At 33.5% G+C, this 70,816-nt stretch overlaps 7 protein-coding genes across 13 annotated transcripts; 3 read left to right on the plus strand and 4 right to left on the minus strand.

Moving 5' to 3' along the window:
• Positions 1 to 2,041: 2,041 nt before the first annotated feature.
• On the minus strand, positions 2,042 to 6,716 carry LOC7464795 (phosphatidylglycerophosphate phosphatase 1, chloroplastic/mitochondrial). Of its 3 annotated transcripts, none has more exons than XM_002307504.4 (6): positions 6,027 to 6,713; positions 5,837 to 5,914; positions 5,580 to 5,653; positions 5,377 to 5,484; positions 4,186 to 4,345; positions 2,151 to 2,408 (listed from the first exon to the last, which is right to left on the minus strand). In XM_002307504.4, the coding sequence occupies exons 1-5, from the start codon at positions 6,325 to 6,327 to the stop codon at positions 4,229 to 4,231; spliced, it is 678 nt and encodes a 225-aa protein (XP_002307540.2). In that variant the 5' UTR covers positions 6,328 to 6,713; the 3' UTR covers positions 2,151 to 2,408; positions 4,186 to 4,228. The 3 variants fall into 3 exon arrangements, with proteins under 3 accessions (XP_024456333.2, XP_002307540.2, XP_024456332.2); XM_024600564.2 differs by lacking the exon at positions 2,151 to 2,408 and adding an exon at positions 2,468 to 2,930 and having other exon boundaries at positions 6,027 to 6,714; XM_024600565.2 differs by lacking the exon at positions 4,186 to 4,345 and having other exon boundaries at positions 2,042 to 2,408; positions 6,027 to 6,716.
• A 5,417-nt stretch (positions 6,717 to 12,133) lies between these two features.
• On the plus strand, positions 12,134 to 13,450 carry LOC7464633 (xyloglucan endotransglucosylase protein 1). Its single transcript, XM_052453046.1, has 3 exons — positions 12,134 to 12,522; positions 12,609 to 12,802; positions 12,893 to 13,450. Exons 1-3 carry the CDS (start codon positions 12,238 to 12,240, stop codon positions 13,296 to 13,298), a joined length of 885 nt encoding a protein of 294 aa, XP_052309006.1. The 5' UTR covers positions 12,134 to 12,237; the 3' UTR covers positions 13,299 to 13,450.
• A 5,338-nt stretch (positions 13,451 to 18,788) lies between these two features.
• On the plus strand, positions 18,789 to 20,103 carry LOC18109144 (xyloglucan endotransglucosylase protein 1). Its single transcript, XM_052453045.1, has 3 exons — positions 18,789 to 19,196; positions 19,283 to 19,476; positions 19,572 to 20,103. Exons 1-3 carry the CDS (start codon positions 18,804 to 18,806, stop codon positions 19,975 to 19,977), a joined length of 993 nt encoding a protein of 330 aa, XP_052309005.1. The 5' UTR covers positions 18,789 to 18,803; the 3' UTR covers positions 19,978 to 20,103.
• Positions 20,104 to 20,919: 816 nt separating this feature from the next.
• Positions 20,920 to 24,201, plus strand: LOC7464797 (uncharacterized). Of its 4 annotated transcripts, none has more exons than XR_002982020.2 (4): positions 20,920 to 22,158; positions 22,266 to 22,361; positions 23,473 to 23,529; positions 23,835 to 24,201. XR_002982020.2 is itself a non-coding variant. In XM_024602124.2 (4 exons), the coding sequence occupies exons 2-3, from the start codon at positions 21,415 to 21,417 to the stop codon at positions 22,353 to 22,355; spliced, it is 834 nt and encodes a 277-aa protein (XP_024457892.2). In that variant the 5' UTR covers positions 20,921 to 21,143; positions 21,399 to 21,414; the 3' UTR covers positions 22,356 to 22,361; positions 23,835 to 24,201. The 4 variants fall into 4 exon arrangements, 3 of the variants coding, with proteins under 3 accessions (XP_052309007.1, XP_024457892.2, XP_002306738.4); XM_024602124.2 differs by lacking the exon at positions 23,473 to 23,529 and having other exon boundaries at positions 20,921 to 21,143; positions 21,399 to 22,158; XM_052453047.1 differs by lacking the exon at positions 23,473 to 23,529 and having other exon boundaries at positions 22,266 to 22,359; positions 23,826 to 24,201.
• Positions 24,202 to 25,838: 1,637 nt separating this feature from the next.
• On the minus strand, positions 25,839 to 27,561 carry LOC7464798 (peroxisomal and mitochondrial division factor 2). Of its 2 annotated transcripts, none has more exons than XM_002307505.4 (2): positions 27,495 to 27,561; positions 25,839 to 27,179 (listed from the first exon to the last, which is right to left on the minus strand). In XM_002307505.4, the coding sequence occupies exon 2, from the start codon at positions 27,168 to 27,170 to the stop codon at positions 26,259 to 26,261; it is 912 nt and encodes a 303-aa protein (XP_002307541.3). In that variant the 5' UTR covers positions 27,171 to 27,179; positions 27,495 to 27,561; the 3' UTR covers positions 25,839 to 26,258. The 2 variants fall into 2 exon arrangements, with proteins under 2 accessions (XP_002307541.3, XP_024456233.2); XM_024600465.2 differs by having other exon boundaries at positions 27,379 to 27,516.
• A 5,600-nt stretch (positions 27,562 to 33,161) lies between these two features.
• On the minus strand, positions 33,162 to 33,834 carry LOC7464634 (transcription factor PAR1). Its single transcript, XM_024600345.2, has one exon. It carries the CDS (start codon positions 33,716 to 33,718, stop codon positions 33,293 to 33,295), a length of 426 nt encoding a protein of 141 aa, XP_024456113.2. The 5' UTR covers positions 33,719 to 33,834; the 3' UTR covers positions 33,162 to 33,292.
• A 12,854-nt stretch (positions 33,835 to 46,688) lies between these two features.
• LOC7464636 (mitogen-activated protein kinase 20) lies at positions 46,689 to 53,131 on the minus strand. The gene is made up of 10 exons (XM_024601742.2): positions 52,439 to 53,131; positions 50,693 to 51,101; positions 50,343 to 50,470; positions 50,197 to 50,256; positions 49,593 to 49,742; positions 49,228 to 49,383; positions 48,850 to 49,061; positions 48,633 to 48,734; positions 47,632 to 47,801; positions 46,689 to 47,541 (listed from the first exon to the last, which is right to left on the minus strand). The coding sequence occupies exons 1-10, from the start codon at positions 52,463 to 52,465 to the stop codon at positions 47,084 to 47,086; spliced, it is 1,872 nt and encodes a 623-aa protein (XP_024457510.2). The 5' UTR covers positions 52,466 to 53,131; the 3' UTR covers positions 46,689 to 47,083.
• Positions 53,132 to 70,816: the final 17,685 nt, after the last annotated feature.

The raw sequence follows: 70,816 nt of genomic DNA on the forward strand, positions 1-70,816 counted from the left end.
CTAGTTTCAATCCCCATTCTTTCAATAGTTGTTTTTTTTTAATACTTTTCTTAGTTTTTTTATTTAGCCCCTTATTATTTTCTTTTATTTTTTTATACTATGTTTGGTCTGTGTTGTTTGGGTTTTAAATTATTTTATATTTGGATATTTTACTTTGTTATTTTTTTCATGGTTACCTTCCAACATAGCAGTCTTTTATTGAAAATTGATTTTTTTTTTAAATTCATCATTTGACATTTGATTATTAAGCCCTTAGCTTTATTGTTTTTTGTATTTTTTTTTTGTTGATTTATCATAATCTCATATTGCAAGTAATAGGTTAGTCAAATTAATCATGGTTGCTTTATATTTTTTTTTCCTTTTTTTTTATGAAATTGACTTTTTCTAACAATTTTATACTTTGGCGCTAAATTATTAGCCCTTGAGTTATGTGATTTTCTCACCTTTTTTTTTTTTTTTTTCTATTGGGTTATCCTAGCGGATTAATCAAGTTAACCCAAGTTAGCTTGCATTTTCTTATTCAATATTTTTTTTTATTTAACTTCGATCTTTTTTGCTAGGTTATTTTTTTGAAAGTCTATGTTTTTATCATGACCTCATGTCGTGAGTGGCGAGTCAGTTAAGTTAACTCGGGTTGACTCCATTTTTTTCTCAATTTATTATGATTTTATTTTTTTTCAATTTCATCATTTTGCATTAAATTATTTTTCCTTGAGCTTTGTCATTTTTTTCGCTTCGTCATTTTTTTCGCTTCTCTTTCTGGTTTGTTATTTCGAGAGGGGGTTGGTCAAGCTAACCCGGATCAGCTTGCATTTTTGTTCACAGTGTTTTTTTATCCTGATCTCATGTCGCATGTGACGAGTTAATTGAGTTAACCCGAGTTGACTTGGATTTTTTTCTCTTGATTTCTTATTACGGTTTTTTTTTAATTTCATCATTTTACATTAAATTATCTTCCTTTGAGATTTTTTATTTTTTCACTTTTCTTATTGTTTGGTTATTCCGAGAGTGGGTTAGTAAAGTTAACTTGGATTGACTTAGAGTTATTTTCACCCCTTTTTTTATTGAACTTTGGTTTTTTTACTAAGTCATCCTTATAAAATTCTTTTTTTATCCCAATCTCATATCATGGGTTGTCATTTCGTCAAATTACTTCAAGATGACTCGGGTTTTTTTCTTTAGTGTTGTATTTTTTGAAGTTTTCTTTTTGGTTTTTATCTTGAGTATTAGGTTATTATCCCTTGAACTTTACAATTTTCTTTAGTTGTTTTTTTATGGATTTTTTCAGTCTCATATCTCATGCCGTGATTTAGCTAATTTAATTCGTGTTATCTCAAATTATCATTACTCGAAAAAAGTTTAATCAAGCCCGCAGCAGCGTAACACAAGCCACTTACATAGTGGCCTCCTACATCGGTTCAGTTCATGGGCATGAATTCCATCATGGAAAAGCAAAGGCAGCAGCACTGATGCCTTCGTGGAATGATATCCAACAGCCTGGGCCCTGCTGGGCTTAAGATTTTGGTGCCAAAAATGTGAGCCTCCGTTCAGTTCCACCTAGATAAAAAGTGGAATATAAGGATGAAATTAGTCTTTAACATTCGACCAAAGCCTTGACATTTACCATAGTTTTGGAGTGTTTGCTGGGGATCAATTTTTAGCCTGGAACACTGAATGCTTTTGAGAGAGTTTTGGACGGAGTTTTCGCACCACCTGTTTCATTTCATGGTTCCAAGTTTTCAAGAGCTAAGAAAGCAAGGAAAGAGAAAAGAAATGTTGATTAAAGTGGGCATGGGAGAAGAGGACGGAGGTGGCAAGCGGGCTCGGGGGTGATGAAGGAATATTACTTTCCCAGTTGGTGAGTGGGGAGATCAGTGAAGAGGAGGTTCTTGATAATGTGGTTTTGCTAGTGTTTGCAGCTCATGATACAACATCCTTTGCCATTGCCATGACTTTCAAAATGCTAGCTGAGCATCCAGACTGCCATTCTCTCCTCCTTCAAGGTGCTCTTTATTTTCAGTATTTTAGGTTACAAAGAAAATTTCCAAAATCGGAGGGGCATCCCAAAGACAAATTATATGAAAATAAATACAATTCAGACTTGAAAGTGAATTTAATGACCTCACTTAAGAAGCGCTCTCTTCCCATGATTCTACTAAATTCAGTGTATATTATTACTCTTGGCAGAACATTGTTGACATAATGAGCAAGAGGAAACCTGTTGAGTATCGAACATTGGAAGACATGAAGATGAAACATACATGGCAAGTTGCACGTGAAAGCTTGCGGCTTTTCCCACCTATCTTTGGCTCCTTTAGAGAAGCTATCGTTGACATTGAATGCGAAGGATTCACTACTCCTAAAGGGTGGAAGGTGCGCATCTATTCTGAATCCTTCTTTCCTTGATGCTGGTACACAAAACAAAGCTCAAACATTGAGACGATTACCCATGGCCCACTCTTCATGCTTTCTCAAAAAAACAAAAAAAGAACCCTTATATAACACAGTTCAAGGGTGGCTTGATTACAAGCATTCTAGATATTGGAGAAAACATGCGGCAACAGAAAAATGCATGTTTACCGGAAATTAGCCTTCAAATATCTTAACAAATAATTCATCATAGATCTAATTTCATCTTGTCTTCTGCAGGTTCTGTGGACAACATACTGCACCCACTAAAACGAAGAGTATTTCAAGGATCCTCTAACTTTCAATCCAAGCAGATTTGAGAAGCCAATTCCACCATATGCTTTACCTTCCCTTTGGAGGAGGACGAAGACTTTGCGCAGGAAACCAACTGGCAAAGTTGAATATCCTCATCTTCATCCACTATGTTGTAACTCTTTACAATTGGTCCTTACTCTGCCCTGATGAGCAAATCACCATGGATCCTCTCCCATTCCCTTCCCATGGAATGCCCATTAAAGTTTCTAAGAAGTCATTTTAGAGTAGAACCAACAGCAGGATTTAGATACTTAGCACACAAATGTTCAAGTCTTCAAAGAATCATGCCCTACAAACTAGGTTTTACTTTTACAGCATTATGAGGGGGCTAATCTTGCGCTGGATCTCACATCTACAATCATATATATATAATCTCTTTGGATGTCTGAGAATGTACTAATGTATTCATAGCAGGCCCGGACAAAAACCTTTTCTTTCAACTTGATATATGTTTGCACGGACATAAGCAAGCATTTCAAGAACAATAGATTCTAAAGGCTACCAGCACAGCCTACTTCAAGATGGAACTAATCTAAACCCTTTCAATTTGTAACCCGACTCCAGAAATGTCAATCCCATCTTCCCTAGATTTAATATTTAATACTAATAATACAATATTGGTTAATACCTCAATATCCCTAAAGGTGTCTAAAATCACCAGACGCATTCCTTCCTAGATTTACTTGGTCATGTGATTTTTCATCACAGAGTAACTTAATACTAGAATACAGAAAGTATTTGTTTCACCAGTGCATAAAATCTTAGATTAAAAAGACAATAGAATAACAAATAAAGAACCAAAACAAGCAGAAAGAAAAAAACATCATTGTATGGTTCAGTTTTCAAAGGGTTTTTTTATACCTCACACCACTCCAAATATCATGGAATGTTTGGAAATAATTCATTCCTTGCACAAGTCCCGATCTCATTATGTCTAAAAGCTACATCCTGGCTTGGCAGAATATAGATTAATATTTTTCTTTTCAAATATCTCATAGAAAATGTAGTCTGAAAAGTCTCTGTATTCAGATGACAGCAACACCTTATCTTGTTGTTCTCTTAGTATTAAGCCGTAAAAAAACACAAAAATGTTGGGAGCTTTTGATCACTGTCCTACAGGCTTTAAATGATTCTCTCCCAGAATACAAACCACCCCCCCCCCCCCCCCCCCCCCCGTGTCAACATGTCCTCTAACTTGAAGTAACAGTTCACAGTGCAAGGGAAAAATGATGATGTCAGCATAAATAACAACCTATTGTATATATTTGATGATGTTAATCATCCCTAGATGAGTGACTCTCCTATAGGAGAAAAACAATGCCTAGGGCCTTCATCAATTAAAAAGATTTGCCTTTCCATCACCAGTCTTTCTTTTGGAAATTTCTCACTCAAATTGTGATTGACACAAAAAGTTATATTGGACATCAATTAAATAAACAAAATTTGATGACAAGAAATAACCTGAGAATCATTGGTAGTTACAAGATTTTGCACCAAAGTTTTCCTACAAAGGTGGCGGATCTTTTACACATTCCATGGCATCTGGTAGTAGATTATGACTGATTGGCTTCATTCCTCTTTTAAGCCAATAGTTCATAAGAGACATTTCTAGTTTCCGCACCTGTGAACATTCATTTCATCCAATCAATCAAGTATTCTGTGGAAGCTAGAACAAACTACAACTTTTTCCTCTAATTCTCTGAGATTCCAACAATGCAGAACCAAAAGTATTAGCGATGAGAAGTAACTAGCAGACAATGCCAGCTTCAGTTCCAAAAAGATTTTGTCAATCTTTTCTTTTGCTCTTTTTATTTTGAAGAATTAAGAGTCAAAATATACAAATAAGAAAGGTAGATACAAGAAGTAAAAAGGGCCACATGCTACAAGGCAGCAGCAGTAATCCTCAGCTAAAAAATGGAAGAAGAAACACAATATACAGAAGACCAGTCAAGCAGATCTTGTCTAATCTTTTAAGTAGTTCTATGAGTACACGTAAATGTACAATTTCTCAGTATGGTAAAGCAACTTAAATAGCTATCTTTATAAGGTACAGCTATCATGTCACATCCACGAGTCCATTTTAACTTCCATGGCATCTTAAGGAAAATTCTTATAACACATTATATCAATGAGTTAGGCTACTATAAATGTTCTACATTCTTTTGCTCCTAAATGACACAAAAATCATAAACAAAGATGTGAAAGCAAAAAACACAGCAGGCATCACACAAGCAATATTAGGGAGTGCGACCCACATGAGGATTAGCGAAAACCTAGGTACAATTTTCAAGGAGAGATAAAGCAGAGGTAATGATGAATATTTCAAAGTGAAAGGCAAGCCATCAGCAATGCAGCAAAAAAAAACTTCTCACTGGACAGAAGACAAATAATGGACAGCCTCAACTGCATACAACTAAAAACTTATTGAAAGAATGTGATATCCTCCGATAAATAAAAACAACAGGCTGTTAATGGCATCACATTCACAACACTTATACAGCCTTATTTCACATTGAAACCTTTTGCAGGATCTTTTCATCCATAAAATAGAAAATAGCATATATCTATTCAAAATACAACTCCCCATGTTTTTCTTATTTTTCAAGGATGCCAAAAAATCAAATTCAGTGTCTCAAATAGAAGATGACTAACCTGCCTAACAATGAATGGTTCCTCCACAAGACTCAGTGGCTTCGTTAATACCGTCAAAAAGCCATTTTGGTTTCCATAAACAATGTCTGTGAAGGGCCGATCACCCACCTGTAATTTGCATCACACAAGTATACTATTCACATACAATGAACAAAAAGAAACCAGAGCAACAACTCAAAGCAGCTCATGTAGTTTGCATATACCATTACAAGCTGTGAGGATTTGCAGCCAAAGTGCTTTTCAATTTCTTCAGCTGTTCCAGCAGGTTTCTTTACCCCTGTGGTGTAATATGTGAATGATTAATATTTTCAAGTAGTGCAATGGACAGCATGTTAACTAAGCAAATCATTCACAATCGTCAAAAAAAAATGTCAGCTTCCCAATTGCATAACCATAAAAAATAAAAAATAATAAGTTTTCCATTAAAATTAAAGCTCAAATTGGCAGAGAAGAAACTTACTGTGCCTTATTACTTTAATTCCAATTGCCTTCTCAAGTGCCCTGGCTTTTGAATCGTCATGATCGTACTCGAAGAGACCTGACTCATTACAGCAACAGCACACGAACACAGCTTAGTAGCCTACTATCAAAAAATAAAATCGCAAACAACAAACAAGATCAAATAACAAAAAGGGTCATGGCAAAGCTACCAGCAGAGTTACTGAACACAGCGATATCATTCCCAAAAACAGATTTACACCTCTCAATGGACGCATCAAGAGGGTCCCAAATTGTCAAAGAGTAAGGCACGGTGATAGTATTATCCTTATCAAACACCACACCTTTAAAGCCTCTCCTTTGCAACTCTCCCCAATCAATGTACCTTATATCAGGCACTAAAACATGAGGCAGAGCCATATGCTGGTCCTTAACAAGCACGGAAGCCGACGAACCAATTCCTTCAACGTTGATTCTTTGGCTGAAAGTAGCTCTCAAGTCTTTCCACCACATGTTTGATAAAAGTCTTCTATGATTCCCTGTTTGAGTGTCTCCTATTTCTCCAATTTCTTGGTTTTTGGTTTCTGGGATTTGGAATAGTGAAATAGGTCAACAAATGACAGGTTCTGATCAGGTTCAGGGTAGCTTTTATTATCGTTAGTTTGGGAATCTTTTTGCTCTTTGTTGTTGCTTTTACAATTGCTTGTAGGGTGGAGAGTGAGGCAACAGATATTTTTGGAGTGGGTTTGTTGATGTGAAGAGGAAAAGCAGGTGGCTCTACGATTCTGAGATGGGAACGATCGGCATGGAAGTTAAGAGGTACAGGAACAGAACAGTTGGGTAAGGGAGGAGTACCAGTAACATTGCTGGTTCCAATCTAGTGGTTGGTTTTTGTGTTTTAAATATTCATTTTTCCAAGGGAAGGGAGTAAAGAGCCGCATTTTTAATTTCGCAGGCCAGCCTGTGGCTGTGGCCCGTTCTGAACTATATGCCATTATAATTTGGGCTTTGAGCCTCATATTATTGCTAATTTTCCTAATTGAAGAAAAATCGCAGGCCTAGAATCTTTGTAACTGGCTTTTCACATGTTGAATTTAGCTTTGGCAGCTATTACATTCATGTAAAAGTTGTTTTTTTTTTCTTTTTGTAAATTTGAGAAATTTCAGATATTAACATAAATATTTTTTAAAAAAATAAAATAAAATGATATTTTAAAGAGATAGACTCTGAAAATATATATGTTATAATTGTTAAGAATAAAAAGACTGTAAACTTAGCGTTTAAAAGATTCATTGTGTAATTATAACCTATAAGTCTTGTCTTTTGTGGAGAGAAGGGGTTAAAGTGTAATTTCACCTTCTGATATTTTGAGTTGTATTTTACTCAAAATAATACATATTGGATTATTATCAAATACTGAAAGCTAAAAAAATTCTCAAGGAAAAGTTGAGCTCAGACAAATTGCCTGAGCCCATTAGAGATGAAAAATGGATCCAAGTACTACTTGGACCAAGCACTACTTGGACCAAGCACGTTAGGCTCAAGTGTGGCAACCCCAACCCATAGGGGTGCTGGAGTGCATGCTCAGTATAGGTTTTGGCTACAATGCCCGAGCCCATGCACCTTAGTAGTAGTTGGACTCGGGCATGGTAGCTCGAGCGCATTGAGGTTTTTTTGTCTTTTTTTGGGAAGGTTTCTTAGGTATATTAAATTTGAATTTATTAGTAGCCCCCTAAGTTTTTATAATATTTATACGCAAAGACTTGTAAAAAGTTCTAATACAATGATTTTTATCTAGTTTCTTCATATGAGAAGAGAGGTGAAAACCTAAGTAGCTGAAAGGAACTCATGGAGGGTGAAGCCTGTACTTATAAAGTTTTCTAAGAGGCTAAGGGAAATCCATGGAGGGTGGAGCCCATACTTAGAAAGTTTCTAAGTGGCTAGGGGGACAGACTCATGTCGACATTTATACATAGAAAAATTCTTAAGGGGCGGAGTGGATGAATCCATGTTAACGCCTATAGTTAGAAAAGTTTCGAACTGAAGTGTGAGAGGAAACAGACCCATTAAGGGTGATGTTATTGCACTAAAGAGACCATATCCATCCTCTGAAGAATGGTCGAATTGAAGTGTGAGAGGTATATGACCTCGCTAGGATGGTATAGGATGTGAACCCTTCACTGAAGAGTAGTTGTTTTTAGAAAGTGGGCAACCTTTTTTGTGATGAAATGAGGCGTGAGAGCCCTCTACTAGAGAGAGGTTGTACTTAAAAATATGAGATCCAATATCATCCCTAATGATAATATAAATCTTGGAAGCCCCACTAGAGAGTCATGTCAGTTTGAGACTATATTGAAGAGGCGAGAGATTCAAGATCAATCTTTGGTGAATTGGTAAAAGGTTTTTTGACATCACTTGAAGAATATATTAGTCTGAGACTATATTGAAGAGGCAAGAGATCTAAGATCAATCCATAGCGAATTGGTAAGAGGCTATTTGGCATCACCTAGAGTGTCAATCTGAAACTCCACTGGATAATAAAGGATTTGAGATCAACCCTAGATGAATTGGTGAGAGACCTTTAAACATCACCTAGAAAATGTGTTAGTCCAAGACTGCACTAGAGAATGGGGTTCTAAGATTAACCACTAGCGAGTTGGTGAGAAGCCCTTAGGCATCACCTAAAATATATGATGGTTCAAGACTGTACTTGATAATGAGAGATCCAAAATCAACCCCTAGTGAATTGGTGAGAGGCCTTTAGGTATCACCTAGAGAATGTATCAGTCCAAGACTGTATGGAGAGATAGGAGATACAAGATGAATCCCTAACGAATTGCTGATAGGCCTTTTGGCATCACTTGAAGAATATGTTAGTCCAAGATTACACTTGATAATAAGGGATATGAGATCAACCCCTAATGAATTGATGAGAGGTCCTTAAATATCCATTAGATAATATGTCAATTTGAAACTGCACTAGAGAATAAAAGGATTTAAAATCAACCTCCTAACAAGTTGGTGAGAGGCTTTTAAGCATCACCTGAAGAATGTGTCAATTCGAGACTGTATTGAAGAATTGAGGATTTGAAATCAACTCCAAGTAAATTGGTGAGAGACCTTTAAACATCACTTGAAGAGTATATCAGTCCAAGACCACATTGGAAAGTAAAGGATCTGAAATCAACCCTTGGTAGATTTGTGAGAGGCTTTTAGACATCACCTGAAGAATGATTCTACTGCAATAGAGGGATCTTATACTCATCTCTTGAAGATTATAGGGTTATTTTCCTAGGAAAACTAAGTTAATCCCCTTCAAGAAGAATGATGTTATTGCATTAAAAAGACCAAGTCAATCCCTTCTTTGAAAAGTGTCTGAAAACCCCTACTAGAGATTTGTAAATAGAAAATGTATATCAAAGATATATTATTTTTATTTCAAAAATAAACTTACATCCCTATTAGGATTATGCATTTTGGGGTGATCTAAGTGATAGGTATGAGGGAGGTTTTTATGAGGGACATGTCTTGGAGATGGCGTAAATGTGTTTGTTTTGACTGCCCTGATAACTTTGAATGGGTGATCATGTTTTGATTCAATAAAGTCATAAATATTTAGGATACACTAAATACTTATGAATTGGTCCCTTATAGTTCTTCCTCGAGCTTTCATTTCTAGTAGGAGAAAGATTTCACTTGGAAGGTCCTACATGCTAGTTGTTCTTGTAAAAACAATAAGGCCTGTGTCATAACAAATTGGCATCTTCTACCCATACATAATTTTACATGACATGTTTCACCTTGAGCAAGCTTATGTCTGGTAAGGCATAAAGTTTTCTCTAGATGACATGTTCTCTTACCCCTCTTATCAAGGTCTTTAAGGCTATTGACTCAAGCAATTCTTCTACCTTGAGTATATTCTCATCAAACCTTTTCAAATATACTTGTGTAGACTCTCCACTTTTTTTTTTTTGGATAACACCAAATAGCTTCGTGGAGCTTTTCTTGGTGTGTATGTTAGTGTTGAAGCGTGTCGCTAGCTTGACGCAAAGGTTAATGAACCTTTCAATGAAGTTTGACTTTAAATTATTATACCATACATGCGCAAAACTTTGGAAGGTTGTGTGAAGGATTTTGCATATTGAGTCATTGTCCTAAATGATCAATTTTAAGCTACCGCATATATTTTGTACACGCTCTCTTGGGTAGACCAGGCCATCATAGTTATCCATACTTATTTTTATGGAAATATAATCCTCAGGGAGTTGAGTGTTCAATACTTGTTTGGATAAAGAAGACCCTTTCCACTGATTTAAACTGTAGACATTCTTCTAGGTATGTTCATGTACAAATCATCTCTTAATCCTTTGTGTGTTAGGCTATTGGGAGCCCGGAGAGTTTGGAATGGAACAACGATTACGGTAACCAGTGTTCATCTCACAGTTGCTAAAAGGGTACGCTCGAAGTACCGACTTTATACATAGGTATCACAATGGCACGGGTGACGCCTTGACAGACTCTCATAAATGTCATTTTCCATGGTCTCCTCTAGGTAGTGTAATCATTTACGGGTGCCGGGTACAACCGATGGCCATGAAGTTAAGACATTGTATGTTAATAAGGGTATCAAGACTTGTTGAGGTGGCAAGATCTGATTTTGTCATTAGGTTACCAACATAGTCTAAGTAAGGAGTTGCATTTGATTGGTGAGTTGTTGAAGGTTTGGTTGGAGGTATATTCTTCTCGCATCCTGGCCTAGACGTGTCTTGATTGTGTGCTATGAAATGACCTGAAAATGTTAAAAAAAAAGTTTTAAGAAGAAACTGATGGCTTTTTTTAATTAATTTCCACAGACAACGCCAAATGATGAGGTCCTAAAATATCCAAGTAGCTTATGAATAAGGCTTATATGTTGGATAATTAGTTCATCTTTTAGTTCAAGAAATCTAATTCATTCTCTCTAACCAAGATGTCTAATGGCTTGATATGGAAAGCCCGGGTAGTTGGTAGTTAGTGGTGCTTGATAAATCAAGGTGGCTGGTATCTGCAAAAGGTCCTTTTTTTTTGTAGATTTATGGACTCTTAGATACTTAAGAAAATATCTTTTTAGAAAGAGAAAGTACAATAATATTTTAGAGAGATGGATTCTGAAAATATGTATGCTATAAATGTTGAGAATGAAGAGATTGTGAACCTGACATTTAAAGGATTCATTGTGTATTTATAGCTTATAAATCTTGTCTTTTTGTGGAGAGAAATGGTTAAAATATAATTTTACCCTTGTGATATTTTGAGTTGTATTCTACTCAAAATAATACATATTGGATCAGTATAAAATATTGAAAGGTCTATGTAGGGTCCTAGAAAAATTTTCAAGGAAGTGTTGGGCTCGGGAAGTTACTTGAGTTCATTATAAGTGAAAAACGGATCGAGAGGCACTGTCTGAACCGAAGCACGTTGGGCTCGAGTCTGGTAGCTCGAGCCCATAGGAATGCTTGAGTGCATGCCCAGCACCAAAGGTGCTAGGCAGCACACCCAGTTTGCTGGGCATGTCACGCTCATGCACCTAAGTAGTAGTTGGGCTCGAGCGTGGTAGCTTGAGCCCATGAGGATGTTTTCTGGGCATTTTGGGGGGGGGGTTTAGCCCGTTAAATTTAGATTTATCGTGATTTTCTCACAAAATAAATTAACTTCCATTTAATAAAAAAATAGTAAATTTTTTTTTTTGAATTGTTGTAGTTCTTCCAAGATTGATTGCTATAAAGCTTTAACCGGGCAACCTCTTAGATAATTGGCATCCAAGCCTAAATTTGACAAAAAGACACATTCAAGATAAGCATGCTATGGAAAACAATTGAAAAGTTAAAAAGGAGAGCAAGCTACAAAGAAAGGGCTGATTGGAATTTCAAGATACAGAGCAGTTAATAGTACTATATAAACTCACGCGAGTCAAGTGAAGCCCGTTGAACTAAGGCACGTCCAGAACCGGAAACGCCACTTGCACACAAACCACCCAACGCGTATTGTATTTTCTGTCTCCAGTTGGATAAAATACTTTCAAGCTTAGCCAGCTATTTGTTATGCCGCTGCCATTCATTATGTATTTGTATGTATGGACACTGTTTTGGCTCAGTTAGTCAAATAGCGCATACCACTTCACTTTCACATACACCCACTTTTTTCCACTTTCCTGGGCTATTTCCTCGATTAACTTTGCAAGCCTGTCTCCAGTCCTCCAAGATTGTGAATATATGCCAGCTATAACTAGTTTTCAATCAACTAGGATAGGTTCCTGCCTATGAACACAACTATATAAGGGATTCAAGCTCAAAGTTCCAACCAACCTCACACAGAACATTTTGCTCTCTCCTAATCTCTAGCGAGCAGCTAGTATATACATCTCCTTATCTTAGAAACATAAAGATGTCTTTCTCTTGTTCGAGTAGACTTTCTTCCATGCCTTTGTTTGCTCTGTTAATTGCTTGTCTAGTGGGAGCCTCCATGGGTGGCAATTTCTTCCAAGATTTTGACATCACCTGGGGCGATCAACGTGCTAAGATACTAAATGGTGGCCAACTTCTCACACTATCTCTTGACAAGGATTCTGGTTCTGGCTTCCGATCCAAGAATGAGTACTTGTTTGGCCGAATCGACATGCAAATCAAGCTAGTATCGGGCAACTCGGCTGGCACTGTCACCACATACTATGTAAGCCTCGCTCCTTTCTACTCCAATTGAATTCTGCTGTAACTCGTAGATTTGAGTTTTCTCATATTTTCCTGCTTGTTATGCAGCTATCTTCTCAAGGGCCGACCCACGACGAGATTGACTTCGAGTTTCTAGGCAATTTAACTGGAGAACCATATACTCTCCATACCAATGTGTTCTCCCAAGGGAAAGGCAACAAAGAACAGCAGTTTTATCTCTGGTTTGATCCCACAAAGGCTTTCCACACCTACTCTATTGTGTGGAACCAACAACAAATAATGTAAGTCAAAACATACGCTCACCTCAATACTTCTGTCTCGCTGCGATTACTGAATTTTCGAATACTAATTTGCAATTTGGTATGCTTCAGTTTCTTGGTGGACAACATCCCCATAAGAGTATTCCACAACTCGGAATCAATCGGAGTGCCGTTCCCGACGAAGCAACCCATGAGGATATATTCGAGTCTCTGGAATGCTGATGATTGGGCAACGAGAGGGGGGCTTGTGAAGACTGACTGGACACAAGCTCCTTTCACTGCTTCTTACAGAAATTTCAAAGCCAGTGCTTGTGTTTCGTCACCTGTATCATCTTGCACCTCCACCTCCCCCAATTCCTTGCAGGACAGTACCTGGCAAGTTCAAGCTCTTGATGCCTCCGGCCGCAACAGGCTTCGATGGGTGCAGCAGAAGTACATGATTTACAACTACTGCACTGACTTGAAACGATTCCCTCAGGGTATCCCAGCTGAATGCAAGCGATCAAGATTCCTTTGAAGAAACTAGACATTAATGACTCTGTTCCAGATTATGAAAATTCTTTATTCTTTATGCAAATATATGTAAGTGTAATATGAAACAAATTAACTTCAATTCTTTATTCTTTTTGCAAATAAAAATTAATAAAACATTAAATAAATCATTTTTAATTCTTTATCCTCTACTTAATTCCTTTAGCGTTATTACAACTAATCTTGATCCAACATTTACACGAACATTTGGGTGGACCATATTTTTCACCAGGTCCCGTGCTCTAAAACTGTGTTTAAGTTGGCAATAAAACAATTGATTTTGATAGTCTAAAAGAAATGCGGCAGGAGTTGATTGTTTATTAAAGTATTTTTATTTAAAAATATATTAAAATAATATATTTATTATTTTTTAAAAATTTATTTTTAATACTAGTATATTAAAACAATTTATAAATATAAAAAAATATTAATTTAAAATAAAAATAAATAAATAATTTTAATATTTTTATAAACGTATTTGAACTACAAAAATAAATAAGCTTTTTATCAAACACATTCTTAAAGGTGATCACTGCTGTAAAAGGAACTTTGGCAAAATTTTGTTTGTAAATGAATACCTAATCACGAATCATGTTCTTCTCTTTCAATTAATTATACCTTACGCTATATTTGTTTATCAGAATTTACTTTTCAGAAAATTATTTTTTAAATTTTTTTGTGTTTATTTGTTATTAGAAAAGTTGGTCAACGGAAAACACTTTTTAGTCAAAGAAAAATTTAGCTTAGTTTTCCGGAAAGTGTTTTCCTGAAAAATTTGGACAGAAAACACTTTCCAGAAGTTGTGAAAATTTTAGAAATGCCATATTATTTGCTGATTATATCAAATTTGATCCTCAAACTTTTGATTGCTATATATATTTTGTTTTGAAATTTTATTTTTCAATTTTATCTCTTAAAATTTTATTTTTATATTAACTTTGGTCCTCATTTTTATAATTGTTATTTGCTTTTCCCTTGTCATTTTTTTATTGAAATTTTTTATCTATTAAATTTGGTCCTCATTCTTTTGATTGTTACTTATTTTATTTGAAATAATTTATGAAATGTTAATTATTATTATTTTAATTTCTTCATCTTTTATTTTTTTTATTTTTTAGATTTGATCTCTATTATTTTGATTATTATTTATTTTATTTTAGATAATTTATGAAATTATATTTTTTTTCAATTTCATTCTCATTCAACTTTTTAATTTGTAAGATTTGTTCCTTATTATTTTAATAAACTTGAGAAAAATAAAACATTAATAAGTTATTTTCCAGCTCATTTTTCATGACATAACCAAACACTGGAAAGTTTTTCCAACTTATTTTCCATTACACTACCAAACATCAGAAAATAATTCACTTTCCCGGAATTCACTTTCCAAAAAAAAACTACTTTCCAGCAAACAAACAGGGCCTTAATACTTAATCATTGTAGTTTAATAAAATTTAACTCTTGTGGTTTCAAAAAGTATTATCAATTAATATATATATTGGTAACTTAGCCCTTTTATTAATTCCAATTTCCTTTTCAATTATTTGATTTCTTTTTCTTAATTTGAAAAAAAAAGTATTGGGCCGGATTGGAAACTTTTATTAAGAAAGATTTTAATTTTTAAACTGAAAATGACTAACTTTGAGGGACTATTTGTCATATATATATATATACACACACACACCTTAAAGAGAAAAAAAAATGCTAATAAATAACTATAGAGTTATTATAAGGAATTCCTAAATTAAATAAAGAAATAAAATTATTAAACACAATATTTAATTTTCTAAATTATATATAATAAATAAAAATAACTAAGAATAAATAATTCTTCTTAAAACCTCTTGCGTCAGTCTCTTTGTGCTGGAAAGAACTCATCATCGAGTTCAGATTATTAACGTCTTGATCTCATGGATGTCCAATCAAGACTCTTCAAATTCAAAATTTTTTATTTGCTTTAGGTGTATAATTATTTTAAGTATCAATTCTAGTCCCTTCATGTTAAATCTTGCATAAGAAATATCGATGGTTTCTCTTTCATTGATTTTTAAAATAATGAATTGTAAACCTCAAACTTGGTTCATTAATATGTGGAGACTGTCTTATTATATGCACACAATCGTGATAGTGTGATGATCTAATCCTAAGGAGTTACGCGGGAGAGTGTAACATACAACTAAGTTTAAGAAACTATTAATTCAAATACATTGTATCTATTTAAAAATCATATATGAGAAGCTTCTTTCTCATAAACATTCAAAGCAATGCTGAGAGAGAAATATTCTCTCAATTTGATTTTGTTTTTTTAAGTTGTTTTGGGAATTGTTTATCATGATAAAAAGGTTTTTTCAAGGTTCTAGGGTTGTGTTTTGAGGTGTTTTTGGGCCTAAATAGGTGAGAAAAATGCATTTTTCACATGAAAAAAAATGGCCACAATTGTGGTAGCTGAGTTCTAGGCATAAAGACAATGCATTGTTTCCCGTATCAAGAGACGCGTCGATTTTATTTTTTTTTCCAAAACACAAGAATACATTTAAAAGAAACATAAGGCATAAGTTATTGAAATGCGCACTATGTATGAGTAGTGAAGAGGACAGTCTGAAACTTCTTTACCTAAAGAGATGTTTGAGAGTGTGATAATGGTTACGGTTCAAAGTGTTTTTCAATAAAAAATGCATCAAAATAATATTTTTTTTATTTTTCTAAAATTATTTTTAATATTAACACATCAAAACGATCTGAAAACAATAAAAAATATTTTTAAACAAAAACAAAATTAAATTTCTGATAAACACAGTTTCAACAGCGTTCCTAAACACTGCTTAAAATTGCATGGCTTCAAGCATGATGATGTTTTTCCAGTATTTTTTACACACTTTTTGTTTTTCATTTTTTTAAGTTCATTCCTTTTTATTTTTGGTAAATTTTATTTTTACACATACATATTAACCAAATTACAGCATTACCCTCCAACCAAAACGCAATCATTCTACCAAAAACAAATTACATCTTTTTGTCATTTTCAAACAAATAAAATATTGAAACCATTTAACACGTGTCAACAAGAAAAAAATTCAAAAGAAAATTATATAATTATAATTATAAATAAAACAAAGTTGAGATAAGGTTTTCACAACGTAGAAGAATTGTTTCAATGTTAAGTTGATACTTGATTTGGTAAATAAAATTTTATTTTATTAATTAAAAATAATTAAAGCTTTAAAGATCAAATTTTAAATTAAAATAAAAAAATTCAGCATCTTTTAATTTTTTTACTACACAAGGGGTGATTTTTAAGTATTTTGGTCTTAAAATTTTTTTCTATCATATAACTAAATTAAAAAAAAAATACTAGTGAACCCAATGAAGAGTTCATAATATGGATCACGAGTTTGCTTTTTAAATGTTATCATGGTCTCAAAAACTAGATCTTAAGTTTAATAGGTTAACGAGAGTTAATCCAATTAGTTCAATATATCACCATATCAAAAAAAAAAAAAAAATGATTCCACGTTGTTAGATTTTTTATTTTTGGTCATCTAGTTTTTTGTATGTTAAAAGAATAATTGCCTATAATCTAAATGATGTGGTATTTTCACTGTGCATTGCCTTCACTATTTATCCTCTCACATTTTAATGTGGATAGACTGTGCAAATTTTTTTATCTTTTAAATTTGATCCTCAAACTTTTTTTGAGGCGATTTAGTCATAAAAGAGCAATTGATTTTGAATTCTTATGAAAAGATGAGATTAGAAGAGGGGGGACCGAAATGAAAAACACAGCAAACATGAGTGGCGTGCTATAGGTTTCGAAAAAGATGCACTTTAGTTCTCCAACTTAAATAATCACGCAAATTATACAATTACGATCCCTCAACATTTTTCCAATTCTATTTTGGTAAAAAAGTTCATTTTTGTTATTTTTTGATCTCTGGTTGAGAGAGAGAAAGAGAGAGATCGTTAGATTCTAGCGGTAGAGAGAGAAACATATCGTTGACACCGAATTAAACAAAAAAATAGACGATATTTGAGTCAAATTGTTTCATTTGATGAGGGGAGTTCATATGAGCTCGGGTTGATTTTTGATTTCGGGATGAGTTCGGTTTTTTGGATGATCTTTTTGGGTTTTTTGATGCCACGAATAGGTTTATCATGGTTTTTAAGGTGTTTTAGATCAAAATGGATTTTTGGGTCAAAAGAACCTTGAGCTCGATTTTCCGGTTATCACAATGGCCAAAATCTAGGCAAAACAGACGACGCATCATCTGATTTTTTTTTAAAAAAATAAGGCGGACAACAATCATCCGCCCTAAGTGCAGTTAAAAAAATTCTTAGTCACGCGGGCCCTAATGAAATGGGCCAGGTGGGCTGCCTCGGCTTGCTATGCCCAGCAATGGCCTACCCTTTTTTTTCTTAATTTTTTTTATTTCAATTAATGCTTCTTTTTTTATTTTTAAAAAAACTTAATTATATTTACATTAATACCCATTTTCTCTTTTATTTTGTTTAGAGAGTCTCTTTTAAATGATGATGATTTATTTGTTATGCGTTTAATTTTTGAAGAGATTTTTTTAAATCATCTATGATTTTTTTTTTATCTTTTGTATAGATGACTATATTTTTTAAAATAAAAAAATATTTATTTTCAGATGATATTTCTAATATGAGTAGCCTTGCATATTATTTTATTTTTATTTTTATTTTATTAAATCATTTTAATACGTTTGTCTATTTCTATTATCATTTGATTAAATAAAAAATATTTTAATAAACAAAAATTAGAAAAACATGATCGGGTAAATGTTCCATTTTGAAAGTTTAAATATCTTAATCTACATCTGTCTTTCGGTTTTTCAAGTTTTATTTTTTGATGTCGTTAATAATTATTTATTTATTTATTAGCACACGTAGTTCTTATTTTATTTGATTATATGTGTGCATGAATTTTTTATCTACTCTTAAATTTCTTGAACTACAAAAATATATTAAAAAAATCTTATGTATATAATTTTTTTATAAAAAATTAAAAGTTTTAACCCACAGCGAAACAAAGTATAACTGACGAGTTCTACCTACAACGTAGCGTTTTACGCGGGACATTACCTAGAATAATACACCTAGATTGATATTCCACCCAACGCGTATTGTCTAGTCTGTCTCCCAGCTGTTTTGAGCCCTATCTATGTATGTGAAAGTTGTGAACTGACCATCATTTAGTCATAAATCTGATATTTAATTAATTTATTATATGTCAAATCGCATGGTCTTGGTAGTAATTACCATTAGTCATAGATAACCTATCCCCTATTTCAAATTGCTTCGCTAACCTCCTCTTCAGCCAAAGAAAAAAAAAACACGATTTTCTAGTTTCCTAGCTTCTTCCTCTGCGCCTCATTAATTTGCAAGTCTGTCATCTCCATCAAAGAATCCAAAAAACGCTAGTTCTCTCCAGCGAATTGTTAAGTCAACCAGGAAAGGTTACATCCTGGAAATGACCTATATAAAGGAACCAAGCTGCACTTCTAACGTCACAGAATACAAATCTAGCTTTCTCCTTCTCCCCAAGATATCTCCATCTGCCTCTGTTAGAAAAGGAAAGATGTCATTCTCTTGTCCTAGTAAACTTCCCTCGACGCTTCTGTTTGCTTCATTACTTGCTTGTCTACTGGGAGCCTCCATGGGTGGCAATTTCTTCCAAGATTTTGACATCACCTGGGGCGATCAACGTGCTAAGATACTAAATGGTGGCCAACTTCTCACACTATCTCTTGACAAGGATTCTGGTTCTGGCTTCCGATCCAAGAATGAGTACTTGTTTGGCCGAATCGACATGCAAATCAAGCTAGTATCGGGCAACTCGGCTGGCACTGTCACCACATACTATGTAAGCCTCGCTCCTTTCTACTCCAATTGAATTCTGCTGTAACTCGTAGATTTGAGTTTTCTCATATTTTCCTGCTTGTTATGCAGCTATCTTCTCAAGGGCCGACCCACGACGAGATTGACTTCGAGTTTCTAGGCAATGTAACTGGAGAACCATATACTCTCCATACCAATGTGTTCTCCCAAGGGAAAGGCAACAAAGAACAGCAGTTTTATCTCTGGTTTGATCCCACAAAGGCTTTCCACACCTACTCTATTGTGTGGAACCAACAACGAATAATGTAAGTCAAACATACGCGCACGCGCACCTCAATACTTCTGTCTCGCTGCGATTACTGAATTTTCGAATACTAATTTGCAATTTGGTATGCTTCAGTTTCTTGGTGGACAACATCCCCATAAGAGTATTCCACAACTCGGAATCAATCGGAGTGCCGTTCCCGACGAAGCAACCCATGAGGATATATTCGAGTCTCTGGAATGCTGATGATTGGGCAACGAGAGGGGGGCTTGTGAAGACTGACTGGACACAAGCTCCTTTCACTGCTTCTTACAGAAATTTCAAAGCCAGTGCTTGTGTTTCGTCACCTGGATCATCTTGCACCTCCACCTCCCCCAATTCCTTGCAGGACAGTACCTGGCAAGTTCAAGCTCTTGATGCCTCCGGCCGCAACAGGCTTCGATGGGTGCAGCAGAAGTACATGATTTACAACTACTGCACTGACTTGAAACGATTCCCTCAGGGTATCCCAGCTGAATGCAAGCGATCAAGATTCCTTTGAAGAAACTACATGCTAAAATTTAATTGGAACATGAAATTCTTTATTCTTTCTGCACATATAAATAATGTAATGTGAAACAATTCAATTTCTTAATTCATCTTGAGTTACTTTCTGATTCTTCACAAACATTACAACCCATCTGTTACCTTGGCATTAAAAATAAAACATTCGATCAACACATCCTCCAACAGCATTTTGATGAAACTGTGGTGTACATCAGAAGTAATCATGCTATTAACGCACTGGTCAAGTACAAGAAACAGACCAGAATCAAAATTAAAAGCATCGAAACTCCAGTCGGCCAACCTTCCAGCCCTCTAAATTTGCCAGGAATAATCAATAATCACACATGAATGGTACCATATACTTGCTTTATAGCGCACACTGACATATTTATTCCCTTTATATGGTATACATGACGCTTGCTCTAGATAATTTGGCAAATATAAATTTTAAGCCTCCAACACAGGTCAATCTCTGTTGTTAGCAAAAAGACGTCTCTCATAACCTTTTATTCTTCGCCTTGCAATTACAGCAACAGGGATCCTAAGTAGGTACTTAAATTCATCATAAAAAACGCTGGGCTATTTTGGAGGTGGTTATTGAACTGTTTTCTGAAATCTTGCTCTCACTTTGAAATCTTCCACAGAACGGTCCTAGGGTAAATTACCCACACCATGTAAGCCCGGCCTACATGATCTAGTCAATTATGTTGAAACACTGTCGGTAATATCTTGGGCTTAGGACTGGTTCAATAACAAAAACAAGAGGTTATGTAAAATGGCAGCAGACAATTGGGCAAGAAGAGTGATCGAAGAGAAAGGTCCAAGTTGTGGCATTTTAGCGACGGACAATACGACAGGAAGTCATGTCCAAATCCACTATGAATTTGGCTCGGCAGCTCTAGCTGTGCTACTTAAATGAAACCACCCGCCTTTCCAGTTTCCAAAAGCTGCCAGATGTCAGCCGTTTTAATTTCCATCTTCAATCCACACCATCTACCATTCTATTATCTCCCTTCAAATTCCTACTACATAAGCACACCAACCGGTCAAAGACTTGGAGTCTAAAGAGAACAACAGTGATTGTACAATTTGTCATCTCCTATCCTCCTCCATCTACTATTCTGCTTCAAGGCACTCATATCTCCTTCTCTATCATCTCAGGTTTTTTCTTTTCTGTAATTTGTTGTTTTCTTTCGCTGATATTTTTAGAATTCACACTATTGTTTGGCTTGTTTCCATCAGTTCTTGTTTTCTTTCTTATTTTGATTAACTTGTGGAGGAATTCTCGACCTGGAATTCCATTTACATAAACAATTTATGGTCTCCACCGAAATCCCATAACTATTGTGTTCTATGTACATGTCTTTCTGAAAGAAGGAAAAGAAAGAAACGCATTTTCTTTTGTCTGTTGCGTAGGTAGTTTTTAACCAAAATGGAGGAAGCTTCAAATGGGAAAAATGAGACCAAAATTGTGGAACGACAGGAAGTTATTGAGGAAGTTGAGGTGGTCGATTCAGGGGATAAATTTTTGAAAGAAGTTGTTATTGATAGTACTGCTGAGTCTGTGAAAGAAACTATTGATGAGAATAATTCGAGTTTAGAGGGCAGCAATAGTTCGAAGGAAGAGGCAAAGGCTAAAGAGAAAACAGTTCAAGTGGAGGATTCAGAGATACTGGAAGTGGCGGACAAAGAGGTGATTAATTTAGCTGTTGGGTCGACCGAGTCTGTGGAGGAAAAATTGGCTGAAACTATTGAAGCATTGGTGGAGAAATATGAGAACTCTGATGTGGCTGAAGTAGAAGTGAAAGAAACCAAAGAGAAGGTTTCGGTGCCTTTGAACGAAACTGGTGTCTTTCCTTCAGTTGTCACGGATCAGAATGATGCGGAAGTACCTGAAGTGGTATTGAATGCAACAGATGGATCTTCTCTTGCTGTAACAGATGAAGTGTCCAAGGGAATTGAGGAGAACGTGTTGCAATCTCTTGATGAAAACAACGTGGCTCCTCCAGCTTTGACAGAGGCAGTGTCAAAGGGGATCGAGGACGAGAAGCTGGCAGCTTTGAAGGAAAATACTGGGGAATCATCTGGCAATGTTGACAATGAAACTGTGGAAAGTTTCGAATCTACTACTGTAGTTGGAAGCAGCGATGCTTTTCCTGAAAGCACAGGAGATCCGGTCAGTAACTTCATTGGGATTCAATGTTGAAAGTTTGCCTAATCGTTCTGCCCTTTCGTATTTTTTCACTGAATGGGCACAGTGTTCTGTTTTGAATTTTTTCACAGCCTATCATATCCCTTCAACAGCGTAACCTGTGTCCATCTTGGAGGAACTGCTGTGGCCTTTTTGAAGCTCTGAGGCGATCCAATAGATAAATTAATGTGAGCAATAAACTCCCTTCATTGGTTTTCAGCTTTAGTATATGGAAAAGTTGGTCATTCATTTCTTTTCTGTCTATTATGGGTTTGATTATATTGATTGTGGATTATACATGGTTTCTAGTGATTTTCTGGTTCGATTTTAAAGAAGTGACTAAAACCTATGATGCCTGCAGTTCATTCAGGAGCTTATTCTAATTACCTGGGATCTCATGTGGACTAACTCTATTTAGCATTCACTAAGATTTTCTTATTTCCCTATGTTATAAGCTTATGAATTGAGAGAAAGACATTTACCTTAGACACTTAATTTTTAATTAAAGCTGAAAATCTGGCAGAGATTTCCATCCTAAAAGTTTTAGATTATTGGTAAATGTCACTCATGACTTAGCTATATCATTAAATGTGTGTATCATTGTCACCCCAAGACAAACTTGTGCGATAATCAATGATGTATTGGCCATTGCTTTATGCTTTTACTAAACTTATGATCTTGAATTAAATTGATCACCTGAAGTGCAGTAAACACAACATCAGCTTATTCAGAAGGTACAGTTTCTGGTTTCTTTGAGTTTGAGAAATTGGCCTTAGATGGGATTAAATTAGAGGGGGGGAAAAGGTCCATGTGATCAACGGCAAATAGTTAGCGGTTAATGTTGAATTGAAGTCGCAGAAGGTAGAGCCGTAGAGGGCAGGGATTCATGCAAGGTGGAATCTGGCCTTGCTTTTCAGGAAAACCCACAAGCTCTTTTAATTTTATGTTGATAAAGACTAAAGTTGCAATATTGCAGTTTCTCCTTACTGCTGCTATATCTGGTAAAACATTCCCTGCGTTGCTTCAGATTTGTTCCCTGCAACAAAAGAATCCCTCTAGCAAGGCTTTCTTTGGCATTGTTTTTTGCTTTTTCAGAATTATTCCGGAACATTCATTTCCTGTTGGTCGATACATATCTATGATTGGTGTAGAAATTCTGTTACTGCTAGAGTTAGGACGCTCTTGGTTGGACTTCATTGATCAGCGGATTGTGGAAACTCCTTGCTGTGTGCTCGGGGCTTTTGCTTCTTTGTGCTAACATGTTTTGGTTTTCTGAAACTGTGTTCTGAAAATATCAAGAGGGGACAATTTGAACTTATTCGAGGGCAAACGTATTTTGTAAGCTCCTGTAATGCGGTGAGCACTCACCACTTGTTTATTTGACAATGAAGCTTTCATTCATAAAAAAAAAAGATAAAAATAAAATAAATCGGTCCCATGACAGGAAAAGAGCTGTTGATATACGTGGATAGATAGTAAAAGGAGGCTTCCATTTTCCGAAATTTATAACCAACACTGTGTGGAACCAAGTAACTAAATGGATAAATACCTAGAAATCGATGCATAGCAACACCAATCGTGAAGTTTGTAGCAAGTGATCCAACACTTGTACGTACATCAAGAACTCTTGCTTAACGTTACTCTTTCTTCTTATGTTGCAGATAAAGAGCATCGTCACGGAGTGCTGTTAAGAGAGATCGACAAAAATTTGAGACCTGTGCTGTGGTTTCTTTCTTGTGTCACAAATCGAATGTAACCGGATCTTGCAGGGGATGGGGATGAAAACTTGCCGGTTAGCCTACAGCTCATTGGCAATTGTGTGTGGTGTGCTCCTCCTCCTCCCCCTCCCCCTCCTCCTCCTCCTCCTCCTCGTCGTCGTCTGTTTATTTTATTTCTTGTTTTTTCAAGGTATTCTGATTGTATTAGAGTGATTTGTAATTAAGTTTGATGGCAAAAATGCCATACTTTCGAGTGTATATTTATAAAACATAATTTATTGATCAATGAGAAAAGTGGTACATTGACGAAGAGTTTACTCTCACTATCTCTACATTTTCTAGGGAAGCTCCCTCATCTCGCAAGACATAAACACCAACAGGTCTTCAACAGTGGCTTGTACTCTTTCCCGGCAAGAAGATCCAATCTTTCCTTCGGGCAATTGCAATTGAAACGAAGCGAAGGCGATAATATATATATATATATATATATATATATATATATATATATATATATATATATATATATATATATATATTTCTCAATAAAGATTGCATCCTTTTTATCAGTTGCCTTGGTGGAACCGTGATAGAACAGCAAGTTACTGTCGTGTTTTTGACCCCTCTCTCTATATATTATTTCTATACCTCATTTATCTAGAAGATAGAAGTCTCACTTTTAGTTTTGTGGGGAATTTTATGAAATTATCAAAAGACATGATTATCACAGAAGGTATCAGCTAAAAAGGGGCTAGGAAGCACAGAGACGAACAAAATACTGAAAATCACATGGATATATGCCTTGCAAAGTTGCTATAAATATAAAGAGCTTCCTCAACACTACCCCCTATTGTTCAATAAACCAATAATCTACTCGTTAGTAAACAACATACCATCATAGAAACCGTGTTTAAAAACTTGAGTTCAATGTTAAATATAGAGATCTAAACGCCAGCATTTCTAGAAGTTGCAACTTCAGAAACTGACAATCATACAATGATTATACATAAAAATTAAAGTTCCATTTTATTCGCATTCTAGATGCGAAGTGTTCCCAAAATTCAACATGATTAAGAATAAAATTAATAAATTAATAATCAATTAATCTTTTAGTTTAAGTAATTCGTTCTAATATTCTCATTGAGTGAGATATTTGTGACTTGATATAAAAAGTTAAGATAGTTAGTAGTGTCTAATAAACCAAGGTGATTGGTATTTTAAAATATCTTATTTAATGAATGTGAGGACTCTCGGATTCTTAAAGCTGTAATTTTATAGAGAAAGAAAATACAATGATATTTTAGAGAGACAAGCTCTAAAAATATATATGCTGAAAATATTAAAAATAAAAAGATTGTAAATCTTAAGTTTGAAGAATTCATAATGTATTTATAACTCAAGAGTCTTGTCTTTTCGTGGAGAGGAAGGGTCGAAATATAATTTTATCCTTGTGATATTTTAAATCATATTCTACTCAAAATAATATATATTGAATCAATATAAAATATTAAAAAACCTACTTGGAATATTGAAAAGATTCTCAATGAAGTATTGAACTCACACAAGTTGTCTGAAGCTATTAGAAATGAAAAATAAATTCTAGTGTATTATTTGGATCCAAACATGTTGAGCTCGAGTATAGTAGTCGAAGCCCAGGTTGCTCAAGCTGTCATGCCCAAAAATGCACAATAGACCAAGCAAACAGCCTGGCCCATCTCTCTTGGCATCAATTGGACTCGAGCTTGGGAGTCCAAGCCCACAAGGATATTTTTGGGTCGGGCCTTATCAAGATGAATTCTCAAATATTTTTCCAAGCAATGGGAAAAGCATCGGGAAAGAAGGAGCAACAAGGATAAACAATCAAGTCACCGCTTCGGAGGCACTATGAAGAGCAATTGAAGTCACACATGCTTCATTTACTAGATGAACTCTTAAAAAAAAACAAGAAAACACAACAAATTCAAGAGCGTGCAAGAGCAATCACAAAAAAAAGGCTTCAAATTACATGATCTTCCAAATTCCAATCACACTGGCCATTTAATAGCACAAAAAGTAAGATGTGAAAATGTGAAAGATGAGGGAGAATGTTTCATGCCGGAAGAAGACCTTGATTAACTTCAAGATTGAAGGGTAAGCAAACGATTACTGATGAGCAATGACAATCTTCAATTGACCATCCTAATGTAAGAACTCTATAATTATATCAAATAACTCAGCATTTTTAACAAAATTTGGACTTCGAAACATGCCAGAAATAGGTATAAACCATAATCCATAATAAGGCTAAAAAAAACAATGCCAGGAAAAAGGGTATCCGTCCAACAAAACTGAAACGTTTCTTTCTGGGATCAATAAACCCTAACCTCCAAATCACCGCCTCCTAGCATAGCAAACATAAATCACTGCAGCTGCAGCAAGAATAGCACCTACTGACCCAATTGCCACCACGGGTGGCTGCACCTTGAACCCCTTCTCCCTACTCTTAATCTCAATCCCATTAATAACCTCCCCGGTCCTCTCCTGCAATCCCCCAACCACCTTTTCAGCCTCCTGGACCTCCTTCTGTAACTCCACCAGCTTCCCTTCCATTTCCTTCACCTTCTCCTCTGTCTCCCTCAACTTCTTTTCCAAACTCTCCTTCTCCGCCACTTGACTTTCCAACTCCTCAATTCTCTTTTTACACTCAAAAATCTCCATATCTTTCTCACTCATTTTTTCTCTCATCTCCTCCCCAAGCCTCACTTTCTTATTCTTCTCCCCAATCTCCTTCAACTCCAAAACCCCAACTTTCCTCTCCAATTCCTTCGCTTTCATCTCCGTCTCCGCTTTCTCCTTCTTCACCTCCTCAATTTTCACTTCCTTCTGGCTCACCACCCTCTTCAACTCCGCAGCCTCTTTATGCGCTTCATCTCCTTCACTTACCGCCGAAATCAAGTCATGTTGAAGCCTAGAAGCACTTGTTTCAAGCTCTACAGCTCTCCCGGCTATCGACTCAAGCGTTCTCTGGGTCTCCTCCGATTTCTCAACTTCCCTCCCCAACTCCGCAATCCTCAGTTTCAGACTTGACTCCTCTGATTTCAGGGATTCAATCTCGGCCGTCAGTTTTGCAACCTGATATTTGATTCCTTTGTTCTCATCGGCTAGTGAGTACTTCTCGGTCTCTAAAGATTCGATCTTTTGCTTTAGCTTGGTTTCATTCTCCCCTTGATCGAGATCGTAGAAATTCTCTTCTGCCATTTGATAATCGTTAACACCGTTAGTCATTGCCGTCTCATCTGCCATTGCTTATCCCTAAAATAACACAGAAATCAATTATAATAAATCAAAATCAGAGAGGAATAACTGTATGCTGTTGCAATTTAACAACACAGAAGGGCACTGTTTGGTTTCCGAGAAAGAGTAGAACTAAAGAAGATTTAAAACGAGAACATTTTATTAGTTTGAAAGGAAGCGTTTTTGTCGGAAACCAATCAAGAAGATAGGGTTTAACCTCGGATATCGGAGAGAATTTTCTTGCTAAGAATTAATTATTATTTGTTCAAAAGTTTCTAAGAAAATAGATATTTTCCAGGAAAGTAAGGCATGGGAGAGGAAAAGAAATTTGACCTTTACTTTTCTTCGTGATTCCTCTTTACTCTTAGTTTTTCTTTTTGTGTTTTTCTTTTTCTTCATTAGAATCTGCCAGCAATGGACGGCTGAGGATGCTTGTGAGGTGCACGTGAATAAAGGTTTTGGGCCCACCCAAGATTAGGCCATCTGGACAGTTGAGTCCGATTTTTTCCAGTTGGGCGGATTTAAGCAGCCCAGCCCATACCGGATCCAATCTGATTATATCCAATAAAGTTTTTAGGGTTTCTAGTTATTTTCCTTTCCATAAGCCTAATTAGGAAACAAAAATGCTTATTTCAAGTTTCAACTGCATGATCTTTTAACAATTTGGGGAGTCTTATTCTTGGATTTCACAAATTAAAAAATATTCTAATTTATTAATTCAATGAATTATACATCTGTTTGCGTACTAATATTTAATTTTCATCCTAATTAAAGATTTGTGGATATTGCAATAATAATTATAATTAAAAAAAATTAAAATCATCGAAGAAGACGTTATAGATAAATAATAATTATGCCAACCCTATAACTAATGCTTTCTTTATCTTATGAATGATCTGCCTCGAGATGCACTATGTAATAATCCATTTTTTATTTCTATTTGCGACATATTTTTAAAATATTCAAAAACAATAATAAAAAAAAAGGATTAGGGAGTGAAAATGACAAGCAAGAAAAAAAAAAAAAAAGAGACCAAAATTATAGGGAATCAAGTGATATAATAAAGATAAAATAATAATAATAAATAAAGATTATCTTCCTAATAAAAAAAAAATTGTAGCTGGACGTAATCACAATATTTGATTGTGATTAAAAAGATAACGAAAAGATTCAAGATTATCGTAAAGGAAGAGAAAAATAAAATATAGTAGAGTCTTTGGAAAAGGAAAGATATCTTGTATATTTAAAGCAAGATTTTCATCAAAGGAAAAATAATAAAATAATTAATATCCAATTAGTCTTCAATTTCTTTCCTAATAGAATTTAACAATATAAAATTTAAGTTCGCCTCAAGATCTGCACAAACTCCTACAAAAAAAAAATCTAGCAATAGTCAGAACAACTCTCCAATTAGTGTATTGTTAATTGTTGTGAGCTTTGATTTATATGGATGGTGGGCTTGATATTTGACTATGAATTTGATATGTTTTAATTATGTATGTATGATAACTATTGATTTATTATGTATATATTGTTTTCCATGAAGTCAACACATGATAAATAAACTATACGGCCTTTGTTCAAGGATGTTGATATTTGGATTAAGATATTTGCTTGCGGTTTAATTTTTATACTTAAAGTTATATTTTTTTAAAAAAAATTACATCATTTATGTTTCTTCAAAGTTGTGTAATGATTGTTTTTATTATTCATGAAGTCAATCCAGGATTAAGAAAAAAAAAAACTATTCTATTGCTATTTAAGAATGTTGAGAAGTGAATAATGAAAATTGTTGATATCCTACTTTTTATTATTGCTAAAAAAACATGATGATTTATTTTTCATGTGATTTTTTGATATGTACAAGTATGTTATAAATGTTATGATTCTCTTTTTTATATGGTGAGCGAATTTGAGCCAGATTGACACAATATAAAAAGCCTATTGGGTGTGAATGGAAGCCTTTAATACTATTTTGAATAAGACAAAGAAAAATGAGCCACAACACATTGGTTCATTATCATCCTTTTCGAATCCAACACCTATATTTTAAAGTAAAGATTAGGCTTTATAGCTGAGCTTGGGTCCCTAATCACTTGGTGTGATTCTTGTACGTCTACATTTGACATATCATACCTTTTATTTGTCTAAATTGAATATGGATTTATGCTCACACACCTTACACAACATTTTATTTTGTAGACATGTTATCCATAGATTAATATAGGGAAGTAGTGGTGCCCTAGTGATTTTTTATCTTGGTAAAACTTATAAAATCACAAAACTCTCGTGAATAGTCTACTTATTCATTATTAGTCGTTGATGTGGAAACTTTCCAGTCTATAATCTTTACAACTTGTAGGTCTCAATTTATCCTATAGAGACTATTAATAGAGAAGCGAGAGACCTTTTTAAGACTAATTTAGATAGTCAACTTACCATTACACATACTAGCTGTAACCTTTCCTTAGGATGTCTACTTGTATATATTATCATAAAGGGTTACTCCATTATTTTCATAAATATCCATGTCTTTACAGGTTATTTATTGTGTTCTATAGACGGGAAGAAAGGGCAACAAACAAACACAAGTAACATTTCTCAATCTTTCCAAAGTCATGAAAAAAAAAGAAAGGGTTCTTCTTAGGCAAAACTACCAGAATAATTTGGAATTGGTGTGAAGTAAAATAGCTAGGCTTACTAGTATATCTGAACGAAACCTTCAAACTGGTCATCTGGTGAAGAAAGTGTTTGCTTGAAATAGTTAGGCTTATTGATAGACAAATAATGATTCGATGAACTCTATTATAGATTGAGGTGACAACTTCTCCATGTGGATGATGCAAAATAAAAAGGGATAAACAATTACTCTTAGACTATACTCAGAGGAAAGGACAAGTAGAATTAGTGTTGATTAAGTTAACATAATGGATGTACCATGTTTATTTAGTAATCAAAAGGAGAGATCATAGGAGGACAAACTTGTAATGAGCAATGAAGGTACTAAATCACTTAAATAATTCAAGCAACCCAGTGCATCGTTCTTGACACTTATAAAGTTGAAGATCTTCAAAGATGAAACTGACATAAAAAAGGAAGACTGGGCTTTCAAAATACATAAATTTTGATTTCTCATTGGTCATGAGAGATATCATCAAAGTTAGTTACAACTACTACTACAAAAAAAAAAAAAACTTAAGTTTCCTCTTATAGATTCATGAAATTCCATAACTCTGATGGCAATTTTATTTTCATAGCATTTTATTTCAAAGTAAAGCCCGTCGGTCTAAAATAGTTTTCTTTTAAAACAATATTTTATCTCAAGTGAAGTTCAGAAGTATGATGACAATTTTCTTTCAAATAGAATTTTATTTAAAGTAAAGTTCATTAGTCAAATGATAATTTTCTTTTAAAAAGTATTTCAAAGTGAAGTCCATCACTTTGATGACAATTTTATTTTGAAATGGAATTTATTTCAAAGTAAATCCCATAAATTTATTTCAAATTTAATGCAATTTCATTTCAATAATATTTTATTTTAAAATGAATCCCATCAGCATAATGGTAATTTTTGTTTTTCAAATAGCATTTTTAGTGAAGGCTAAGGTGTTATTTCATACATGGAAGATTAGATTTTTAGAAAATCCAAATTTCAAAGAAATTGGTCATGTTTGAGAATGTTATAAATTTTCATATTTTCATTTTATAAAAAGAGAATCATATTCCAGCCAAGCCAAACCAAACCCCTGAATGGAAATGCTAAATTACTTATAAATCAAACAAACCAATTCATAAAACCTCAAATTCCAAGTCTTAGAATCATACATTTTGCTTTGTCATTCCATGTTACACTTACATTGTTCTATCATTTTATTTTTACTTTTATTTGAAAAAATGCCCTAGTTCGACTTTATTTCAAGGATGGTGATCTCTCGTATATTCTTTTAGATATATTTACATTATTATATCCATAAGTTAATGGTATTGTATTCTTTTTCTTAAGAAAGAGTTATTCATAATGTTCGCAACTTTGCATTTGATTACTAAGAGCTTTATTTTAGACTCAAATTATGTTCATCTTCTCGATATGTACTTATGTAAATTGCTTTTTATATTTCTATCAATAGTTTGATTTGAATTACTAAAAGAAGATTTAAATATAAGAAACAAGGAGCAACCTTAAAATCAAACAGCCACTTAACATGAGATATTATGTTTAAGCTTCATTATTCATTTTTAAATATGTAATATATCTATGTATAACTAGTAGAGGTATCCTAAGTTTTGATTTTGAAATAAATACATTGGCATAAGTGTCTAAAATGCTTATTTCTATTAGGTTTATAATAAACTTATTTGTAAATCCATTTTTTATACTAAAAATTTTCTTTAATATTGAAAATAAATAACAATATTGAAGATTTTTTTATAACACATTAGGATAATTTGGTCTATTAAAACATTATAAGAATAGATTAAACTATTTTAATTTTTTATTCATCCAGAGTTTGATGGGTTTTAAGTTGTATAACAATGTAACTTTATTATTAAAAAAAACACTAAAAGGCCAAGGTGTTTAATTGTGATCTTTCAGTGGAAATACTATAATGTTTTTATTTTTTTGGTATTTCAGTTTTTTTTCTCATTTTAATTATCAAAATTTATTTTTCAATTTCATCCTTCTATGTTGTAGTAATTGGCAATTGTTCTTGATGGTTTGTTTCATACTGATTTCTTTTAGGTTTTTGTGGTCTAAAAAAAAGTCTTGGTGTTGAGTTGGTTGATTTTATTAAATAGGTTTCAGTTTGGTTGTTTACAAAAAAAAAAAAACTAAATATGAGAGAACCAAAAATAAAATTAAAGTGACATGACAGTTTTTTATTTTAAAAGAAGATTCTTTGGCTCTTTGTTTATTTCTTTTAGTTTGATCATTAAACTCTTTTTTTTTTTTAAATTATCCTTCAACATGGTATTAATTGGTGATTTGGTTTGTGATTAGTTTCATATTGCTATCTTTAAGATTATCGTAGTCTCTTAAAAGTATCTCGACATAGATTGATTCTTGATTTTGAAAGAATTTATTTAATGTTTGTGTTTTGTGAGAAGTTAACAATGATCAAAACTAAAACCTTGGTAAGATAAAAGCCCTTCTTTTAAAAGCCTATCAAGCTTAGAATTTTATCAAAATTTTATTTTGGTTCCTTGAGTTTGAAAATTATATGTTTAGTAAAAAGCTTCATTTTATTTATATTTTAGTCCCAGAGTTTGGGGGGGGGGGAGAAACTCATCGAGAAACATTGAAAATGTGTCATCAAGGTATTTTGGGGCTTCCCTATTGCCAAAAAGGTAGGTGATGAGTGACTCATTTGCCTTTAAATAAATGATTTACTTAGATAACTCATGAGATATGATGCAGTTCTATTTTTATAACTCGAATATTTAGAGGATTTAGAGGATTTATCCCTTGTGACAATGCTTTCTTGGATTATGAGAAATTTTAGCAATATTTCAATTTGGCTACGGGAGAAAACCAAAACATGAATTAAAAGTTTATTAGCAGGAAGTGTTGTAAACAGTTGCAAATTCCGCTGAACATGATGCTTAAGTGTTGTAGCATGTGATCATGTGCAATTTTGTTAATGGAAAAGAAGAGGAAGGAGATGGGGGTGGTAGTGTTGTTTGATTTATTTATAAGGATGAAACATAAGATATACATAGGGATTAGAAGGTCAAAAGTCTTGACCTAGCTAGGTTGATCTTTGAAAACTTTGATGATCTGCGACCTGATTAAATAGCCAGTAAACCCCAAACTGAATTTAATAACTATAATTTTTAGTATAAAATGATTTTAAAAAATTCTCTATTTTATTCTACATTCTTGTTGTGATAAAACAGAAAAATTCCTACAACCATATGTCGAAAGCCATTCCCATTTTCAACCTCGATCTCTAACCTATCCATTAATTAGAACATGAATACTAAAAAATATGAGGCAAAATGCAAGGAAAATCCTCCTCCCATCTTTAAGATAAAAATAAATAAATTAATGAACAAAAAGGAAAAAAAATTATAAAACGAAAAAAATGGCATCAACGGTCTCTCAAAGTCATACAAGTTGGTAGCCGTATGCTTTAACCTCCAAACTTCCTCTTTTCCTTTTCTAGCCCTTCAAGAAAACCAGCAAGAACTCTCATGGCTTTAATTTGGCACTGCAAAGCCATTATATAATCGGCAGTCTCTTCAAACAGCTTGTCTACCCCGAACAACTCACCCCCAGGGACAATCCTTTGCAATGCCACAATCTTTCTCTCCACTTCTGCCTTCCCATCGTCTTCAACACCGACCGTCGACGCTTGATCCTTTTCTTGAGCCTTCAATATTTCATTTCCCTTTCTACTGTTTCTCTTATGAACATTATCTGCCCTCTTCCTCCTTGTCAAACTAACTAAAGATTCATGCTTAGCATTACCCATCTCATGAGGTTTTTTGTGGGTTGTTTTACTTTCTTTTCTTTTATGAAATGTGGGTGTTATTTCTTGATTTAAACTATTCTCCATGGATACAATCCTGTGAAGAGAACCCCCCAAGAAAAAGACGGCTCAAAGAGAGAGAAGAGATGGGGCAAGAAGGGTTATGTTCTGTTTATGTTTAAGAATTATGAGCATCATGAGCTAGCGGTGTTATGCTATGTATTGAGGGAAAGGGTGTCGAATTATTGTTGAGTTCAAGCAATGTCGATGCCAACAAAGATGGGCCCATCTTAATTAGGTTTTGGACTGTAGTGGAAGGTGATGTATACGCACCAATGGTGCGTGTTCATGGTGAACCAAGGGTGCCAACCTGTGACCTACCTGTGAAGGGCTTGTCACAAACACAAAATGGTGTGTTTCGTTTGGACCCGATGCATGCAGAGATTAGAAGCGAACTATATTTTTGGTTGGGTGGAATCAATTTTTTTTCATATAAAATAAATATTTAAGAGTTATTAACGTAATTTATAATGAAAAAAATAATTATGAATTTAAAATATAATGCATATTGCATCATATTTTTTTAAAAAATATTAATATAATAATATATTGGATGATATTTAAAAAAAAACATTAAGACGATGATATATAAATTAACCCGAGTTAACTTATCAAATTTGCAATTTAATTCGTGAGACAGTGATAAATCTATAAAAAAAAATCAAAATAAATTATAAAAGTTAATTCCTAATAAATCTGATGTTGAAGGACAAAATCAAAAAATTAAAAAAAGAACAAAAACTACCTGGATTAACTTGTCAAACTTATAAATCATGTCATAAAATCAGGATAACCTCATAATATGCAAAAATAAAATAAGAAGTCTAATTTCCAATAAACCTAATATTTAAGGATAAAATCGAGAAAAAAATCAATTAAAAATATAGCAAAAAAATTGTCTAAGTCAACCCAGCCTAACCTGTTAAACCAGTGACTAAGGTTATGAAACCATGATAATTTCATAAAAAAATACAAAGCTTCATTTCCAATAGATCTGATGTTAAAGGTTGAAATCGAGAAAAAAAAACTAAATCCATAAGCATGTGATAACTATGTAAAAAGTAAATTAAAAAAAAATATGAAACCCGATTAAAAAAAAATTCAATTAAAAAAAAATAAAAAATAAAGACAACCCAAGTCATATTTCAATCCCAAATAAATTTATGCATCATTAAATAGGTTCCGTGTGTTGACTTTTTTAATTCATATCTCATGTTTTTATTTATCTATATTTAAAGATATTTTTAATTGACTTTTAGTGTTTTGAAAAGATTTCATTCTCTAGCTAATTTTGAGCAACCTATCTAAATTTTGTAACAAATTTTTTTTTCATATATTTTTTTAAAAATATAATATAAAAAAAAATCCCCCACTACTACATGAACTAATAACCTTAAAATATATATTTTAATTAATGTTTAGGAGTGAAATGAGAATTTAAATTTCAGCAAAAAAATTTTTTCGATGCATGGCCATTGTTATGGTTGGGCCCTCGGGCGAGGAATATGAAATACAAGTCCACGCGCAAATAGGATAAAACAATAAAATATTATATTAAGGTTGTTAATTTGGTTTTTTTTTTTAATTTGAAATATGCATTTTGATAGTAGATCATTTTGATATATTGTTTTGGGATTATATTATATATATAATTTAAAATATTAATTCAATACATATAATTTCAATTTAAATTCAAAAATAAATTAATTTAAAATTATACAATTCAAATTTCAAACACAATATCAAATTTGCAAACATAATTTCAAAACTTAAATATTTCTATTTAGTAACTATTAGATTGTTGGCTTACATTGCACTGCGCTATGGGTCGAATTAATTTTTTTAATGTAAAAAAAACATCAAGGTGTACGTAACACTTTTCTAGTAATAAAAATTTAAAATGCATGGGAGTTAATTTGATGTGACTTGATCAACTCGATGAGTCTTAAAACAACCTAGACAATTAATGAAAACGTTTAACTAAAAAAATTCAAGATAACATCATTTCTCTAAAATATTAGATTGACTCAAGTTAACCTTCCAAATTAATTTACGATTCAGGTTATGAGACCATGATAATCCTATACAAAGCGAATCGAAACTAATTATAACGCTCAATTTTTAATAAACTCATTTTTAAACTATGAAATTGGAAAAATTCAATTTTAAAAAACACAATAAAACGATCTAAGTCTACCCGGGTTAAAACACAAAAGTCGTGACTCGAGTTATGAAACCAAGATAACTTCATAGAAAATTAACAAACCAAAATAAGTGACAAAACGTAATTCATGATCAACCAAATATTGAAGATGTTGAATAATAAAAATAAAAAATATGTATATCAATTAAAGAAATAGACAAAAAAAATTTGAGTCATCTGGGTTAATCCATCAAACCCGTGACATGGATTATGAAACTAACCACAAAGAAAGCAAACTACAACAAATTATAAAATCTAATCTTTAATAAATTAAGTGTTGAAAGATGAAATTTGAGAGAAAAAAATATAGATCTAAGAAAAATGAAAGGAAAAAAAAATTCATAGAATGAAACAAACGGATGGAATGAAATTGAAACATTTCACTGGAATTTAAGCAAAAAAATCTTGAATGAATCGAGATTCATAATGAACTAAGATTTCTGTTGTTTTGTTTAAATGATACAAGACATATCTGTCATCCTGAGTGTAATGAAATTGAAAACCTTAAAATTATATAAATGATAGTAAGTAAACCTTGGATGATGATCACTTGTGGGATAGGCTCCATACAAAACAAAGGGAAGAGAGAGCACATGTGATCACATGATTTTCTTGAATCTAACACCGCCCATGTGCAGCCCTCTCACCCTCTCTCCTATGATCTATACCACTACCTCATTGGCATGGTAACCACGTGGCACTTTTCAAAGGGACCCGCCATGGGCCCCAAAAAGAAAACGCCTATTTTTTGTTTTTTGTTTTTTTTTTAATTTGATAAAAGGGTGAAAGTGGGAGGTAAGGAGGTGGTGGTCGTGAACTGGTGGTGAAGGTGTAGAGGGGAGCAGGGAACTGCGTGGTGGTGTGTCCAAGAAGGAAACTAGGAGGTGGTTTGGTCATCGGGATTGTTTGGGAGAGATTTCGTGTGTCGGGGATATGGGGTTCCATGTGATCAGAACCACCTAATCTCTTGTTTCTATTGCACGCTAAAGCTGCTTAATACACACACACGCGCACAAAATACACATTTTCTGGAATCAAATCCCACATATCCTCTATATCTATAATTTTCATTATTCTTCTTCATGTATTGTATTGATTCCGTACTCATTGACGTACAAAAGGGTAAACTAAGAAGCTCCGTTGATCGACAATTATTAGCTTCTGTCCTCGGTTAATATAGCTATTCCCTATTCTCTTATACGTACACATACGATCCTATATATCAGTTCATTTCTGAAGCTACCTGGAAAAAAAGATGACCTTGTGGCTTCATGTAGACATATTTTAGGGAATTATCACCCTTTGATTATAAATATTTTTCATTTATCAGTACCGTTAGATGAGGACAGTTTTAACAAATTAAGGACTCTACAGGTGTTCTTATTTTCCCAAAATTAAGCAATAAAGAACAAGGCGAGTCAAATGATTTTGAACTCTATGGAGGCATAAATCCTGGGTGAGTATGGTTAATCGAATGAGGCAATTAGATGCAGGGGCGAAGCGGGTCCTCCTTTGATGGGGTTTTATTGGGACAATGCATGCATGCATATGGGCCCCTTAAGGAGAAAGAGACGTAGGGTTAATTTGATGTATTGAATAATTATGATGGGGGCAAAGGCACTACACGCCTGCATAGCATCGAATTATGCCAATCAATAAATATAATCACAATTAGAGGAATAGCGTGGGAGTCAGGTATCCATCGATCCTTGCATTCTTGGTGGATGGCTTTTGCTGCCAACCTCAATCCCACTTGTCCTGAGTCGAGCAATTTCTTTTTTTATGTACAATTTAACGAGAATTTCTCTCAATCCCCAATGGCAACGGAGGTAGCCAAACCCCAAGGCACATGGGAGAATGTTTGCAACTTTGCTTAATTTCTTTCCTTCTCTTTTTTTAAAAGAAAACAGGTTGAGTTTCCTGTCAAATTGGATTGAAAATTAATTAAGTAATTCTGTTGATTCAATAAGTTAATTTCAAAAATAAAGTGACATTTGATTTGATTTTTTTAAGAAAAAATATATTTTTTAAATGACATTGTTTCATTTTTTTAAAAAATAAAATAAAAATATGATTTTGAATTTACCCGAATTAATATGTTTTACTTATAATTCAAGTCGAATCAGGTATTTGGATTTATCAGGTAATTTGAATGAAACAACCTCAATTACATCATAAAAAGAAACAAAGCAGCACCAAGTTATGAACACTGAATTGTGAGATTCTTTTCATTTGGTATTTGGGTTTATCAAAGTTTTTCAAAAATTTTGATTTTTTTTTAAGTTTTAAATTAATATTTTTTATCTATATTGATATTAAAAAAAAATTATTTTTAAATATTTTTAAATAAAAAACATTTTTTACCCACACTTTCAAATAGGCTATTGGCATCTCAGAATTACTGAGGGCACTAGCATTCTTGTATAAAAAGGCCTATACGGACAAACAGTATAAACGGCTTTTGAAAACTGAACTGACATTGAGGATTTGTGTTCTGACAAACAGTATAAACGGCTTTGTGAGATTCATTTGTGCTCATGCTAACAAAGTGGCTGATTGGCTGGCCAGAGCAGCAGCTAGGTTGTTTGCTGTATCCTCTGTTTGGGTTTCTACTTTCTAATCCTCCCCCTCTGTTGTATAATTTATGTTTAGCCATTTTAGCAATGAAACTTATGGATGACTTTCTGCCATGGTTTTGAAACCCGACCCGGTGATCAACCCGGTCGGGTGATCGGGTCACGGGTCAGATGGGTTGACCCGGGTTAACCCGGGTCAACCCAAAAAAAAAACTCTGCTTTTTCTTCTCATCTTTTTGATATGTCCCCCAAACAACAAGGTTCTTACTTCTTAATTCTTATCCTCTTTTGAGTTCGATGCTCGATTTTTGCCTTGCTTCGGGGCGATGGCCCGAGAACGCTGGAGACGTAGCAGACATGGCCCAAGCAGAACGACCATGCCCGGAAACCACAGGTGGCGTGGAAGACCGGTACCCGAACAGAATTAGTCGAAAGTGAAAATAGAGAGTCCCAGGAAGAGAAAGTCAAGGGTGAGGAAGGAAAAAGGGGACCCTAGTCTGGGATGACAAACAGAGAGAGAAGAGAGGTGGAGAAACTTTTTGATCTGATTTGAAAAAAGATTTAAACTTGAACGGATCCAAGAATTCCTCCATTCTGTAAGCTTTTTCTTATCTCTTTCTTCCTTCTGATTGATTGTTTCCAATCACTGTATATTATATTATCAAATCACTTCTTGTTGTTGCTTAATAATGGCTTCACCTGGTAATCCAAAGCAACAACAACAAGGAGGTGGGGGAATAATAGCGGGAGGAGGAGGTTTTGATCTGAATAAATTGTTCAAGCCCTCTTCTTCAAATCATATGAATATGACGCAGCCCTATATCCAACAAGAACAGCAGCAGCAGCAGCAGCAAGGTCATTCTCCATCTACCAATAGTAACAACGACGTCGTTTCACTTTTATATATATATATATAAAAGACCGGGTCTCAGCTGGGTTTACCCGGGTCGACCCGCCGGGTCGACCGGGTTTCGCCGGGCCAACTCCCAGACGGGTTTTTACTTAGACCCGGACCGGTTCCATGCCCGGATCGGCCGGGTCCCGGGTCGACCCGCCGGGCCGGTCCGGGTTTTAAAACTATGCTTTCTGCAGTTCAAAAGAAGAAGCATATATATATATATAATGACATGTCATTTGCTTCTATTTTTTACATAAAAAAAATAATACAGCAGACAATATATCGTTTAATGAGACAAACAATGCGTTGTCTGCATATCTAGATTCCAGATTATGTGTCTTCAGCCAAGCTATGAATCTTCCTTAGGTGCCAATTCTCTACTCCACAAGCAGTGCCAAAAATGACAATATTCTGAAGCCTCCATAACCACCAAAGCACACTAAAAAAACAAGTGAGCACTATCCAATGAAGCCAATTGAACAATCCAGTCAGTAACGTCAGCACACCAAAACCCAGCTACAGTACTAAAGCCAATTATGTCCCATATACTCTTTGTTTCTCTACAGTCTTGAAGGCAATGAAGAGCGTCCTTATTTGTAAGGTGACATCTGCTGCATGAAGGACTCGTAGCTACTTGCCGAGCAAACCGAAGAGAAATCATTGGCAAACTATTATGAAAGACAAGCCATGTCAACATGTTTTTTCTTCTCTGGAGCATGTAACCTAAACAGCCAAGTCCAGTTGTAAGCTAACCTTGACGCATACACTCCTGCCACGAATGGACACCAAGCAATACAGTCCTTGCGGCTCTTCAAGTGCTCTGGCATGTCAGTAGCTAACTGTTGAAAATTCCGAGAGTATCATGAAGCCAAAGGTCCTTTACTCTAAAGACTGTATCGATCTATGATATGAACTGTCGGGACTAACATTGCTAAGATTCCCTCCTCAAACCATTCATCATACCAAAATGAAAGATCATCAGCGCCTAGTCTGTAGACAAAACCATCTCTCAAGTAGCTAAAAGCCTTCAGGATAGATCTCTAAATAAACGAAGCCAAAACTGGGATAGCATGATAATGGAACAAATCTATCTCTTTCACATATTTATGCTTGAGAATACCAACCCAGAGCTTATGTGGACTGTTGAAAAGGTGCCAAATCAGCTTGCCCAGTAAAGACACATTGGTAAGACAAGCATCCCGCGCACCCAGACCTCCACACTTTCTCGGGCATGTAACGTATCAAATCAACTAAGTGAAAACCCCCTCTGGACTCCTTATTGATCCATATGAAATTGAAAACCCGACCCTAAATTAAAGGAAATCCCAGGTATTTCCCAAGACTGTTAGCCACACTGATTGAGGACAACTGGGATATTCCTGCCTTCTTTCTTCAACTCACAACCTTGGATCGATCACATAGCTCATGACTTTGTCATAATTCACTTTGAGCCCGGAGGCTTTATAAAAATCGGATAGTACATTATTCATGAGTCGTACCTGCAAAATCTTAGCTTTTACGAAGAGAAGGATATATCTCATCCGCAAAGAAGAGATTTGAAATTCCAGGACCTCCTCTAGAAACATGAATCGGCTTCCACTTCTTTTCCTTCACCATCTTAGCTATTATGCAGGCCAGTTTTTCCATCACTAACACAAACAAATATGGAGACATGGGGTCTCTTTGCCGCAGCCCCATAATTGGGGTAAAACCTGGCAGCTTCGACCCATTCCAAAGCAAAGTCAAAGAAGAAGATTTAATGCAAAACATGATTAGGTTAACCGTTATTGCAGGTAAGCCGAAGTCTTTAAGAGTTTTGTGAAGGAAACCCCAATCCACCCTATCATATGCTTTCTCAAGATCAATATTTGCAGCTAGCACAGTCCTTGTTTACGTTTAGAACGATGCATGTGGTGCATTACTTCCTGAGCAATGATTATATGATCCGTCGTACCTCTACCCGGAATAAAGCTACTTTGCAATGGACAGAATCTTGAGGAAACTTCAATCATCGTTCATAGTTAGATAAAGCTCTATCCAACCATTTCGCTATATGGCACACTCCATGGATGTGTCTATGTCGTGAACTTCTGACCCTTCGAACCCAAGTCCAACAAACCACAACTCTCTAAAACTTCCTTGAACTGAGTTGCCCTGGTCATCAAGAAATTCCCACCAAGAGTCTCGGAAGGGATTAACACTTCATTGAACAATCAGCATCCAAGCACCTGAAATCTGTGTTCTAATAGACTTTAAATGGTCCTAGAGATGGAATCTAATTAAGGCTAGGAACAGGAGACGCATAAATTGACGTTAAAGTCTAGCATTAAGTTCCAGCTGAAATTTCCATTGTAACACACTGCGAAATAGCCATCTTTATAGAAAAATAATGTTTCCTACGTACCCGCCATAAAGACCCAGATACCTCCTGAATGGCCATTAGCCTCCCTAACTGCTGCAGGCAAATAACCTAGCTACATCCAAAAATTAGAGTCTCTAACAAACTGGATATGAGTTTCAAGTAAAACAACCAAAGAAGGATGGTACTTGCGTATTAACTCTTTGCCATGTCTCTTGCTATTCATATTAGCAGCACCCCGTACATTTCATGCAAGAATAGAGTAGACACTAAAACAATTCATGATAAAAGTATAGATAGTAGACGCAGATTTCAACATCACTGATGTGTTACATCCATTACCATCCTTTTGTCCACCCACGAGCTATCCTCCTGATGAATTCTGACCTGTTTAGATAGATCATCCTTAAAACCCTCTGCTGGTTGCTGAATAGAAGATATAGTCCCTGGAAAAGCACTCTCATGACAAATACCCGGATCAAGAGGATTATCTTCCATTCCCTGCGTATTCATGTCATCTGTGGTTCCTGTTGTGGAAGCTGTGATATTTGTCATATTATTATCAACCGGAGATGTGCCAGCAGTATGAACCTCCATGGAAGCTCCATTAATGCTCCCAAGATCTGATCCCTTTGAATTCCCAGCTATATTCTTCTTTTTGCTCGCATAAGCCTTCTTTAATTGCTTCTTTTGATTCACATGCACCAGACCTCTAGTAGGTGTTACATCTGATTCATTCCTACATATCCTTCTGTTATATTGAGACCTCTGCCTAGCTAAACTAGGATATGGGCCCCCAACATCTGTAGTACCATTGGGCTCACCTGTTATAAAAATTCTCCCCTGATGCTCCCTGCACCCAACTCATTACTAAGCCCATTTGAATCCATCATTCCACGTGTCACATCACCCACCTTTTGAAGAGACGTCAATCTATTCTTAGCTGGCTCCACCACTAAGTCCTTTACAAATGTTGGTTTCAAAGATTTCGGTTTTTGGTTTTTTATGACATGCCACCACCAACCAGTTCCCATGACTTTTGGTTACACTTGATTGAATAGCTGAAATCACGGGGTTAACACCAGCAACCCTCCTTGGAGGGTTTGTTACGTTGGTCACCTCTTCCCTAGGGTTTGTCTCCTCAGCCGCCATGTAGCTCCTATCTTGCGACGTCGTCACAGCATTATTCGAGCTCATGTCCGATCAGCAGTCTCTTCCATAATGGCCATAGCAGCCACAATTACTCTACTTTATACCAATGGTCGCGGATCCATACACGTCCTACCTCAGACTGATCCAGCACAATCTCAATACAAATCCTCGCAAATCTGCCCCTTTCCACCTTTACAATATTCATATCAACCTTGATGGGGGTACCTAACACAGAAGCTACAGCCACAGGAAATTAAGCTCTCGTCTTAGAAAACGACATTTAAATCAGGGATTCTGACCTGAACTAACGTCCGATCAATTCTAGTTGTGGAGGATACGAACTCAGGTGACCATGTTCTAACCGTCAAGTCATGATCATAAATCATCCAGGGTCCTCCATTGACAACTTTCAGCCTATCAATTTCCTGATCAAGTTTCGCCATGTAAAAACCAATGTCCCGCATCCATAATTTCAAAACCTCCTGATAACCTCCATGCATGCTTCAATCGGATAGTCATTTGCGTGTAGCCAATGCTTTTCCCCAGTAGCTTTAGAATCAAGGAATCACATCATGGATAGCAAAGCTCCTGGAAGGTTTTGTCATCAAGAAAGATCTTCGGTAACAAGCAATTCCCATTCTCATATTCAACACGAACCAGCTGTTTACCTAATAGGTCAACTTTTTTCCCGTGGAGACCTAAAATCATGTCACGGAAGGACAGATTCTCTTACTGATGTTCTTTCTGCCCGCCAATGTTGTTTCTGCCGCCTATACTGTCAAATGGATCTCCAATACCGTGTACAAGGCCCATCAATGGTCATTTGAAAAATTGACCTTCGTTTTTAGATAGTGATATTCACACTTTTTATGAACCAACAAAAATATCTTTCGTCCATAAAAACAAAATTTATGTGGTGGTATTTTATATGTTATAAACCAGAGTATAATTAGCTTATAAATTATCTGCCTTTAATAAATATTATAATTTAAAACAAATAGTTATGTGATATTGATGGATAAGGTTTTTAAGGAAAGTTATTTTACCTTGATTACTTTTATTTTTTCTAAATTAATTTAGAAAATTAAATATTATGCTTAATAATTTTATTTTCCTAGTTTTTTAGGACTTTTATTGTTTTTTCTTTACTTTTAGGTTTCCTAGTTTTTTTAAGTTATTTTTTTTGTTTATTTAAGAAGTTATAAACCTGGGAGCCTACTTGGTGTAGTGAATTATTGAGAAATAAAATTTTGAATTAGAATTTTTATGTAATGATCTTATTTTTGTAAAATTTTGTGTTGTTTATGCTTGTTGTTTTTCTTGTGTTATTTTTGTTCGTGTCATCATGGTATTAGAGCTCTGTGTTGGTTGGTATCAAAACTGAAAGATTTTTGGTTGTTGGTTGTTGTTAAATAACCATAACTTTGTGTTAGTTGTTGCGTCACATAATAGAACGTGCTCATGTAGAAGAGGAAGAGAAGGTACTCCCTTGAGAAAGAAACGTCAAGGAACTGATGATAGAAGACATGCAAAGATAAATAATTACAAAACTAACTCATCGACTGGCGATAATAAATATGCAAAGACAAGTTGAAGAATGATCTCGTCGATTAAAGGAGTTGAAGAGGAGAAAACTAAAGGATCATGGAGAGAGTGTGGTAGCATATCTATGGTTATTTTTTAGAACATGTTTCATAAGCATGAGCGAAGGAGGCAACTTCTTAATTGGAATGAATATCGTGGAGATTTTGATGATTTTGTTTATGATGATGGGATAAATATGAATTTGTATTCTCCTTCAATTTATGATATTTATTTTGACGGTGATTATATTGATAATATCATAAATAATGATAATAATGGAAGTGATGATATCATCAATGTTGTCATTTTTAAATAAATTAAAAGTTGAATACAGAGATAATATATAAGGTGCTCAACAAAAAATTCTTATTAATTTAATTTATGTTAATCCATTTGATTACAAGTTTATTATTATCTCAAATGTAGATTTGTTAAGGGTTTATATTAATACAATGCATGTTAATGAAGTAAATGTAAAGTTTGTAATTCATTACTTTAGAAGCTAGTGGAAGACAAGTAATTTGTCGATCGATTGATGAAAAAAAATTAGAGAGCCTTGATTAAACATCTATAAAATAAAGACAGAAGTAATTTAAACTTAATAGAGAGTTTTTTCAATGACCGATGCAAGAGATTTTTAAGGAATTTTTTTCCTTAGTTATTGTTTTTTTCTATTTAGTTTAGGAAATTAAATGTTATGCCTAATCATTTTATTTTTCCTATTTTGTTTAGGATTTTTATTGTTTTTCTATTATTTTCAAGTTTTCTAGTTTGTTTAGATTATTTTTTGTTTTATTTAAGGACTTGTAAATTTCTTAAAGAAAAGACTACTTGGTGTGGTGAATTATTGAGCAATAAAATTTTGAGTTATAATTTTTATGAGGTGATCCTGTTTGGTAGAATTTTATGTTACTTGTATTTGTTATCTTTCTTGTGTTGATTATATCTACATTAGATATTCATTGCACTATAAATTAGAGAATTGAAATCATAACTAAATAATTTATGTCTTATAAATTATCTTTATAAATAACATAAACATAAATATTTTCATGTCAATATATTATATACGGGTGGTGATTATTTATCAAATATATTCTATTTAGTATACTACTAGTTTACAGTTTTGTGTAAAAAAAAACTGAATTATAAAGAACTATTTGGTATTTTTATTAAACCCGGTCTAATGGATCAACCTTGAAACTTCTTAATCATACTTCTTGCCTAGCCAAGGTTTAAAATTATATTTAGGGTGTGACTCAGTCAACTTGGTCAGCCCAAAAGCATCCCTGTCAACCAATAAAAAACGTTTAAGGATGAAATTGACATATAAAACCTAGTAACTCAACTTCTTGCCTAGTATAGGTTTAAAATTAAACTATATCAAACTTATCCTAACATAACTCAGTCGACTTGGTTGGTCCAAACACAACCTGGTTATCCGGTAAAAAACTTTAAAGATGAAGTTGAGATTTAAAAAAAAATGATGAGATTTTTAGAAAAAAACAATTTATCGACCTATCTTCTTATTTAACCCGAGTATAAAACTAAATTGTATGGTAGTTGTCTTAATATCATTCAATCAACTTTATTAGAATAAAAGTAATCTAGATGATTGTTAAAAAAAATTGATAATGAAATTAAAAAAAAACAAAGATGAAATTGAAATTGAAATTAAAAAGAAAGAAAAGAAAAGAAAGGGAAATGAGAAAAAGATAGGAGGGGGGGGGGAGATTCACTGTTTATATTTATAAACAGTGAAGCTCGATAATAATTCTCACTTCTTCTGTTATAAAAGTAAATATACAATGAGAAGCCTGAACAATGATAATAATATATATATTGAAAAAAGAGAGGCTAAATTTGTAATTTATTTTAGACATGCAAAGACCATTTACAGTAAAGTAAACATTAAACCTAGGAGATCAATTACTCAAATTCACGCGCTTTTAAATTTTAATTTATTTTACCATAATTGTATATTAAATTTAGAGTTCTTTTCATTATTTGATATATTAAGAAAAATAGAAAGATATTAAAATTGCTATAAAAAGTATGAAAGAAGGCTAACTTTGTCACCCCATCAAAATACAGAAAGAGGAATAACAAGGAGTAATATCACCTTCTCAAAACACTTTACCATATGTTTTCCTGAGATGAAACCATACCTCAGCAAACAAGAATAAAGCCTAGCGTAAAAGAGGAGGAACAAAAAACACGTGGAGTAATCTCAGGACACAACACGGATACTAACTATTTTGAAGCATACAAGGTTCAGAACCAAACACAAATACCGATTACACTTGCACAGTTGCACGTGCATTGGAAGAGTTATTTAATGAGAATTATGCGTATTTAAATCCACTAATTTCCACTCTTTTTTTTTTTTTAGTTTTTATGGATATAGACATTTATTGTTTCTCATGACCAAAACCTATTTTCCTATGAGAACCTGACAAAGTACCGCTCTTTGAAGAAGCATCCTGCCCCCCTCTTTTTACACAATCCACTACATAAACCTCCTGTAGTATTCTGACAGCAAAATTCCTAGAACGAATCTTGCTCTACATGGATTTTTCCACTTTTATACTCAAGACAAGTGGATCTCCTCAGTCCTTTTCTAGTACATCCTTGCCATACCATATTGAACAGTTCCGACCTTTCTGTAAGCAGCTCTAGATGCGGTCGCAGCAGCAGCAGCACCAATACCACCATACTGTGCCTTGGTCTGCATCAAACTTGTGTCAATCATCACCCGGTCATCCACATGTTCTTCCTTGCTCCCTCCCACCCTTGTCATAAAAAATGGGTTGGAGTCGATGTTGATAGCAACATCTGGAGCATATTTGGCAGCCATGCCACATTGCTTGACTTGCTTTTGCGAGGACAGGTCTCTTTCAGCTTCCATGGTAGATCGTTCTAGCTTTCCTGTGCTAGATTTGCGGTAACAATATGCAGAAGGGACAGCCTGCAGAGGAAGGACTGTACTTCTGATGTATGTTCTTGGGTCATAAGCATCTTTCGTGTTGCTTCCATTCTCGTATGGCACAACTGACCCCACAACCTTTCCAGGTTTAGCTACAGAGGCAAATGCAAAGAATTATTACACTGTAAATGTAAAACGAAATCCATTTAGTTGAAAAAATGTGGGCAACACGCGTATAGTACCCAGTGGAATTCTCTGCTGTGCCTGCAAGGTTCTTGATATATTTATGGGAATTCCTTCAGAGTCTCGGGGGTTTTTGTTATACACTTCCTCTGCGGAGTGCCTGTCCTTGAAGGAAGCAAGGTTCTGTTGTTCTTTGGAAGGGATTGAGCTTGAATGTACAACTGTAGACCTGCACATATCTTTCAAAGGTCAGAGAAAAATTAACCTGACTACCAGTAAAATACTTTTAAGCCAGGGGAATAAGTAATAAAACGAGAATAAGAAATACTTGAAAAGAAAAAAAAAATTAACATTCAAATCTATAAGACTTTGCAGTCTTGCTGAAATCCAGAAAATAAACTCCCCCAAGAATCTCTGAGGCACAATACAGAATCAAAACCAAATATCTTGTCCTGTAGAAGTTATCTGACAAGAGACAGATCCTTCAAACCATCTAAACACAACACATATCAGGACAAATAATCTAACTCCAAAGATCACACATCAATCTATTCATCCTTCCGACAATTGCTTTCAATTCCTTCCTCAACATGAATGCAACACAATAGCTAACAATTCAGTGCAACATCAAACTAATTTCAATACGGCCAAAACTGCCACTACATATCATAAAGAACATCACATGCCCCAACTACTACAACAACGTGCCATCTTCTTGGTGGGCTTGTCCCAACACTTGTATCTCTCAACAATCGGGAAAGACTTAAAAGTTTAGATGAAATTGAAAGAACACAAAATCTGATGATCATTACAACAGTCTTCACTAAGGTCATCACTGACTTTCTGCTATCAACAAATGGTGAAAACTTAGAAGTTAAGAAGAAACTGATAGGATGCAAAATCTCATGATGATTCAAAAAGTAAGTGGTAACATCATCACTACCTCCCTCTGATCCCTACTTATTATAGAAACCATGACCTGCCAAAAGCAGGCAACAAAAACGAGAAGATCATAGCCAAAAAACAAGAAGACTACAGAAGATGCCTGGATATATTTTACCTGGGAAGAGATACATGCTTCCTTTCAAGTGGAATTACAGGCCCACTTTTACCACCATTTTCCTCAAGATGTGCAAACTGCTTTCTGAATTGATCAACCGCACTGTCCACACCACCAAAAATCAGGAGAAAGTGGAAGCAGAAAGATAGTTGCATATCCCATCTTTGAAAGCCAAAAAAAAATGCATAAAACAAAAGAAAGTCCCAAAAGCTAGAACCTTGGATAGAGAAAGTTAGTCCTCTCAGTTCCATTTACATAGTCCTTGAGCAGTTGAGGATGGTATTCCAGTATCTCCCGAAAGATTAGCTCTCGTATGTCCTCCTTTGTAACTCTCCGTCTCTCAAACTCAAACTCCATCTTTGTTATTGGTTGGCAGGAAGGCTCCCTCTCGACTTTTGCCAATCCCTTAAAGTAAGGATCTCCCAGTGCCTAATAAATATAAGCAGGCCAAAAGAATTCGACAGATTATAGCCATATTAAAAGATCAAGAGAGAATAGCATGCAGTGATATGATTGCAATGCAGAAAAGACAAGCAACAAGAGTGAGGAATGGCATAAAAACTCAGAAAGTTAATAATTTTATAGAGGAAGACACCTCTTCAGCAGTCGGCCGGTCTTTGGGGTCAAAAGCAAGCAGCCTTTCCAACAAACATAGTGCCAAAGGATCTGCATTCAGAAATTTCTGTGCAAATGGAACAGGCGCCTTTTTCCTCATGCTAGTTAAGTATCTCCTTGCCTTATCATTTCGAACCTGGATTCATAATAAAAGATAAAAAAAAAGAGTTTAACACAATAAAATATACAAGTTATGTTCATTTTGTGTTTTTTAGTGTTTGTGAGCATGCATTTCTCTGTTTTTTTTTCTAGCAGGACTACGGTTGCGGGGGAGTGTTTTTAATGTAGGTTGAGCAAGACCACGTCAAGAGAAAAACACAAAATTTATCACAACTTTGCACTCACCCGTGAGATTGTATCTAATGACGGCGTACCAAGTAGATCAGTCATTAAGTCCAACTGGTGAACAACATTTTTGCCAGGAAAAAGAGGTTTCCCTGTTATCACTTCAGCAAAAATGCAGCCTATACTCCATATATCAATTGCTGGTGTATACTGCAACCAGTGCCATTGAAAAAAAAAAAAAACTGTTAACAGAGTTATTTTGAAAGAAGAAAACTAAGACTTTACAGTTTTTTTCTACAGAACAATAACTCTGTTTATAATAAATCGTTGACAGACAATCCACTCTGGCTCTCACCCTCAGAATTATGAACCAACAACTCAAAACAGCCATCAATGCATGATGGAGCATGGAGATATTCCACTACACACAATTTAACAAAAGGAAAATTAAGAGATAACCACAGGTACCATTGCTTCCTTTTCCAAACAATAGCAGTATCACATCTAAGCCTCAATACTCAAATTAAGGGATCAATTTTCAGCATTAACACAAGAAGATGGTTCTGAAAAATCATTTTCCATCTGCAAACCAGAGCGCCAACTAACATTTTTAACTTAACTTCAAAAATGTCAAGCCTATGAATTGAAAATCATGTGGTCATACCTTAGAGAAAAAAGACCCACAGAGTTCAGGAGCTCTATACCACCTTGTAGCAACATAATCCTGTAAATGTACAACAAGAATTCAAAGTAAAGGCTCCCATTTCCTATTAGAAAGCGCATGATGGATTTAATATCTTAGAAGAGTACCGTCCAGAATATTGTTGAGGGTGTATCATTGAAAGCAACTCTTGCTAACCCAAAATCACAGATTTTAAGCTTACAATTCGCATTCGCCAATATATTCTTCGGCTTTAAATCTCGATGATAAACATTTGCTGGAGCCAAGTGGATAAGAATTAGATACATGCCACATTCTAAACAAACGGAAATAAGAGTCATAACAAAGAAAGAGGTAGATGAGGACAGAGCAATTATCTTACAAGGAAACCAGTCACCAAAGCATACCAATACAGTAGGAAAGGGTGGCTAAATGCAAATTGTCAACCTATTTCTGGAATTAAGTAAAGCTCCAATTAAAGCAATAAACAGTATAGTACCTGTGTGGATATACTTTAACGCACGAAGTAGCTGATAAAGAAAAAATTGATAGTGCTCTCGTGTCAAGTCATCATTGGCTTTGATGACTTGATGGAGATCCGACTCCATGAGCTCAAAAACAACATAGATATCCTTAAAATCCCTTCTTGAAGGTGGTAGCATGATGTGCTTAATTTCCACAATATCAGGATGTCTTAGGAGCCTAAGCAGCTTTATCTCACGCAATATACGAGCAGCATCGGAAATGTGTTCAAAAATATCATGTATTTTCTTTATTGCCACTTTCTCACCAGTGTGAGTGTCAATTGCAGAGCAAACAACACCATAACTGCCTTTCCCGATAACTTCCTGAATTTTGTACCTATTGGCATCACCATATTCTGAGAAGAAGTCCATTTCAGTTGAATTCTGCGACATTGGAACCCAAGTCAGTTGAGAATACTAACACATTACACAAGATCAATAAATATTTCTATGCATTTCTACTTAACTTTATGACAGTAATCATCTATGAAAAATTAATCACCTATTTGATATCTTCTTTTACCATATTCAACAGCATGAAAATCAATGCCAGTGAGTCTTAGATCAAATAGAACTGTGTACATATCCAAATCATATGCAACTATATTCCAGCATGTGACACTTCAGATGAATAAATCTGACATCTTATTACTTAAATAAAATTGAATTAAATGGTACCCATATTGTAACTATTATGAACATGGAAGTTTCTTATTCAAATGCAATAAACAAAGAATAATCCAATCAAAAGTGACTTTTTTATAAAGATTGTGTTTGTCCCTCACACCACAATTTTCACTTTATTTTCCAGTGGTTCCATGAGATCAAAACCCTTGTTTTATTCTTTTGAAAGGATTATAACAGTGGGGTACAAAATTGGAATTCATCAAAAGCATGGAAAGGAGGAAAAGAAAAGGAATATAATGCAAATAATTTGAAAATATAAACACATTACACAGAAGTTCTGTAGCTTCCAAAATAATCAGATGAAATGCAATGGATGTAATTACTAAACCAACTTCTTACAAGTTCATACTTCCTAACCCAGAATCAATTAGAACAGCTATCTCAACAAACATAACATCAATCTAGCAGCCTCAAAATCACCGAAATATTGCATCTACACCCTCGAAATTGACAATTCATGGATTTCCACTTGTACAAAATCAGAATAGAAGGAAAGTAAATCCAAGTCGAAAACATTTTACATATAATATGAAGAGGAGCAAAAAAATCCAAAAAGCTTAATAGGGAAAAAAAAGAAAAAAAAAACTATCGGTTAATGAAAAAATCTACTAAACGAGAGAGAATCTAATCCACATGAAGATAGATACATAGAATAAGAATACATAAAAATGGCATCTAATGAAATCACAGGAGATCATAAGCATTTAAGTAAGTGGATAACATTGTCAACTGCATCTCCCATAAAAGAAAACAACAAAAACATTGATCCATTCTCATTTATTTTTTTGTAGATAATCAAACAAATTGCTACATGGTTTAGCTATCACACAGAATAATTTCATCTGCAAAAAAAATCCCAACTCTTAATTATTCATAAATTTCTTCATATAATTCAAGAATGATGTTTTCCTTATCTTACCAAAAAAAAATTCTATAAACATGAAAATAAAAGGCCACGCAGCACAGAAAACAGTCAATTCTGAGTCAAATTGTTAAAATTACCATCCAAAACAAATTAAACAATTTAATTTCACCTTTTTTCTATGATCTTGCTGCTGCATATTTTTTGTTCTCCAATCCCAAAATTTCGACTTAAAAAAAATTTCCGACCTCTAAAATCTGAAACTCGTTTGAATTATATATAAAACAGGTTACAAATCCTGATCAATCAAAGTTGATCAACCGCATTTGCCCCATCTACCTCTGCTCCTTATTACAAGACCAGAATCCCACCTTATCCTCCTCGAATCCTTAACCGAGCATGCATTCAAGACCAATCCCTTCATGCACTCCTCCAATTTTCTTCCTCCCCCAATCCCAAGCTCCAAATTCCCTCCCTCCAATATAATATCAATAACTATCATAAATCAACAGCCACCGTCTCTTTTTGACAACAACAACAACGATGAGAATACCTCTTCTTGCATTCCTTATTCCATCAATCTGTCCTCTAACTAACCCTACACAAAATAATAATGATAATAATAATAATAATAATAATAATCTGTTGAGTTAACAGAACGAAACTGCTTTCGGGTTTGCGTGTAGATCCGTATTTTGAATTTTGTAAAAGAAATCAAATTATAGTGTGTTTGTGAGGGTTTTTGAGTGTAGAGAAATGCAAGATCTGTCACCGACACGAAGCTGGAAAAAAAAAAGTAAAGAAAGAGAGATTATGAGAAAAATAGAAGAGGGAGAGGGGAGGTTTTACGGCATGTATCTAGGGGATGGAATGGGGGTATTTTGGGCTTTTCCGCTTTGCTTCCTAACTATCCATGACTATAAATTATTTTTTGATTTATTAGCACTGTAATTGATAACCGGATATTTAATGCCGTTTGAATATACGGATAATGCGATTTAGATACGGAAATGGCATTGGGGTGTAATTATATGGGGTTGTTTAGGGGTAGAGATGGCATGGGGCTATTTTCTTTTGGCAGGTGGAGGGGGGAATGAGAAAGAGGGGTTAGGTGCAAGTGTCTGTATGATTTGATGGACACGTTTCCGGACACGTGGTGAGATCATGGTGTGTTGAGTGAAGAATCGGTGGTCCCACAGCCTAGGTGTGTAAAATGTGAATAAACATTGATCTTGGCATGTGGTGGTGATGATGGATGGGTGATGATATTATTGGAACATTATTTTATTTTATTTTATGATTTGGTGCTGCAAAGGTTTCTTTACAAAAAGTGCTGGATTTTGCTTGCCATTCGACCGCTTATGTTTTTTAATAACCGGAGACAATAAAATTAATTATTCTTCCTCGGAAGCCTTATTTTTAAAATAAAAAAAAAACATATCGGTTTTGAATGAATAAATATAAGTGTATTTCTCACATTAAATAACAAATATTTTTAAAAATCCAAACATGAAAAATAAAAAAGTTTATTAGAGCCTCAAGTTAGAGTCGGTATTTCATGACTTGATTTGTAATGTGATTCTATTTTTATGTATGTTTAACCAAATCTATTATAAAATTGATTTTATATTTTTAACATTGTATTTGGAATCAATTCATTATTAAAACTAAGTTTAATTATAGTATTTAAATTTAATTTAATTAATAAATAAATTAAATTTATAGATTTGATATCCGACTTCAATTTATTTATTTATTTATGTTACTTTCATCTCCTTCATCATATCTCTGTCATCTTATTCATTCACAAGATCTTTCAATTCTATAGATATTTTTAATAATAAATGACCATCTCTTTCATGCTTCAACCACCATAAATCTCCCTTATTTCTATCTTTGATATTCATTCATGTAAATTATGCATAAAATCAAATTCAAATACTTATTTTTAATGTAAATTAAGGACAGACAATATGATCTAAAGAGATTAAAAAAAAAAAGCAAAGTGTTTTGGTGGTGGTGTAGCTGAGATTTTAACGATGAAGTATTTTGAAGAAGCTAATTTTCAACATTAATTTCTTCTCATTAGTATAGCAAATTATGTTAAACTCTTATTTATTTTATACTATTTTTATATATTTAATTTTATTTTAAATTCATTTCAAAATACGAATGATTGCTATGAAGAAACATAGTTGGTGAGGAATAATTTATTGATTCATTCACAATGTCAAGATTATATCTTTATACACCAAACATATTTTTTTACTGCACATAATTGTGCATAGACATATACAAGAATAGAAAACAAGTAATCAATTACCAATTACAATATTTGACAACTTATTATATGAGATTCTTTCTTTTAAAACTCCCTCTTAAGTTGGAGTGTATGTCAATGACAACCAACTTGATGAGTAGTATTTCAAATTATGCCAAACTAAATAGCTTGGTGAATATGTCGACTAGTTGATTTTAAGTCATGTGTATAATAGCTTGATTGTCACAAAATAATGTAACTGACTATGCGTGATACACTCTCAAATATGTCAATATATCTTTCAACCAAGTAATCTCACAATGAGTAGTGGCCATAGATTGATATTCTACCCTTGCACATGGATGAGACACAATGTCTTGTTTATTTGTCTTTTAATAAATTGGTGCTGAATCGGGTAAAATGCAATAACCTATTAGCGATTTTCGTGTATTTGTGCATCGGGGCTCAATCAACATCACAAAATTCTTATAACCCCAATGAACCTATAGAGGGTAAAAAAGATTTGTCCATATGTTTGATTGATGTATTTGAGGACCTTGTGTGCAACTTTGAAATGTGGTTATCTAGATTTGTCTAATAATTTAGTCAATACATAAATAACATAAACCAAATCAAGTCTTGTTATGGTGAGGTAAATCAATTGATCCAAAATTCATTGGTATGGAGATGGATTAATTAATGGCTTCATACTTGTCTGTACGAATGATAAGTTGTGCTCAATAGGGAACCATGAAGTTTTTTCACTTAGAAAGCCCGTATCTTCTAAAATTTCTAGTGCATATTTTCTTTGATATAATGTGATTCCTTGATTTGAGCATGCGACCTCCATCACCAATAAGTATTTGAGTTTATCCTTATCCTCTATTTTGAAATTACTTGAAAGAGATTGTTTGGTGTTTGCAATGTCTTTTAAGTTATTTTCTACCAATATTATGTCATCAATATAAACCAATAATGTTATGAAGTTGCCTAAATGGTTTCAAATAAATAATGAGTAGTCAAAATATGATTGATGAAACCTATCATATATGAGAGCACTTGACAACTTAATGAACCATTATCGTTAACCATGTTTTATATCATAAATAGATTTGTGCAAATGTCTTCTTTAAAGTGTAGCGATGTTAAGTAGCACATTAATGATGGTTGATTTGGCCATCAAAGCAATTGTTTCTCGATAATCAACACTTGTAATTTAACTATTACCTTTTTACCTTGAATTGAGTCTTGTACCTCTCAATAAAGCCATCGAGATAAAGCTTGATTTTATAGATCCATTTGCAACTAATAGGTCTTTTATAAGGTGGTAAAGATACAAAACTTTAGATGCGTGTTGGCTTGAAATGGTTAGATTTCATTATGCATGGTTTGGCGCCACTTTGGATCTCGAACAACCTGTTAAAAACTAGTTGGTTCTTTAAAAATGGTAAGTTGTGTTGTATAGGCTCTGTGAGTTGGGGGAAGATGATCATAGTAGAAAAATAAGAGAGGGTAGACAACACATAATGTCATGGCCATGTTCATGAAAGAGAATGAGACAGTCTTAAAAGGAAACATTGCATCGACATAAAAATTATATAAAAATATAGGGAGCTTAGTGGGTTATGTGGAATGATGACGTGATGATGGTGGTGTAACAAATGATAGTGGAGGTAAGGTAGGTGATGGATGATATTATAGAGTTAGATCAAAGTATTGGGATGGTAAAGTTGATTCAGGATTTTCAGTGATGAAAAAGGTTGCAGAAACATCATCGATATAGATTGGTGAATTTGTTATTGAGAAGGAATCCATATCAAAGGAGAGTAAAAATATGGGTGAGTGTAGTTAAGGATTTGGGACAGAAAAATTATTGATGGATTAGAAGGAAAATATATCATCAAAGAAAATGATATTTCATAAGACAAAAACCTTTTATAATGTAAGATCAAACATGTGATTTCCTTTTCGACCATGAGGGTCGCCAATAAATATGCAACGGGTTGCTCAGAGATCAAATTTGGTATGGTGATTAACATGTATAGATGCAAAACATAAACAATCAAAGACTTTTAACCAAGATTTGACTCCTTAAATAATTTTTCAAATAGATTTTACCATGAAAAAGAGGTATAGGTGTACAATTGATAAGATAAATTAATGCAAGGGTTCACCCCTAAAAAAATTATTTTGGAAGATTCTCTTACAAAAAGAGGTCACATTCTACATTGAGTAAATGTCCATGTTTGCGTTCAACAACACCATAATCACTTCATACAATCTTAATGGTAGTATTGAATTGATTCTCAACCACATGAAAAGGTTGACTACAATTTCTTATGTTTTTTTATTTTTGTTTCATTAAATAAACTCGAGTGCTCATAGTATAATCATGAACTATGGTAAGAATATTTTGCACTAGAAAGTGAAGGAAAATGATAATGACTCCAAATATCAACATGGATTAATTCAAAATTAGAGTCATTAAAAATTGAATTTAATGGAAAGGATAATTTGGTTTGTTTAGCCAAATGAAAAATTAAACACTCGTTTGTATTACAAGATTTGTTTTTTTAAATGGAAATAACATAAATGTTTTCTTAGAAGGATGTTCAATGCGTTGATGTTGGAGACTAAGTTTTTTAGTTTGAATAGAATTACAAGTAGCTTTCTTTATTTGATCGAGATAGTAATGTCTCACTCGTTCAATTATTATCCCAGTTATCTTATACGACAATAGGTCTTATATGACACAAAATTATATGAGAAAAATAATTATATAGAAGGATTAAAATGTTAACTTACTGATGGAAATCAAGTTTAAATAATAAAAAACTAGCATACATAAGACAATATCAAGAATAAAATTTGGACCGAACAACTTGTCCAACATGAGTGACTTTAGTCGATGAACATTTGGAAATTCCACAATATGGTTTTTAATTGATTTTGAGTGGGTAAGGAACTTTATGTTGCAAATAATAAGGTTAATAGCACCATTATCCAATATCCAAATATTTTTCTTGCTATTTTGAGTGAATGAAAACGGCTTTACCTAAGAGTTTTCATGATTATGAATGTTATTGATTTGATTGGCTATAAAGAATTTATTAACATGTTCAAGATTTGTTTGCATTTATCTTGGGAAAAAAGGAAGTTCGATGCACTTTATTTCTTGTCAGACATGTAAGATGTAACTCGATTCCTCTTGAAACAATGTTGTTCTTTTTCAGCAACAACCCTTCTCTTGCGACAAGTCTCAAAAGTGTGTCCTTTCCAATAATAAAAAATGAATTTTATATGTGAACGACAATTCTTGGTGTTGTGATTTATTATGTGACATTTCCTACACTTGATATCACTATCTTTTAGATGGGATTCTTGCCTTGTGTTTTTAATAACAAAGACAACTACTTCTATTTGTGTCAAGACTTTTCCATTTGAAACCTCTTACTGTTTTTCATGAAAAATAATAAGTGAGTATGTTTTGTTTGCTACTAAAAATGGATGTAGAAGTAAAGTGTTACTATGAACTGTAGCATATGAAACGTTTATACCTAGGAGAAACTTCATTGTTTTCTAGGTCTCCAAAAAAGAGTTAATTTTATATTTTCATGAGTTGTAAAATTGTGTTGTGTTTTTTTAGAATGATGTGGAGGCAATTGTAAAGGCAAAACTAGTTGTATTTCAAAATTTTAACCATCAAATATATAGATTTTTTTGTTACAGAAAATATATACATAAATGAATTAATGATATATCTCTTAAGAAATATTATGTTTTTCACATATATACACCTCTAGAAAGATCTTTATTGAATTGTTATTGGGGCTAGAGTTTAGGTCTCTTTAAGAACGAAGCTATAAAATATAGATACGTGTATTTATTTTTGTTGTTCAATTCACTTTTTAAATTAATATTTTTATGTGTTTTTCAATGATTTTATCTTGCTGAATTCAAAAATATCAAAATATATTATTTTAATATATTTTTAATTATAGCAAAGAAGTATTCATTTCTCCTTTTTTTTTTTTTAATGTTTTCTTTTTATTATTTCAACTATCTCTTCGGAACAACCACTGAAATCTATAAAGATCTACCAGCATAAACTAACTCATTAATTAATGTAGACCCAACTTTCTCTCCAACATCAATTCAAAAACAAAAAATCTAGCCACCATTTTTCTACCCGTAATTACTGCTCTCCATCATTTCATCAACCAATTCCTTAAATGAAAGTACTCCCCCCACAGATTTAATTCTCAGTTTCTCGCAGGCTTTTGTCCCGAATTTACTATCAAATGGCGGTCGGAGGTTTCGTTTCCATCAAAATTTGTTTCTCGAGGCTTTTGTCGTGAAAAAACATATGCTACAACATGCTCGGAGTGTGTAGCATATGTTTTGATTTCTTGAAATTGATCTTTGGTTTTGATTTCCCATTTCGAAAATAAAAAATTTACAGCTTGAGTGAACTTGTAGCAATGACCACATGAACAAGAAGAAGCTTTCAAGCCAATAGTTTAATGTGTGGCCTGTACATGAAACGCAGCCCCACACCACATATCTCCCTCTCATTTGGACGTTTTACCCACCTTCGAATTGACTTTGTTGAAAATGTAGGTGTTAGTGCTGCTATCTGCAAACAGAAGAGTTAGGGTTTCTAGGCAAAAAACTGAGATTTTTGGGTCAAATGCAATGTAAATGAAAAACTAGTTCTTTTATTTTCCAAATTTCAAATGGGTTTGGCAAATATATTTTAAAAGTTTTCCTTGATTTTTAATTACAGGCTTTTCATATGAAGAAAAGACATGAACCATATAATTTGTTTCTCTTCTGTACAAGTATTTTTTCAGCGATATAAAATATTGTTTTTTTATATATTTTTTTCATATTTAGTTAGTGTTGTAAATCTAATTTTTATCATAAATCTAATGTAATTTTTATGGTATTTTTTAATTTTAAAAAAATTAAATTAATACTTTACAATTAGATCATCATGAATATTATATATTAAGACGTCTATTATAAATTATGATTTTTATTTTTTATGAAAAATAGTTTTAATCTTGATAAATTTTTTATTTTTGGTAGAAAAATCCATCTTCATTCTCAATTAATAAACTCGGTTTTCATTTTTTTAATGAAAAAATGGAAGAAAAAAAATAGTAATTGAATAGACTTATTTTTGCGTACACTTATAACAACTTTGCTCTAGACGTTGCCATCTACTGGCTAGTATTGACTACAAATACTATGATCCGGTGGTATTTGCCTTTTTTTTATAGCTGCTACTAGAAGATTAATCTTCACTGTATTGTGGGTTAAATTTTTTTTATTCATAAAAAAATATCTAGAGATTGTTAAAATGTCTCCTTCGTAAATTTTTTTTATATATAATAAATTCAAAAGCCAATGCATATTTTAAATACTAAGACCTTGACATATCAATGATAATTTTTAAAAAATATTGAGACGATGACATATTAGATCGATATAAAACTAACTTGGGATAACCAGCCAGATTCGCAACTATAATCATGAGATTCTGATAATTTCATTAAAAAAACTGAAACAAAACATAAAATTTAATTCTCCATCAACAAAATATTAAAGGACGAACGGGAAAAAAATTAATTTTTTTTTTAAAATAACTCGAATGAACATAAGTTAACCTCCTAGATGTGACTAGGGTCATGAGAACAAGATAACTCCATGGAAATAAAATTAGAAAAAATATATATGAAACTCAGTTTCTCACCAACTCAGTGTTCAAGGAAGAAATTGGAGAAAAATTAAACTAAAAAGAATATGAGTCAACTCGGGTTAACCTGTCAAATCCGTGAACCAGGTCATGAGACTATGATAAGCCTGTAAAAATCAAATTGAAAAAAAAATAAAAAGTTTAATTCCCGACCAACCCAATATTAAAGGATAAATTTAAAAAAAAAACCAAATAAAAAACATATAAAAAAATCAAGTTAACTTAGATTAGCATATCAAACTTGCAACTCTAATTATGATATCAAGATAAGTTCATAAAAAAATAAAAAACATGGAACTTGTGTCGCCATTAGAATCCATGGTGTTTTCATGCTTAAGTGAAACCCAAACTTTTTTTAGTTTTTTTTTAATTAATCTTAATTGGTTCAGAACGAAATACTTACTTAAGGTGCGCTTTGTTTTGAAACGTCAATTAGTTTGTTTTTAAATTAAAAATTAATTGTTATTTGTTTTGGTAAACAAATAACAATTAATTTGAGATTTTTATTACGAATACAGTGTGAGAATGGATATAAAAAGAAGAAAAATCAATCTGAGATGAACGTAAAGTCTTTCTGGTTTTTTTTATTATGAAGATCTAGGAAGCATCTTCTTCTTGAAGTCGGTCCCGATTGTGGTTGATCTAGGAAGGCAGTCCCGATTCCCTCTACAAATTAAAGTCTCGGTCGTATTAAACAAGCAGGTCTGAGCTTAATGTATATATAATTGTATCGAATAATTTAGCAATACGCCGAAAAGTTGAGTGAAGTTCGGTAATGACGTCTAGCAGTCAAATGGAGACCGTAAGCCCATAAGCATCAGAATATCCTGTACGAGCTTCGAATACAAGCCTGCCCGCGGATCTTGTGGGCAACGAATGCCGGGAAACTGGATTTGCTGAACTTGTCCAGAGTAATCACGATGTGTATTTGGTTTAATGTTCGGGCTGTGGGCTAGGGCTCAACTCACGGTAAAAAATATAAAAACCGATGTGATTTTGGTAAAAAACTGGTGTGATATAAGACTCGAGTCCAGTAAGATTCTGGATTGATACATCAGTGGGTTAACCCATCAAGGTTTTATAACTTTGCCTGTGGTCAGAACCTGGTAAATTCCAGGTCCTTCAATAACAAATAATACGGCGAAAATAGATGCACGTCTAGATGGGACTCTCCTGTATATGACTATTCTATAAATTTGCTCTGTTAGGCCCGTTTGTTTGCTGGAAAATAGTTTTTTTTTGGAAATTGAATTCCAGAAAAGTAAATTCCGAGAAAATATTTTCTGATGTTTGGTAGTGTAATGGAAAATAAGTAGGAAAACACTTTCCAGTGTTTGGTTATGTCATGGAAAATGAGCTGGAAAATAACTTATTAATGTTTTATTTTTCTCAAGTTTATTAAAATAATGAGGAACAAATCTTACAAATTAAAAAGTTGAATGATAATGAAATTGAAAAAAAATATAATTTCATAAATTATCTCAAATAAAATAAATAATAATCAAAATAATAGAGATCAAATCTAAAAAAATTAAAAAAAATAAAAGGTGAATAAATTAAAATAATAATAATTAACATTTCATAAATTATTTCAAATAAAATAAGTAACAATAAAAAAAATTAGGACCAAATTTGATAGATAAAAAATTTCAATAAAAAAATGATAAGAAAAAAACAAATAACAATTATAAAAATAAGGACCAAAATTAATATAAAAGTTAATTTTTAAGAGATGAACCAATTAATAGAAAATATTTATTTGTTTAACAATTACTTAAGGTGCGCTTTGCCTAGTACCTGATCCAGTTGTAATTGTGTTCTTGGCTATGAATAGAAAATATTTATTTGTTTAACATGAGTTGTTGAAAGCTAATTTATATTAAAAAAATAAAATTCCAAATGTTTTATATATATTATATTTGATACTATAAAAAAAAGTTTTTGAGCTTCTCCAGTTAGTAATCTGTGCATGGGGGCTTAAGTGGACTCCACACGCAATTTTTATTAACAAATATTTAATGGTAGTGTACACATTGTTTTGAGCCAAAAAAAAAAAAAACCCCTCGAAATGTCCACCTCATTTCAGTCCCAAACAAAGCCTTAAAATGTAGCATCATTTATAATAATCAAAACATGACATAACACAGCAACTAGCAAACATGTCTAAATTACTTAATTCCAGTTTCAACTATATATCAAAGCACCTATCTTTGGTCTTATTTATAGCATGATCTCGAAATGGGTAAATTCATATGCAAGGATTGGAGGTTTATATGACCGTTAATTTTAGGATCTGTGGAATTAGTTGAGATACGCACAAACTAACCCGAACATCCACGTTTTAAAAAAAAAATTACAAAGGTTGATGCAAGGCTTGAGGCAACAGCCCTCACAGGTGCTTAAAACATAAATCTTATAAAAGACTAAAACAAAGGGAGACGAATCCCTTAATACAGAGAAAAACATGATACAGATAAGCAACAGCCACATCTCACAGGGCAAACAGTGCCTCCACTCACTGACCAAGCAATATAAGGTAAAAAGGAAGAAAAAAAAAAAAGGTTCTAGCTAATATATTTAAGCTGTTTCGACTCGTTGTTTCCTCTATAAATATACTGGGAAATGGTGTTTTTCATGTATAATTATAAACTTTACCATTTTTTTTAAACTGTAACAGCCCTATTTGTTTTGCGTTTAAAAAATGTTTTTGAAAAAATTTAAATTTTTTTAAATTTTTTTTACTTTAAATTAATAATTTTTTGGTGTTTTAAAATTATTTTGATGCGCTGATAACAAAAATAATTTTTAAAAAATAAAAAAACATTATTTTGATACATTTCTAAATGAAAAACACTTTGAAAAGCAACCGCAACCACACTCATAAACATACTTTAAGAGTAAGAAAATAATGTTTCACTGTAACAATTGCAATATTGTTCTGTTAAAAATTAACTTGAGATCTTACAAGTTTTTATTAACGCATATGATCTTTTCTATAGTTTATTATATGTAAATATCGCCTTTTTTTATTCACGATCATATTTTTTATTCGATGTCAAAAAACATGTTCATAACATCTACATATTAATTTTTTTGCGTTAAAAAACAAAATCAATCGACTTGCAGTAAGGCGGGTTGAACAGACGCTTTAACACTTTGTTTTTTGTATTTATAAACATAAATGGTTTTGGATGTATTTAATTAAATACATGCATAAACATTTTGATTTATAATTAGAAATTTTTAAAAAATACATTTAAAAAGTTTATATTTTTATTTTTTTTTCCCAAAAAAATATTTCTATCTATAATCAAACACTGGTAAAATAACTAGTGTAGAATATATTTTCCTTTATCAACAGCCATGTTGTGAGTGTTCCAGCAGGACAATACAACGATTAAAGAAAGACTTACCCGTCAAAAAAGAAGATCCCCTGTCACAATCATTCAATCATTTACTACCATTTTTTATTTTATTTTTTTTTTAAAAAAAAGGGGAAAGCTCGGCGATTATTCAATCATTTACTTCTTTTGTTCAAAAAGAGAGTGGGATAAAGCTGGAAACTAGCTAGAAAAAAAGGAAACCTTTATCAATCTCCGGCCTGCTGTAAAGATTGAGCTGAGGAAAGGGGGAATCCAACTCCTGATACCGCGGGCTTAATTACTCTTGGTCACTATTTGTTTGTTCGGTTAAGCGACGTTTTTTATTATTTTTTTAATTTTTAATTATTTTTTTAATCATTTTAACGTATTGATATTAAAAAAATTAAAAAAAATAAAAAATTATTATTTAAATACATTTCTAAACTAAAAACACTTTATAAAACAATATTTACTGTAATGCCAAAAATTATCATGTTGTCTATTCATAACACGTCTATCATATGTTTACAGCTTTGAGATTTTAACTCTCTAGTACCTCCATCTTATAAAGAAACCTTACTCACATGATTAAGATTGTTGCTAATTTTGTACCATATATGTTTCGCGATAACTTCTATAAGGAATTGATGGATCAACATTGTTTTTATTTTACATGGATCTTATTCTCTAAAAAATAACCAAAGATAAGGTACTAACCTAGTACCCTCGATCTAAACTAAGCATTGAGCCCAGGTATATATAGGTTTGGCAAGCCAACAAACCCCCTATCTCTGAGCCCATGCACATATGGATTTGAGGAGTTGTCAGACCCATCATTTTCGGGTTTAGCTACGTGTTGAGCCCATGCATATGTGGATCTGAGGAGTTGTCAGACCCACCATCTTCAGGTTCACCTAAGCGCTGAGCTCATGCTCTTTTTAACTCTGAAAAATCTTAAACTATATGATTAGACCATGAGTTGGCGATATTTTACTTTGATAAGTCAGAGATATTTTGTTTACACTTAAACCCTTTATCTTGAAAACTGGATGAGTGAATGAGCTATAAAAGGGACCATAATATCCTTCACCAATAGGCTGATCTTTGCTTAATCACCAAGCATGGGCATTGGACCCAAAAATATTTAAATAAGCATAAGCATTAAAAATAGGCGTTGGACCCTGATAAAATCTTTACATAAAAGCTCTATATCTATGTGAACTAACATTGAGATAATTGAATTCTATAAAAGAAAGTTTCTATTAAATAAAATATGTTACAATGGTCAACCCTACAATACTGAGGCATAAAAAAAGATATGTATGTATGTATATATAAAGAAGGGCTTAATAATCTAGCTTAGACTCCTTAGCTGAGTACTTTCCACGCCGAGTAGCAGCGGCCCTGATTGGGAACATGTCTGCAAAGTCAGGAACCGGGATGGGATGAAAGGCTAACCTGAAATTCACTTGCATTCCCATCAAGAGATAAAAGAAATACATGTTAAACATGACAAGAAAAATCTTATGTATTCCACTGTCTTGGTCAAAGTTGTCAATCATCAAAAAAATCCTTGAAACTCCTTATAAGGGTCCCTTAAAGCTTCCAACTTAGCCTGAGAACGTTGGGTTTATTCCCTTGCAGCATCAAGCTCAACCTGCAGACTAGTTTAAAAAGTCACCGCTTCAATAACCTCGTCTTAGGGGGCACTTGGTTATAAAAAGTTTATAGTGATTTTTCATTGGAGCTCAGCTCCAGGGGCAAGGCCCTACACTTGGTCCTTCAATGTGGAATAAACCACTTTAAGGCTCTGTAACTTGGCCTCTACAACAATATTTTTTAAGGCTGCTTGATTGTTCTTGTTCGTGCCCACGACCTCCCTCACATGACCCCTTTTGGGCACCTAGCGCCTTTGATAGTGGACGCACATCATAAAGGTCTACCAAGGGTAAATGTTAAAAGTGGTAATCATAAAACCAAACTAGAAAAGAAACAATAGAATTCCTTACATTAAAATTCATTTGGACAGTCAAAGCTAAATGGCGATGGAAGCTTTTATCAAACATTGCGAAGATGTATGATGGGATGGTAAGGATCCTCTTTAGTGCTCTTACCAACTTGAGGCCAATCTCTCTAAGGCTCAATATCCCACCAATAATAGCCTTCATAAACTACCTTTCCTTATCTGTCAGGATTGAAAAATTGAAAGGAGTACGACTAAGAGCCAAATCAGCAAAAACATTTTTGAACTCCTCGGTGCCAACCCTAATAAAAGTCCTAACTACTACTTCCTCAACCAACAGAACAGGAAGCTGAGGCATAAGGAATACCACCACAGAAGCCTTTATCGGTGGGGTTGGAACACGAGTTTGAACTAAGGCAGAGACTCTCATCCTTTTAAAATAGAAGGCAACACCCGCAATCATGGTAGGGGAAGTAAGGTTTACTTCCTTCCTGACTGGGAGAAGATCACTACCCTTAACTTCAACAGGGGTTATGGCCCCTATCATTGTCTTTCTAGAGATATAACCCTCAGAAGTGGGGAATTCACCAACAATGATGAAGGATTCCCTCATCACTTTTTCACTTCTGCTTCCACCAGCTGTAAGAGACAAAACCCCTCGGGGTAAGCTCTCTTTAATAGGCCTTATTAAAGCTTCTCCTTCAGTTATCAGTCATGCAAGGGAAAAAACAAAACATATGTCAAAAGCAAGGTGAAAAAAAGGTCAAAAGCAAGACAAAGAAGCAACATACTTCTAAAGATGGCCTAGTAATATCCTTTAGCCAACTTATTAACTTCATATTTAGTTAAAATTGAGGCCAGGACATCACAGTTCTTCTCTTTATCTGAGCTTGGATGAAGCTTGTTGTTTACTTCATAAGAAAGACCCTCTAATAGTGGGAACAACCTAAGATTGGTTAATATCCTTCTATGGGATTAAATGTCCTGATGAATTTTATAACCAGTTATCTTCCCCTCCACTTCTTGACCTAAATCAGTTTCCTAGCCAACATGTTCTTCATGGCATTATTGTTTCTGTTGGTGAATGTGAAGAACCACCACATGTCATTGCCACCATCAGTGTCAACAACCAATTGATAACAGCTTCTAAAAACAATAACCATAGGTTAGAGCCCAACGATCCTATAAAGATTTTCAAATGAGGACAACATTGTCTATTTATTGGGATACAGCTGGCCTGAACCTAGTCAATAGTAACGGAATACCTCCCTCATTTCAAAAAAACCCTAGGTGTAGCCCAAGGTTTATTGGTTGATACACTCAGCTGGGTCGGCCATTTGAGTCATGTACTCTCTAGGTTGGTGGCGAGTCATAAATTCCATATTCCCAATAGATACATTGTTGAGGATGGTGTCCTTAGGAGTCTGAAGCAGCCTCCATCTCACCTGAGTGTCTTTAATAGGGATAAGAGAATGACCCTTATGAGACCTTCCCTCATGGGTATCTCTAGTAAGGGTAGGAGAAGGACTCTTGTGAGAAGGTCTTCTCTTCTCCCTACCAGAAGAGGGTGTCAGTGTAATATCCCCTCTTCTCTTAAAGCCTATTTTGATGGACCATTGTCCCTTATTGCTTTTTTCAGGCTTTGGTTGAAACATAAATTCCTCATAGGGGATAGGAGCACCTCTTTTTTTACAGAAAGATCTAATGTTTCTAAGGTCTTTTTGTTATATTCAAAAGAAAGGTAAGTAAAAAGGTTCCAATAAAGAAAATGCCTGCAATGGATATTTCTCCTCTTGAATTAGAATAGAGATAATTCATAAGCAAGAACGGCTAGAGTTATAAAAAAATAATCTTTTCATTCCTACAGTAGGATGAAAAACCTTTCATGTCATCACATGTCTCAAGAAACCCACTCAGTTACATATCACCATTTTATTTTTCAAGGGATACCTCTTTTCAGTGAAGACAAGCCACTTGAACTTAAAGATTCCAGCAGTTCTATATGGGACATGCAAAATCTTATGAAGAAGGTAAAAATGCTCTTATCTGTTGGTGACAGAGACTTTCAAAATATTTGCAGATAATACACAAATATTTGAGGGGTTACTAATGGATCATCATTTTTCAATTTTACAAGGGTCCTCTTTTATAAAAGAGTAAACAAAGATAAGATAATAACTCAGCGTCCTTAGACTCAGCCAAGCGCCGAACCCATTTTTTTTTTAGCTCTAAAGATTTTTAGGTTTCATGATTAGACCATGAGTCAAAAATATTTTACCCTAATAAACCAGAGATATTTTGTTTACACTTAAATCTTTTCTCTTGAAAAAAAAGACGAGCGGACGAGCTATAAAAGGAACTAGGATATTCTTCGCAAAGGGGTTGATCTTTGCTTAATTTTAAAAAAACTCGTATTGCATATTTATTTTTAGAATTATTATTTGAAAAAAACTCTAACAAATATATTCATAGATTTTAATCTAAAAATAATCTTAACATGATAATTGTTTAACCTCACACAGTTTTTTTTTTTTTTTTTGCTGGATAAAACATTAACAATACTTGGAAAAAAAAATCATGTTAAAAAAAATTTAATCCGACCATAACCTATGCCAATTATACGAGTAAACTCTAATTCTTGACATTCCACTACATGATTTTCAAGGCTGCATTAATTCTGTAACTTCGTAAACTTAAATATATTTAATGAAGGATTTTCTAAGTTCGCAACTTCTTTTTGGAAAGCCCAACATTAACGTTGTTTTATAGTTCCTCGTAATTCCCACAGATCTCTTGATTCAAAGATCCATCTTGAACGTCACAGTCTAGTTAGACTCAGTTTATTTTTGTATTTTAAATTTGTTTTATTAAAAAATAAATTTTATTTTATTTTATTTTTTATGTTTTTAAATTTTTGTTAATACGTTGATATTAAATTTAAATTAAAAAATACTATTTCAAATTTTCAATAGAATATATTTTAAATATTTTAAAATTTAATTGTTATTATAATATCACTTGAAATTAAAATAATAATTTTTTTAAGGCTCGTCAAGTCATATCAACCATGACGCCTGAAATGAACATAGTTTCTTTCAAGGCTCGTCAAGTCATATCAACCAAAAGATTGTAATTAAATCCATGAAAAGACATGACAACTCCATGCAAGGCAAGTTAGCTCAAGTAAAGACAAACACATATCTGTCCAAGTCAAGCCAGACAAAGCCAAACTACGCCACGTCATTCTTGCCAGTTCACAACTCTACATCTCATTTATTCCACCAGAAATCAAAAATCATCTGTCCACGCGTTAATCTTAGCATTACACATTTGCCCCGGCCATGTTACATTTTTATTTCTGGTCAATTATAAGGTTATTTTTTAAGCTAACTTACATTTTAATTAACACTAAGTCCCTCTTTAAACATTTTAAAAAATCATCTAAGATTCTCCTCCTTGAGTTGGATAAGGTTAATAAAATTGATTAATTTAATTAAATAATTAGAGAATAAGATGTTGACAATGAAATGAATAAAGAAGAAAAACAACAATTACGATTTAGTGCAAAAGATGAATAATTTTCAATATTATAAAAATATATGTGTATAATATTCATAAAACATTTCAATGATTTTATTTATACACCATTCATAAAAATATAAGATCAATTTTTTAAAACCAAACAGAAAAAAGTTGAGGAGGTGCTTGTGTTTTTAAAGAAGTAAGAGAAATTCAATAACTGAGTTTAATATTGATTAATTTAATAATATGATAAAAATATGAGGTAACAAAAAAAAAACTAAAAAACAATGTCGAACGAAGAAATTTAAAAGAAAATGATAAAAAAAGATTTCAATTCCTATTAACTTTTCAAATTGCATGCATAAAATAAAAGAAAAATATACTATGCAAGGTTGCACATTTTAAAAATCTTATAAAAAATAAATTTTTAAAAAATAAAACAAATTCAATCTATATAAAAAAATTTTATGAAATAACTCGTAGATTAATCATACCAGCTTCTTTAAAAATTAAACACATCCACTATTATATAAAAAAAGAATGTAGTCTAAAAAAGGCTAAATAAGCGAAAAATAATAATAGATAAAGGGTATTAATTAAATCATATACCAAAAAATTATTTTTAAAAATTTATATAAAATTCATCTTATTTTCTTTTTAAGAGAAGAATGAGGTCAGGCGTTGTTAAGTCTGGGAAGCCAGGCCCAGTGCCTGACCTATGAAGCTATAACTCACGCGCGAGCCTACAGGGTTTTTTTTAAGTATAATGCATCATCCGCCCTAACCATTTCCAAAAGAAATGATGCATCGTCTGCTAAACCCAGAATTTAGCCATTGGTGTGGCATAAAAAATGGGGTTTTTTTTATTTATCAAAATATCAATTTTTGATCCAAAACACCTTATGAATCTTGTTAAACCAATTAATGACCTCTAAAAAACACAAAAAACCGATCCAAAACCCGAAATAAACCCGAAACCCAAAAATCTTCCCAAGTCCATATGTGTTTTTTTTTCTGTGTGTTTTTAAGGTAAAAAATACTTAATCATAACCCCCTCGTCATATGAAAATATTTGACACAAATAACGACCGTTTTGGTGATCAAAATAGTTACCAATAACAACTTTCTCTCTCTATGTTTGAATCTTGTGACTCTCTCTCTCTCTTGTCCAATAAAAAAAATGGCTGGAAAATAACTAAAATAAAGTTTGGTATCAAAATAAAAATTTTAAAAATTATAGAAACGGTACCCAATATTTCAAAAAGATTGAAAACGAAAATGAATTTCCACAATAAACTTCAAACACTCCCTCTATTTTACCTGTTATTTTCATTTAAGTCCCTTATTTTTCAATTCAATAATTTGAATTCAAAAACTATTGGCAGTTTGTTTTTGTGTTTTAAAAATGTTTTTAAAAAATTTAAATTTTATTTATTTATTTTAAATTAATATTTTAATGTATTTTTTAAATATAAAAATACTTTTTAAAAAAAAACAATCACCAACATTCTTCAAAATACCCTTCCAATTGTGTAAAATAAAAGTTTAAGTAACAAATGTAAAGTGTTTTTGTGAGGGAGTTTAGGGTAAAAAAAACCTGACTCTCTCTTATATTGTACAATGCGGGGCCCGTTGTATTGAATCTCCCGCCTCCGTTGGTTACCTACAAGACAAAGAAGGTC

The sequence above is a fragment of the Populus trichocarpa genome, chromosome 5 (genome assembly GCF_000002775.5).
Source record: "Populus trichocarpa isolate Nisqually-1 chromosome 5, P.trichocarpa_v4.1, whole genome shotgun sequence".
NCBI lineage: Eukaryota > Viridiplantae > Streptophyta > Magnoliopsida > Malpighiales > Salicaceae > Populus > Populus trichocarpa.

Bases quoted from the DNA above. Each gene is read 5' to 3' on its own strand.
- LOC7464798 (XM_002307505.4), bottom strand. From the start codon at position 27,170: ATGGCAGATGAGACGGCAATGACTAACGGTGTTAACGATTATCAAATG.
- LOC7464636 (XM_024601742.2), bottom strand. From the start codon at position 52,465: ATGCAGCAGCAAGATCATAGAAAAAAG. The intron at 50,257-50,342 runs GTACTCTTCTAA...GTACATTTACAG, and splicing joins CCTCAACAATATTCTGGACG to GATTATGTTGCTACAAGGTG. The intron at 48,735-48,849 runs GTTCTAGCTTTT...TGGTGTGGACAG, and splicing joins ACTAACTTTCTCTATCCAAG to TGCGGTTGATCAATTCAGAA.
- LOC7464634 (XM_024600345.2), bottom strand. From the start codon at position 33,718: ATGGAGAATAGTTTAAATCAAGAAATAACACCCACATTTCATAAAAGA.
- LOC7464633 (XM_052453046.1), top strand. From the start codon at position 12,238: ATGTCTTTCTCTTGTTCGAGTAGACTTTCTTCCATGCCTTTGTTTGCT. The intron at 12,523-12,608 runs GTAAGCCTCGCT...CTTGTTATGCAG, and splicing joins GCACTGTCACCACATACTAT to CTATCTTCTCAAGGGCCGAC. The intron at 12,803-12,892 runs GTAAGTCAAAAC...GGTATGCTTCAG, and splicing joins TGGAACCAACAACAAATAAT to TTTCTTGGTGGACAACATCC.
- LOC7464797 (XM_052453047.1), top strand. From the start codon at position 21,415: ATGGAGGAAGCTTCAAATGGGAAAAATGAGACCAAAATTGTGGAACGA. The intron at 22,159-22,265 runs GTCAGTAACTTC...ATTTTTTCACAG, and splicing joins CTGAAAGCACAGGAGATCCG to CCTATCATATCCCTTCAACA.
- LOC7464795 (XM_002307504.4), bottom strand. From the start codon at position 6,327: ATGTGGTGGAAAGACTTGAGAGCTACTTTCAGCCAAAGAATCAACGTT. The intron at 5,654-5,836 runs GTAAGTTTCTTC...ATTACACCACAG, and splicing joins AATTAAAGTAATAAGGCACA to GGGTAAAGAAACCTGCTGGA. The intron at 5,485-5,579 runs GTATATGCAAAC...TGCAAATTACAG, and splicing joins AATCCTCACAGCTTGTAATG to GTGGGTGATCGGCCCTTCAC.
- LOC18109144 (XM_052453045.1), top strand. From the start codon at position 18,804: ATGACCTATATAAAGGAACCAAGCTGCACTTCTAACGTCACAGAATAC. The intron at 19,197-19,282 runs GTAAGCCTCGCT...CTTGTTATGCAG, and splicing joins GCACTGTCACCACATACTAT to CTATCTTCTCAAGGGCCGAC. The intron at 19,477-19,571 runs GTAAGTCAAACA...GGTATGCTTCAG, and splicing joins TGGAACCAACAACGAATAAT to TTTCTTGGTGGACAACATCC.